A 60948-nucleotide genomic window follows, 5' to 3' on the forward strand; every position below is an offset into this window, starting at 1 on the left:
CACTCCTTCTGTCCTGGTTGGTACTGGATCAGAACAGCCTTCTGATCATGCCATTGCTTTTGCAGCTCCTGGCTGGCCTGAAGGTTTTTACTGGCCTTTTTCATGTACCCAGCCATTCTGGATCTTAGGCCAAGTACATAGTCCACTATGTCCTGTTTGGGAGCTTTTAAAGGTTGTTCCCTACCCTCCATCACAAGAGTGAGTGGACCTCTTACAGGGTGTCCAAAGAGGAGTTTAAAGGGGCTGAAGCCCACTCCTTTCTGGGGTACCTCCCTGTAAGCAAAAAGGAAGCAATGTAACAGGACATCCCATCTCCTCCTGAGTTTTTCAGGGAGTCCCAATATCATACCTTTGAGAGTTTTATTAAACCTCTCTACCAGTCCATTAGTCTGTGGATGATAAGGAGTGGTGAACTTGTAGGTAACACCACACTCCTTCCACATTGATTTCAAGTATGCAGACATGAAGTTGCTACCCCTGTCTGATACAACCTCTTTAGGGAAACCAACCCTGGAAAAGATTCCCAGGAGGGCCTTTGCCACTGCAGGAGCTGTAGTGGTCCTTAGAGGAATTGCTTCAGGATATCTTGTGGAATGGTCCACAACCACCATGATAAACCTATTGCCTGAAGAAGTAGGAGGGTCAAGGGGGCCAACTATGTCAACCCCTACCCTTTCAAAGGGCACCCCGGGGCCGACAAAAAGGCATCATGGCTGGCCTCTATGCCGAATTAACTAACCACCTTTACTCTCAGCCTCTACTTGAACGACTACGCTTAAAATGGCAGGACACACTAGAGATAACCTACACGGACGAAGAATGGCCAGACATACTAGAAGCCCTCGACAGGGGCGTACGTGAAGCACGCCTGAAATTTTGCCTATTTAAAATTCTTCAGGGGTGGTACTGGACCCCCGTTAAACTCTTCAGGGCAGGGTTGATACCGCACGCGAACTGTTGGAGATGCACAGAGCCCTATTGTGACCAACTCCATATTCTATGCCACTGCCCAACGGTACAGTCCCTATGGGACGCGGTACGCCTCGCCTTATTGGACTTCATACAGATACCAAAACCGACCCCACCAGCATTTATCATTCTACATGACATTCGCCCGTATCCCTCCCTATCGCGGGCACATAAACGATTAATCCACACAGCGCTTGCCACGGCCAAAATATGCATACTCCGGCACTGGAGATCTAGCATTGCCCCCACACCTATAGAATGGATGACGGCCATGTATCAAACGGCTACCCATGAACGAGTGATTTATAACCTACAGGACCAAGCAGAACTATTTGCGGAGGTCTGGCGCCCATTCTTGATGAGACCATGAAGCGGCTGGTGGATGACCAACGGATGACCAATGTTCAATGATCAATGATTAGGGAATATCAATTAACAATCACCCTCTGAGAATCCTAGACCCCGGAAACATATTTAATCTCCTACTGTCCCTTCTCTCTCTCCCTAGCTACGCTCTCCTCTCCCCTTGCTCTCTTTTTTCTCTCTCTCTATCAACCCACAGGCCTCTAATTTTGACATATGCTTGAGACCCTGAACTACCCAACATAATAATACAAGTCGCTCCCTAACACAAACAAGGACGGAGAAATCAACTCATATAAGACGTAGACACTCTCTAACCGACCTCACCATATCTAACATACATACTATCTACCCCTAGATAGTAACTTGCTACAGACGGAGAAGTACAGAACGATTTACTCTTTGGCCTGAACAAGCTAGTCTCAGGATACAAAGACCCCCTGCCTACCCCGAGTCCCTTCATCTTACATCCCCGCGATTACCCTTCCTCTTTCTCCCCCTTCTCTCCCACCCCCCATTTCATATGACTATTTCATCTCTCCCCTATACCAAGATCAACCCCCCCCACACAACCCTATCCTCGCTCCTCCTCCCCTTACCACCCCCCCACCTGTCTTCCTCTTTTCTTCAAAATAAGGGTACAAAACTCAACTATGCAACTGGGAATTTTTACTTGCCTGACAGTACATGCATATATGCTCACAATGGAAATAATTGTGGTAAAAGAACGAAAACAATGTTTTGAAAGCTAAACAGTTTATTTATATGCTGTATGTACCGCCTTATATATTCTTAATAAAACTTTTAAAACTTAAAAAAAAACAAAAAAAAAAAAACAAAGGGCACCCCAACCACAGGTAGTGGAATAAGGGGAGCCTTTGGAGTGCCACCAGTCTTGCCACTGGCTTGGCAGTTCACACAAGACTTGAAAAAATCTTTAGTGTCCTCTGACATCCTAGGCCAGTGAAACATGGGGACAAGCCTTTCCCGTGTTTAGATCTGGCCCAAATGCCCAGCCAAAGGAATGTCATGTGCAAGAGTTAGGAGGAACTCTCTGTACTGCAGGGGAATGACCAATCTCCTGGCTGCATCAGGTTTTGGGTGCCTTGCCTCTGTGTACAAGAGGTTGTCCTCCCAGTAAACTCTATGTGAGTCACTGACATCCCCAGTTTGCTGCTTGACAGCTTGCTGTCTGAGACCCTCTAATGTGGGACAGGTTTGCTGTGCCACACTCAGCTCTTCCCTGGCAGGCCCCCCTCCACCCAAAAGCTCAGCAGTGTCTGCTGCTAGCTCATCTGGTGAAGGTTCTGCACAGGGAGGAACTTCTTCTTCCTCAGAAGGAGAATAATCTGTAGAGGGAGGGATAGTGGGTGGGGATTTAGCCTTGCTACCCCTAGCTTTAGGGAGCACTTTGTCCATTGTTCCAGGATCCAAGTTACCCTGTCCTTTTTGCTTTTTGGCCTGAGCCCTTGTCAAAGCAAAAATATGCCCAGGAATGCCCAGCATTGCTGCATGAGCCTCCAACTCCACTTCTGCCCAAGCTGATGTCTCTAAATCGTTCCCTAGTAGACAGTCTACAGGTAAATCTGAGGCAACCACAACTTTCTTTGGACCAGTAACTCCCCCCCCAGTTGAGATTCACAACAGGCATGGGGTGGCTAAGAGTGTTGTTATGAGCGTCTGTCACTTGGTACTGCTGACCAAGTAGGTGTTGTTCAGGGTGGACCAGTTTCTCTATGACCATAGTAACACTGGCACCTGAGTCCCTGTAGGCCTGAACCTCAACACCATTTATTAGGGGAAGTTGCTTGTACTTATCCATATTAAGGGGACAAGCAACCAAGGTGGCCAAATCAATGGCACCTTCAGAGACTAACACAGCCTCTGTGGTCTCCCTAACAAGACCAACCCCAACTACATTACCAATAGTGAGCCCAGCTACTCCCTTGGATTGGCTATTTGTAGGTTTGCTCCCACCACCACTGCTATTACTAGGGGCACTAGAATTTGCAGCAGGGGTTGTGGTAGTGGGAGGTTTGGTGTTTTTCTTTGGACAACTGGAGTCAGTTGCCCAATGGCTTTTGACTTTACACAAATAGCACCAAGGCTTTTTAGGTTGATTATTGGAAGAGGATTTGGACCCACCACCCCCACCAGATAATTTTTGTGGGCCTGATGAAGACTCTGATTTACTTTTGTCCCCACCCTTGTCAGAAGACTTACCATCCTTCTTCTTGCCATCCTTGTCAAACCCTGTATGAACTTTTCTGTTCACTCTTGTTCTGACCCACTTGTCTGCCTTCTTTCCCAATTCTTGGAGAGAGGTCAGATCCGAGTCCACTAGATATTGGTGTAACAAGTCAGACACACAGTTATTCTGAATATGCTCTCTCAGAATAAGATTATACAGTCTTTCATAGTCAGATACTTTACTGCCATGTAACCACCCCTCCAAGGCCTTCACTGAACAGTCCACAAAGTCTGTCCAGTCTTGAGAGGACTCTTTTCTGATGTCTCTGAACTTAATCCTGTATTGTTCAGTGGTTAAGCCAAATCCACCCAAGAGTGCATCCTTCAAAACTGTAAAATTGTTATCTTCACTTTCTCTAACAGTAAGGAGCCTATCCCTACCCTTTCCGGTGAAAGATAGCCACAATATAGCAGCCCACTGCCTATGAGGGACCCCCGTACCATACAGGCCCTCTCAAGTGCAGCAAACTACTTTTTGATGTCATCCCCTCCTTGTAAGGGGGGACTTTCTTGTGCAGATTCCTGGAATCATGCTCTCTAACAGGATTTCTATCAGGAATACTGCTGCTGCCACCATGGGGTCCAAACCCCAACCTCTGTCTTTCCTTCTCAAGGTCTAGGGATTCCCTATCTAAGGCCAGCTGTTGCTGTTTAAGCTTCAGTCTGGTCTCTTCAACCCTCAACTTTTTGAGTTCCCTTTCTAGCACGTTATCCTCAGGGTGGGTGGGTTGGGAATGCTTTGACACAGAAGACAAGTTGGAAACTACAGAGGGGGATCTGTCCCTAACTGACTGAACCCTAGAAACTTGGCCTCTAGGAATAAAGGCTTCCCTACTGTGATGGGAACCTCCATTACTACCAACATTCCTGGGTGTTCTGCTAGGGGGCAGAACCAGTTCAGAACCCTCCCCACCTTCCTCAAGGTGCTTCCCTGAGTCAGAATGGGAACCTTCTATTAACCTCTCATCTGATGGGCCTGCTTGGGACTCATCATTTACAATAAGCATGTTAAACAGAAACTCTTTTGTAGGGTTCTCTCCTATCACTAAACCTCTATCTAAGCAGAGACTCCTTAGGCTCGTGTAATTCAAATTGTCATAAGTTGTATTGACAGTTTTAAGAGCTGAATCTACCACAGACATGATAGCAAAAGGTTTAGAAATAGTGAGAAGGAAGAAATAGTTTCAGAACTTTTTAAAGAACAAAGAAAAAAACTTTTTCTAACTTTTAGAAAACTTTTAGAAGTTTTAGAAAACTTTTCAGAACTTTGTAAAAAGTTTGAGAGATGAAAAGCAAAACGTTTTGGTTAAGTGTACATACACTGAACTGTTTTGTATATGATTCTCTTATGAAAAGTACACAATGACAAAGTGGTAAGTAGTTACAAGTACTTATCCCACCGCTGCACAACCAATGTAGGAGGTTGGCCTGGCTTGTAGTGGGTACCAGAGGTACTTACACCTTGTGCCAGGTCCAGTTACCCTTTATTAGTGTAGAAGAGGTGTTTCTAACAGCTTAGACTGACAGAAGGTAGCTATGGCAAAGCAGCTTAGGCTGAACTAGGAGACATGTAAAGCTCCTACTATACCACTTATATCATAAGAAAACACAATACACAGAGTTACTAAAAATAAAGGTACTTTATTTTATGACAATATGCCACAAGTATCTCAGTGAGTACCCTCAGTAAGAGGATAAGTTATATACACAAGATATATGTACACAAACCAAAAATAGGTACGTAATAGCAAGAAAAGTAATGCAAACAGTGTAGAATTACAATAGATTGCAATAGGAGCACATAGGTATAGGGGCAACACAAACCATATACTCCAAAAGTGGAATGCGAACCACGAATGGACACCAGACCTATGTGAGCTTGTAGAGGGTCGCTGGGACTGTAAGAAAACAGTGAGGGTTAGAAAAATACCCCACCCCAAGGCCCTGAAAAGTAGGAGTAAAGTGCACATACTACCCCCAGAGAGCACAGAATTTGTGATAGGGGGATTCTGCAGGAAGAACAAACACCAGCAATGCAACAACAGTGGATTTCCGGACCTGAGTACCTGTAAGACAAGGGGACCAAGTCCAATAGTTGCGACAGTGTAGAGAGTGGGCAGGAGCCCAGGAAATGCCAGCTGAAGATGCAAGGAAGCTGCCACCGGGTGGAAGAAGCTTGGAGTTCTGCAAGAAAGAAGAGGACTAGGGACTTCCCCTTTGGAAGACGGATGTCCCACGTTGCGATGAAGCTTGCAGAGGTGTTCCCACGCAGAAAGACCGCAATCAAGCCTTGCTAGCTGCAAGGGTTGCAGTAGAGGTTTTTGGGTGCCACTTGGAGCAGGAGACAGAGGGGGTGCCCAGCAACTCAGGGAGTACTCACAGAAGCAGGCAGCACCCGCAGAAGTACCCTAACAGGCACTTAGAAGAAAAGTGAACCAGAGTCCATGCGAAGTCACAAAAGGGAGTCCCACGATGCCGGAGGACAACTCAGAAGGTAGTGCACTGCAGGATGGAGTGCCAGGGACCCAGGCTTGGCTGTGCACGAAGGAAATCCTGGAAGAGTGCACAGGATCCGGAGCAGCTGCAAATCACGCGGTACACAGCTTTGCAGTCTAGCGTGGGGAGGGAAGGACTTACCTCCACCAAACTTGGACTATAGAGTCACTGGACTGTGGGAGTCACTTGGACAGAGTTGCTGTGTTCCAGGGACCACGCTCGTCAGGATGAGAGGGGACCCAGAGGACCAGTGTTGCAGTCTTTTGGTGCCTGCGTTAGCAGGGGGAAGATTCCGTCGACCCACAGGAGATTTCTTCTGAGCTTCTGGTGCAGGGTGAAGGCAGGCTACCCCCAGAGCATGCACCACCCGGAAACAGTTGAGAAAGCCGGCAGGATTAGGCGCTACAATGTTGCTGGTAGTCGTCTTGCTACTTTGTTGCGGTTTTGCAGGCGTCTTGGAGCATTCAGCGGTCGATCCTTTGGTAGAAGGTGAAGAGGGAGACGCAGAGGAACTCTGGTGAGCTCTTGCATTCGTTATCTGAAGAATTCCCCAAAGCAGAGACCCTAAATAGCCAGAAAATGAGGTTTGGCTATCAAGTTAGGAGGATTGGCTACCAAGAGAGGTAAGAGCCTATCAGAAAGAGCCTCGGACGTCACCTGCTGGCACTGGCCACTCAGAGCAGTCCAGGGTGCCCCCTACATCTCTGTTTCCAAGATGGCAGAGGTCTGGGACACACTGGAGGAGCTCTGGGCACCTCCCCTGGGAGGTGCAGGTCAGGGGAGTGGTCACTCCCCTTTCCTTTGTCCAGTTTCACGCCAGAGCAGGGCTGGGGGATCCCTGAACCGGTGTAGACTGGCTTATGCAGAGATGGGCACCATCTGTGCCCATCAAACTATTTCCAGAGGCTGGGGGAGGCTACTCCTCCCCAGCCCTTCACACCTATTTCCAAAGGGAGAGGGTGTAACACCCTCTCTCAGAGGAAATCCTTTGTTCTGCCTTCCTGGGCCAGGGCTGCCTGGACCCCAGGAGGGCAGAAACCTGTCTGAGGGGTTGGCAGCAGCAGCTGCAGTGGAAACCCCGGAAAGGCAGTTTGGCAGTACCTGGGTACTGTGCTAGAGACCCGGGGGATCATATAATTGTCCCCCAATACCAGGATGGTATTGGGGTGACAATTCCATGATCTTAGACATGTTACATGGCCATGTTCGGAGTTACCATTGTGACACTATACATAGGTAGTGACCTATGTATAGTGCATGTGTCTAATGGTGTCCCCGCACTCACAAAGTCTGGGGAATTTGCCCTGAACGATGTGGGGGCACCTTGGCTAGTGCCAGGGTGCCCACACACTAAGTAACTTTGCACCCAAATTTCACCAGGTGAAGGTTAGACATATAGGTGACTTATAAGTTACTTAAGTGCAGTGGTAAATGGCTGTGAAATAACGTGGACATTATTTCACTCAGGCTGCACTGGCAGGCCTGTGTAAGAATTGTCAGAGCTCCTTATGGGTGGCAAAAGAAATGGTGCAGCCCATAGGGATCTCCTGGAACCCCAATACCCTGGGTACCTCAGTACCATATACTAGGGAATTATATGGGTGTACCAGTATGCCAATGTGAATTGGTAAATTTAGTCACTAGCCTGTCAGAGACAAATTTAGAAAGCAAAGAGAGCATAACCACTGAGGTTCTGGTTAGCAGAGCCTCAGTGAGACAGTTAGGCTTCACACAGGGAACACATACAGGGCACATACTTATGAGCACTGGGGCCCTGCCTAGCAGGGTCCCAGTGACACATAGACTAAAACAACATATATACAGTGAAATATGGGGGTAACATGCCAGGCAAGATGGTACTTTCCTACAAAAATGAAAAGTAAAACAGTTGACATAAGTGAGCCGATTCAAAGCGCCTTGGCCGCCATGCGCATGAGCGTGAAAGAGGGACACAAAAGGAAAAAGAAGTTCGCTCACAGTCAAACATATCAGCAATCGTGCAATTATCCATGTAATAGGGTCAATGGCCAAGGCGGTAACAAAACTGCCCCAAGGAGGGACAAATGTAAAGCATTTACCAATGATAACAAAGGATTTTTGAAAGGAAAGTCCATGCACGAGTGATAGTGACGGGTGTGCTTGGTTAAAAGCCCACAGAGAGATTACAGCATGTCGGAGCGCTTGTGCGCTCGACCTAAAAAGGGAGTTAGGTAAATGTGCATTCGCTCCAGTTACCCAACCAGCACAGTGTATGTGTTCATCTTCTGTGCAACAAGGCCAGTGTCGCACATTTCAATAAGTTTAAAAATAGCACTGCATAAAAAAACGGAACCATTTTATAGTGTACGAACTGAGCAGCCCCAAAATACATAGTTGATGCTTTATTTTGATATTGAACAAGGGGAAGGAAGGAGACGTGGTCTAGCAGCTACTGCAACCTCAGAAATTGGGAGTCAGTGTTGAATCAAGGCCTTGGTCCAACATCCTCTGATTCTCGGCAAATCTCTTTATCTATCAAGGATTTAGAAGAAAAACATAATCTGACCTAGGTGAAATTTTCGTTACGCTGACGAATCTCACGTACTTTTGTGAAATTTGGGTCATGCTTTTTATGACAAAGCCCTAAAGTCGCGCCTTGTGGTGTAATTCCGCCAAATCAAAATTCCACAACCTCAAAATGTAATCACGAGAACGATATGAACTACCAGAACTATGCTGTTCCCAGCATTTGCGGTTTAAGTGTTTTGCACAAAATGCATCCTTGATTGTAGTGTTGGGGGCCCTAGGCCCTCATACTGCTGCCATAAGGCGACGCAGGCACAGTACTTGGGTTCATGTAACTGGCCTCAGGCACATGCTACCGGCCCTTTTTATTAGCAGGGTCACCTGACTGGTGATGCCTGTGATGGGTGTGGGGTGAGTGCAGAAGCCAGCCCTCAGCAGAGTGGCTGGTGGAAACACTAGAACGTGTCCAGGACACTATATTCCTCCCAAACTTTATTGTAAAGCAAACAACCAAGTCTAACCTGTGGGAGAGAAAACATTAACAATAAAACTATCACTGAGTCTCTTCAGGCGGTCCACCGGACATGCTGCATGGAACAGGTACCCCTCGGCAATCGGTATCACCACACGCTTCCGTTGTTTAACCAGACTGCTCTGGACACGAATGGTAGAGTTGATGACGTCTGGATATTTCAGTCGCCTGTCCACAACATCACAGTTCGCTTGGGGACTGTCAGTCCTGTCCCGCCTGGGCTCCAAGTGTTAGAGTCTATGTACAATGTTTGATGCTGGTGCATCAGGAGCAGGGTAGAGTCACTTTAAGGATCTCTGGCAGGCATTCCAGCTCCAGGGATGGCACACATCCAAAGACTGCGGATGACCTGGGTGAAGAAGCGTTGTAAAGAAAGCCTTGGTGCAACCTGATGTCCATTGATAGAGCAGCATCAGGCTTCCCTCTTGTGCCAGAACTCCATAGGACAGGAGGCTCTGAGGCCTTTTTGGCAGGCTGCCACAAGAGCCTGTGGACTGTGCCGGACCTATCACAGGCCAAGCGAAGGCGTTGCTGAGGAACTGCCCACAGGACCACATCCCAGTCTCGCATGAAGTTACAAGGGTGGTAATCGCAGGGTTGGCATGCTCACCCCATCAGGACTCAGGTGCTCTGGCCTTAGTGCAATAGTCTTTGGGTGACCAGTCTCTGTCGTTGACCTCAGTGCTTTCCGGGGCCTGTTGCGGACCTGCCTCAGACACATCTCTTGTGGTGGGATTCCTCTCTCAGTGGAATTCCATTGAGGACCTTGCCCCAGGATTCCCACAGGACCACGTCTGAGCCTCGTGTAACCCCAAGGGTGGATGATCCGAATGGTCTGGTCTGCTCTCGTCGGCAGGTGTCCAGTTCACAGGGGCTCATGGCAGGGGTTTGGGTGGTCAGCCTCCCACGGTGCTGGGGATGCCTTGCCAACTTCAGATCCTTCTGTTCACTTTGGGTCCACTTGGGTGGTGCTGTGCTCCTCAGGGGTTTTGGGTGATGCACCTCGTAAAGATGACGATCTTGCTACATCTCGTGGAAGATCAACAGGTGGCAGTGTCTTCCATGGCAAAAGGATGACTTGAGGGACTTCGTGGCCACTTGTGGGTCTTGCCTGGCATGTGCAGTTGGCAACAGGAATGCTATCGTGGTCAAGCAGCCAGTGACAGGACGGTCAAGCTGGGACGCATGGGGCCTGGATGTGGTTTGCACATGGTGGAGGCTTACAGTTGGTCCACCCCCGAGCTATCTCCAGTGACGTCTGTTCACCCTGTGGCTGTTTTGTGGTGATGGATGCCCTCTTGTCTGCTGGCACAAGTCCTCAGTCCTGTTGCTCTTCTCCTTTCCCTTGCGCACCTGTGGTGGTTTTAATCTTTTGTGTGACCAGTCTGTCACACCCTTCTTCTCTGGTTCTTAACATTGTGGCATAAGGCCACGTTCTTCTCTCATCTTTCCTTCTTAATGTGGCGTCGCGCCACAAGCTGCATGTTGCGCCACATGGACCTTTCGCTGGCTTGCGCTGCACCTTGGTTGGTGCATTGTGTTCTGTCCTGTCAGTAGGACTTGATCCTTTGACTCCTCAGACCTCTCGCAGGCCTGGTCCGTTCTAGGATCTTCTTGGTGGTCCGCTCCTTGGGTGTCCTCTTCTCTGCATCTTCATTCGATGGTGCCACTCTTGCACCTCGAGACTGCACTGTTGCATTGTTCGGTACTACCTCTGTCTACCTCTGTCTGCTAGGCAGGGTTGGTCAGTTCTGCTGACTTGCCGAATGATGGGCCAACGGTGGCCATCTTGTGCTGTGGTGTGGCCGACTAGCGCGGCCTCTTCTCCCTAACTTTGCGTCACGCTCTGAGTGCTCGGTCTGTCTCTCGGGCTCCTGCCACTGTTGTCAGGTTTGCCAGTGCTGCCCTGTGCACCTCTGACATTGTCTCTTTCCTTCATGAGCATCTTCCGTTGGCGCTTGGCGTGCCCATCCTCCTGGCTTGCCGTGATGTCCTTCACCGCTGGGGGCCTGTGGGGCTGTCTTCCCGGTGGCGGCAGACAGCCGTTAGGAGCTGCGCAGGCCACGCACCTTCTCCTTGTGATCCACATGCGGCATGCAGCCTCCATAGGCTTTTGCTGCTTGGCTGGAGCATGTGGGCAGAAGCAGAAGTCTCTTTCTTCGCTGTAGAGTTTTGCACACATCTCTGCTCCTCTTGCACAGTCAATGCCTGGGGGTGCTACTGGTATCTGCAAATCTTCTTGGTGCTGCAGGCCTCCTATTCAGCCCAGCACACAGCCTCTCTGTTGAACTGAAGCAGTACCTGTGTTTGGCCACTAGATGGCAGGGTTCTTTACAGGCTGTGGTAGTCTTTCTAGAGAAAGAAGAGGGGGAAGGGACCGGGAGATTAACTGGTCCAGTGTATACTCTCCCAATAATAGTAAGACAAACAAAAGTACACTGTTCCACACGAAAGAATGCCTTAGGAGACCTAAACTATCAGGAGCAAGAGCCCTCAAGCATCACAGTGGATGACTAGCATCATCATCGGGAATTGCTCCTCGCCAGGCCAGCGGTGCAACGCCTGACGGGCTCCCCGCAGGGAGCACCAAGCCGTACTGTTCGGATAGTGACTGGTGAGTTCAAACTATCTGGACAGGCATGCCTATATTCGGGCACCAGCACACAAAGGAGAGAACAGAAAATTATAATTAAAATTGGTTATTCATCACTACATATCTCATCATTTTAATCAATACTCTGGGATGAAGACCAAGATTAAAACCAAAGGAAAGTAATAGGTTGAGTGTTAATGCTCAATTACTCTCAAAGAGCAGTGAACAAGGAGGATTATCACTCTGGAAATCCCCTTAAACCAGGGTCAACATGTTTCGCGTCGTGCGGTCCTCACGGATCCAATGACGCTTCATCAGGACCAATAACTAAAGACATGAGTCAGCTCTTCTCCAGGTAAACAAAAATCACAATATAAGAGTAGAAAAAGTACTGGTCACTTACATTGAAGTAAACTGGCTAAGTCAAAGTCAGGTCACCCTAGAAAACACAAAGTAAAAACAGACACCAAAATATACCCAAAACGTGGTAATATAGGTGTGGACATGCAGTCAATGTGCAGTTCGTCATTAGAGGAACATTTAGCAGCGAGGTAGGCTTACCATCCCCAAGTCGGGATCAGGCTCCTTGGTTAGCACGTTCCAAGGACTCGATTAGTTACTAGATATAATAGACAAAAACATCAGCATACGTCATTACAAAAATTATAGGTAACAAAACGTCTGTCATGTATGCACTGCAGTACAAATCAAAGACCTCATTGATAGTGTATATGTAGGTAAAGACAAAAGTAAAGTGGAATTAATAGGTATCAAATGAACATTCTTGTCGTGACTGTATACAATAATAAAAGTCGGTATTGGGGCAAAAATAGTTTCATTGCAGTTATCAGTACTGTAAATGTCAGTAGTAGAAAAGAAAAAGATAAGTAGTGACTAAGTTATAGAAACGCAGTTATCAGTACTGAAAATATCAGCAAATACAAATACATATTGACTACGTTGTGAAAACCAACAACCAGCGGTTGGCTATAGAAAGGCACTATTGCGAGAGGAAAGTATAGCATTAGTGCACTGGAAAAACAAACAGAGTACTTACTTTGGAGTCATCAGTCCGTCATTATGGACCTACCCTCCAGAACTGCATACCGCATCTGATCGCGGCGGGCGCCGTCGGATCTCATAAGGACGCCGCGAACCTGGAAATGGTAATTCTACCAGGGTTCACGCGCGTCTCGGAGCCCTCAAGTAAACGAAGGACTCCAATGCTGCTTGGAGTCATGGAAATAGAGGGAGGACTGTAAATATAGTCCTCCCTGGTGACAGCCGTACCAAACAAAAAGGAAATGACTCAGAATGAGGATCGATTGAAAATGTTAATAGGCAAGGAACAAAGTAACCTGCACAGTTAAAAAGGCAAACTCATATCTTACAACAAGGATGGTGCCATAAAAATGTTGAGGCTATCAGTTGATAGAAGGGAAGGGAAAAATGTAGAAAAATCTTAAAAAATCTACAAGGACTGTACAAGTGTTTTAATAACTAAGCAGTCAAATTCTTAAAACGGGAAAATTAGTAAAACAAAGGTGGTCCTACTGCTGGTATAATAGAAAATTTCACCAAAGGCATTAAGAAACCTTATGGGATAGCTCCACTCGTTGGCAAAAATTTATAGGTGATGAGCCGTTTATGCAAGAGAGGTCCAAGGAATGTCATCATTAAGATGTTAGTGCCTAGTTTGAACACCCATCTTTGTTGAGTCCTAAAAAGATGTCCTGTATCATTGGGTCGAACTTTTGGTGCCTCTATACCCACCCACCAAAGGTCGTCGGGTGAGTGTGTGGACTCCAGGAAGTGTGCACTAAGTTTAGTGGTGATCCTGTTACAACGGATATTACTCAGATGTTCGTTGAAGTGGTTCTTAACAGGTCTGGCAGTCTTTCCTCCGGCTGTGGATGTCTATGGTAGAGCCAGATGCTGGTGATTCGAGTCACTGGTGGCCGGGGCTATAGGTAAGTGCAGTTTTCAAATTTTTCTTCTTTCTTTTTTATTTTTTAAACAGCCTCGCAGTGAGGAGGCAGGTGACCTGCGCTATGCGCTGTGAGGGTGGAGGGTCGGCGGTGTCATGGTGTGCAATGGCTGCTGCAGCCGGCCAACCTGCTATCCGGTAGGAGTGCCTCGTTCCTGCCGAGGCAGCGCACTCCTGCACATCTTCGTTTCTGTTGCGTTCCTTGAGATGCCGACTCCCAAATTAGGCTCACTGGTGGAGGCGCACCTCACCTCTCTGGTTCCCACTCGGCCCGTCGGCGTGCGATACAGCCCTATCAGGCCCTGGAAGCATGGGCTTTGCAGTGCCACACGCCTCTGAGCACCACTATACTTTCTGCCGGTACGTATCCCAGGGTATGCAGAGGAGTGTGAGTGGGGGATGTGCATGGCTCTGTTGCACTGCTGGTTGCAAGTTCCTCTTTTCCGTTGCTGTGGTGCCCCCAATGTGTGTTGGCATAGGCATTGGGGGTGTCGCGCCTGCTTCCTGTAGCGGCTTCCCTTCATGTTAGTGGAGGCACTCAGCGCAGGCTGTAGACTGCTGCCCCCTTACAGGTCTCCCTCTCACACGACTGCTCCTTACTATTTCGGCGCTGGGACAAGATCACGGCCTGCGGGCAGTATGCGGCCTTTTCTGCTTCTGGGGGCAATACCGGTCGGTAGCAACCTCGCCACAGGGTCCCTACTAGCCCACTGATGGCCGCAGGGGGTAGCTGTCTTATCGCCCTGTCTTGGTAGCCTTCACGCTCTCTGTGGGTGCGGGTGCCTTATGCGAAGGCCACTCTTCCCCTCACAAACAACAAAGTGGTGGTCAGCCTGCACGTGGGGTCAGACCCACTCGTCGCCATTGGAGTGTTGGGGGCCCTCATACTGCTGCCATAAGGTGACACAGACAGTACTTGGGTTCATGTAACTGGTCTCAGGCACATGCACCCAGCCCTTTTTATTATGGGTGAGCGCAAAGCACTCCGTCCCATTCTGTAATCTCTCTTTGGCCTTCCAACCACACCCATTTCACGTCACTCACTTATATTGGTTTGTGGGCTTGCCTTTTAAAATCCGCTTGCTTTCATTTGTGAAAGGCATACATACGTCATGCTTTTTCCGGTGTTTAGCCCACCTACACAGCACTGGTAAACTACTAAAAACATACAAGGTTTGATGTTTTCAGCATGGTGTCCGAGCTACCTATCTGTTTATTTTCCACGCAGCGCAATCACGCTGCATTTTACACAGTGCAATCGCGCTGCATTTTTTTTTTCTCTTTACAACGCTAATAGGTCTAACTCGAGCAAATGCAAGACCCGTTGCATTGAAAATGCTTGTTAGCAGAGTCATTTGACTGGTGATGCCTGTGATGGATGGGTGAGGGGTGAATGTAGAAGCCAGCCCTCAGCAGAGGAGCTGGTGGAAACACTGGAACGTGTCCTGTTGGAAACTACACTTGATTAAATTTCGCTAAAATATAGTGTTAAGTTCTGGTTTGACATTTTGCGTGATTGGGCGAATTACATGAATTTCACGCAATTCATAGTAATTATTTTTGGAAAATATCACTGTGTTTAAATGACAATGTACTTTTCGAAAGGTTTTCCTTTCAGGTCTTAGCCCCGTTATTTTTCTCTCGTTTAGGCGAAGATTTACCAAATGGAAGAACCACGACCGGCTGCACACAGGTCCCTCCCATTTCCAACCTCAGTTATAAGCCCCGCCCCTTCCTCGCGCACACGTGGAACGGATCCGCCACGCAGCGCGGGGTCCTAGTATGACTGTCTTTCGGGCTGCCCTCGGTGCGCCTGTCGGCGGGAGCAGCGGGACTCGGGAAAGGACGAGAAGGCAGCTCGCCAGTGTAGCTACTAAAGACTGCAAAGTAGTCTCCGATCCTCACGCAGTCAGACGGCGAGTCCGGAGCCCCCAAGAGCTGTAGATATAGATACAGATGAATTTGAGGCAGCCCCAGGGCGGAGTTAGCATGGGGGTGTGTCGCCAGCAGGGCGGTGCTAGAGAGGGGGCGGGGCCTGTATTAATTCCGGCCAGACACCGGTCCGTAAGTGGGGTTACCTGCATAGGAGAAGGTCCTTGGCAGGTAAGCTAGTAACGTGTTCATATCGCCTATCCGCAGTTAGTGATGAGTTGCCTGCGCAACGCATGTTCCATTCTGGGGCTTGTAGTTTATTTTTTAGCATTGTAAGTAGGGGTTCGAAAATATCAGCAGGCAACAGGCGCCTTAGTTGAAAAGTGGGACTAGCAAAAACTGCAACGCCTGCCGTTGGACAGCAGTGTAGCATTGTTATGCTTTGTATGCTGGACTCTTGACTAATACTAAGCACTTTACGTTTTAGATACAGCTGCAAGTGTTTGCGATTGGTGCTTGTTCATTGATAATGTTTTGTGGTGTTGGTGCACAGACTTTGACCAGCAAAGCTCTAAAACCATCCTAGTTCCTGTGTGCTTAGCTCCTCCAGTATGTTTTTTCATTATATGCTGGGGTTTGCACCCCTGTTTAATTCATTATAAATCAGGACTCCAAGTAACTGAATTAAAAGAAAATATCTCAAGTGAATGCACTACTTCCAATTATAACTGGTAAGCTTGCCAGATGGCGGTGGCCATCCACCGTGGGTCTTTTGTTTGTGTTCTGATAGGCCAGGATTGGGTCAAAGGAGCTGGTCCGACTCGGTCAAGGGTAAAGCGCCAGTGGTTTGTCTCATTGGTACATGGCAGGATTGCCCCGTTTTAGGTCCTCTGCCTAATCTCTGCAGGTAGCTGAGTTCTGGAATTCCTCACTGGGTATCTTGTTGGATGTGATCTTATTATGCAAATTCCTTGGTCTTTGCTGGGTGCTTTCATGAGTGTTTGAGTAAAGTGTATGTGGCTGGCTGTCTTAGGTCAAGTGAGTAATTTATTGATGCATAGTTAATTAAAACAATTATATATATATATATACATATATATAACAATAGAAATATTGCCACACTTCTACAGTATAACCACTATAACACAATTAATAAAAATGTAGCTAGACAATATAAGTGTCATTAAAGTTAACCTCTTTAACAAAAGAGGTAAATCTGTAACTATTGACAATGTATTAATAGCCTGCACCTTAGCATTTAGGAGATAAGTTGCCCGTGCATTTTCAGACGAAAGGGCTAGCAGCTTATCATAACATGCACATATGGGGCATTCCTTTTTGCTATAACTAAAATAATAAGGTTCAGCCAGAAACCACCGACACTGAGTTGTGCTTTCATACTACTATGCCTAGTGAGGAGATTACTAGTTTGAAATTGCCAGCTGAAACATAGATAATATAGTGACTGGAACTAGCTGGTCACTAAAGTGCAGAGGGAAGCGAAATCAGCCGGGGTTATCCATTGCAAAGTCTGAAGACTATGTTTTAGAGAACCTAGAAGAGTGCGGTTTGCGGAACACTTGATGTTAGCCCATTATTGATGAATGGTATAATGCCTACTAGGGTTACCCCTCTTCGATGTAAGAAATAAAAGGATAAAAAACGTAAAAACCCTCCTAATTCTCCACTAATAGAGTGAACAACTCTTTAACGTGCAATAAGAATTTAATGACTAGCCGCTAACTGTATGTTATGCCTGTTTAAGAAAGCCATCACGGCTATGCGACAAGATCTAATTTGTAAAGGTTTCAATGAAGGACATCATTTATTTCTCGTAGGCGTGACTGCCGGGCAGATAACACAAAAAAAGTAAGACCTTTTCCGTTGACAAACCACAAAAGGCAGCAAAAAGAATCTGGCCAAATTTGCCTCCACGATGTGTCCAGATCCTTGGACAGAAAAACTCCCAAAAAGGAGTGCTTGATAGTGCCTGCAAGATGGGTTGTTAGATATGGCTGGGGGTGCCAAGAGGTGTATGAATGAAGGACGGACCAACCATGGCGTTTTGCCATGCCTCCTTTGTCTAATGTCCAAGAATAAAGTTCAGAGGCCTTGTTGGTGATTTTTGTTTTTTTAACAAAGGAAAGGCAAGTGTTTCTCTAGATCAGTGTTTCCCAAGCTGTCGGTCGCGACCCCCTTTTGGGTTGCGAGCCTATGTTCTGATGGCTCTGGAAGCCCGAGCTATAACTAAAAATGCCTTTAAAGTCTGTGTTTATTGTGTCATATTTGCCATTCCCCAGATAAGAGGTTGTATGCCAGGCTGTCTTCTGACAAATTGTTGCTTGTTTTAACATGGGCATTATTGTTTACTTGCCTTTCTCTGAGTGCAAAGTGAAAGGCAAGCATCTTGGTGCACTATCTAAATTGGACAGGGGCGCCCCAAACAGCAGGAGTCTGTTTTTAAAGTAACAACTTTTTGTTGTACTTTTACTTTTCAGATGTTTCTCTTGCTACTTAAGAGGTTGGGATCATTCTTTAGGCAATGGAGCCATCTAGTGGACAATCTTGATTACGCCACGATTGTAGAAGACCAAACAATCCTAAATGAGTGTGCTGCCATGCTGACTTTCCTACATTACACAAATTATGGTCAGGTTTTCAATACATCAGAAGGCAGAGAAGCTGAATTGACCTTTCCAGGTTCTAAACGTGTGACCTGAAGTATACACACAGATGCCAGTAATGAGCATGTTGGTTACTAAACCAACTTCCGGCATATGTCAGGCAGATGCATTTCTTCAGGAGTGGTTACCTTGCAGTTTTATTCCTCATGTTATGGCCTTCTGTTTGAGAAAGGTGAAACAACAATTGCCCACAATGGAGATACATTAGCGCACACACACGTCTGTAACTTGTGCTGATGCGCCCAGGTTTGAATGGGATAATGATGCCAGTTCTAATTGTCAGTCATTAAAAGCAGCAGAGATGGAAACACCTTCAACCAACAAACTTATTCTGAAGAAACTTTAGAGATTCTGAGAGCATCACAAATTCTGCTCAGGAACGAGCTAAAGACACACCTCTTCAAAGAGCACTACATCACAGTGCAGTAACTGTTCACTGCTATGAGAACCCTGTGTTCCTTCAGTCAGTCACTGACACTGCATGGATCTCTGCAATGGATAGGACAGGATTACATCTATGATTATAATACCTTCAGCAAAATAAGACACTTTACTGGGTGATGCGCAAATGATAAATACATACAGAAACCCGATTTCCACACATTATAATTTGTGTGATATATAGTTTTACCAGAAAAACTGTATGTCTTTAGAAATTTAGTGGTCATTTAAATGGAAAATGTGTATAGATGGCGACCTAACGCACAATGTTTCAGTTACGTAAAAAAATGCTGTTATCAATAAGGATACTACTAAATGTGTTGTCTAATTTGTGGTGGCTCTGGTTCCCTGTTCCTGTGCTTTCCATGTTGCTCTCAACATAAGTTTAATTTTAATTTTGGATGTAGTGTGTAAAAGTATTACTTTAGGAAATTTGGTGTGTGTGTGTGTGTGTGTGTATATATGTGTGTGTGTGTATATATATATATATATATATATATATATATATATATGTGTGTGTATATATATATATATATATATATATGTATATATATATATATATGTTTGATGGCATGTGTAGCTGCAGATACACATGCTGTGCATTATCCTGCCATCTAGTGTTGGGCCCGGAGTGTTACAAGTTGTTTTTCTTCGAAGAAGTCTTTTCGAGTCACGAGACCGAGGGACTCCTCCCTTTCGGATCCATTGCGCATTGGCGTCGACTCCATCTTAGATTGTTTTCTTTCCGCCATCGGGTTCGGACGTGTTTCTCTTCGCTCCGTATTTTGAATCGGGAAAGTTAGCTAAATATCGAAAATTCAGCTGTATTGTTCTCGCTCGTTACCGGGTTAGTGTTATCGTATCGGTCTGAACGCATCCATCAACGAAGACTATTGGATTGGACCCCCTTCCGCTTTTGTACGAAGTGCCACTCGAAGTATCCTTATACAGACCAACACCTGGTCTGTAATCTGTGTTTATCACCAGAACACAGGGAGGATACTTGTGAGGCCTGTCGAACGTTTTGATCAAAAAAGACTCCTCGTGATCGACGAGCTAGAAGACTACAAATGGCGTAGACACCGAGAGAACAACTTGACGCCGAAGAGGAGGAAAGAATTTCCATCCAAGGGACGGACTCTGACGATTCCGAAAGTGAGCGAACCATGACGATGCAGAAAACAGTGAGTAAAACTGCCCCGTCCAAAACTCACACAAAGATCGTTAAGGCCAAGGGGACGCCACCGCCAGCAGGCCATGGCTTAACCCATCGAAAAGAAGGTGACCAAACATCGGCACCGAAAAAGGCCAGAGATTTGCCGAAGACTTCCGACTCGGTCGAGATTCCGGCACCGAACGATCTCGACATCGAGAGTTCGACTCACCCAAGGTGAGAAAAATAATGTCGGAACCGAGAAAGTCTTTATCGGAAACATCAGTACCGAAAAAAGTGGCTTCGGAGCCAAAAAGAAGGTCTTACACAGAAGAGCAAGGACTTTCCAGCCAAATGCATGAAAAACACAGATTTGAGCAGGAAACAAGTATGGTTGAGCCAGACCATACGCAAAGGAGGTTGCATATCCAGAAGGAAACTGGAAAAATACAAACTCTTCTTCCAATTAAAACAAAAAGAAAACTAGCATTTCAAGAGTCAGAAATGCAGCCCAAGGTGAAGGTGGCCAGAGAAAAAACACCACCACCAAGTTTTTCTCCACAACCTTCCCCACTACACTCACCACAGTTGTCTCCGGTGGGAACACCTCCTATGCAGTCACCTACGTATACAGGGATGGCGCAGGATGATCCTGATGCATGGGACTTGTATGATGCACCAGTATCAGACAACAGTCCGGACTGTTACCCAACAAAGCCGTCACCTCCAGAGGACAGTACTGCATATACGCAGGTACTATCAAGGGCAGCTACGTTCCACAATGTAGCAATGCACTCTGAGCCAATAGAGGATGATTTCCTGTTCAACACCCTGGCATCCACCCACACTTCCTATCCGAGTCTGCCAATGCTCCCGGGCATGCTCAAACATGCAAAACAGGTATTTCAGGAGCCAGTTAAAGGAAGGGCTATCACGCCTAGGGTGGAGAAAAAATACAAGCCTCCCCCAACGGATCCTGTGTTTATAACACAGCAACTTACACCAGACTCGGTGGTGTGTAGGAGCAGCAAGAAAGAGGGCAAACTCTCAATCGTCAGGAGACGCTCCACCGCCTGACAAAGAGAGTAGGAAGTTTGACGCAGCGGGCAAACGAGTGGCAGCACAGGCAGCCAGTCAATGGTGGATCGCAAACTCACAAGCCCTACTTGCTCGCTACGACAGGGCACACTCAGACCAGATGCAACACATTATACAACACTTGCCCAAAGAACACCAGAAACATGCCCAACAGGTTGGGGAAGAAGGACAAGCAATATCCAACAACCAAATAAGGTCCACATTAGACTCTGCAGACACGGCAGCACGAACAGTCAACACTGCGGTAACCATTTGCAGGCATGCATGGTTCCGAAGCTCTCGATTCAAGCCAAAAATCCAACAAGCAGTGTTGAACATGCCTTTTAACCAGGAACAATTGTTTGGGCCGGAAGTGGACACAGTAGTTGAAAAATTAAAGAAGGACACGGCCAAAGCCATGGGTGCGCTCTACTCCCCACATGGCAGAGGCACATTTAGAAAGCCACAATTTAGAGGGGGGCTTCGAATGCGAACACCAGAGCCTTCCACCTCGCAAACCAGACCCACCTATCAGGCACAGTACCAGAGGGGAGGGTTTCGTGGCTCATATAGAGGTGGACAATTCCCAAGAGGAAGGGGAAAGTTCCAGACACCTAAAACAAGCCAAACCAAACAGTGACTTTAATGTAACCGAACCCCAACACTTAACACCAGTGGGGGGGAGACTTACCGCATACTATCAAAACTGGACACACATTACTATGGACGCATGGGTCCTAGCCATTATCCAACATGGTTATTGCATAGAATTGACAAATTTCCCGCCAGATGTGCCCCCGAGGGCACACAACATGTCCAAACAACACTTGGACCGATTTACAAATAGAGGTCCAAGCATTATTACAAAAACAAGCAATAGAGTTAGTACCCAACCATCAGAAAGGAACAGACGTCTACTCACTATGGTGGTCATTCTGACCCTGGCGGTCTTTGACCGCCAGGGCGGAGGACCGCGGGAGCACCGCCGACAGGCCGGCGGTGCTCCAATGGGGATTCCGACCGCGGCGGTAAAGCCGCGGTCGGACCGGCACCACTGGCGGGGTCCCGCCAGTGTACCGCGGCCCCATTGAATCCTCCGCGGCGGCGCAGCTTGCTGCACCGCCGCGGGGATTCCGACCCCCCCTACCGCCATCCAGATCCCGGCGGTCGGACCGCCGAGATCCGGATGGCGGTAGGGGGGGTCGCGGGGCCCCTGGGGGCCCCTGCATTGCCCATGCCACTGGCATGGGCATTGCAGGGGCCCCCGTAAGAGGGCCCCTACATGTATTTCACTGTCTGCTGCGCAGACAGTGAAATACGCGACGGGTGCAACTGCACCCGTCGCACAGCTTCCACTCCGCCGGCTCGATTCCGAGCCGGCTTCATCGTGGAAGCCTCTTTCCCGCTGGGCTGGCTGGCGGTCTGAAGGCGACCGCCCGCCAGCCCAGCGGGAAAGTCAGAATTACCGCCGCGGTCTTTCGACCGCGGAACGGTAACCTGACGGCGGGACTTTGGCGGGCGGCCTCCGCCGCCCGCCAAGGTCAGAATGAGGGCCTATATTTCCTAATTCCAAAGAAGGACAAAATGTTAAGACCTATATTAGACCTCAGAACACTGAATCTCTTCATCAAGTCGGATCACTTTTCATGGTAACACTTCAAGACGTGGTTCCCTTACCTAAAAAAGGTGGACTACATGTCAACATTAGATCTCAAGGATGCCTACTTTCATATACCCATCCATCCTTCTCACAGAAAATACTTAAGGTTTGTAATACACGGCGTACACTATCAATTCAAAGTGTTACTGTTCGGGTTAACAACAGCCCCAAGGGTATTCCCAAAATGCCTTGCAGTAGTAGCCACTCACATAAGGAGACAGCACATGCACGTATTCCCATACTTAGACGACTGGCTAATAAAAACCAACACTCAACAACAGTGTCTTCTTCACACGCAATACGTTATAAAACCTCTACACAAACTAGGGTTTTCTATAAATTTCCAGAAATCACATCTGCAGCCATCCCAAATACAACAATTCTTGGGAGCAACACTAAACACACAAAAAGCAATTGGCACTCCAAGTCCACAAAGGGTCCAAGCATTCCAAAATATAACATCAAGCATACAGCCAAACCAACACTACCCAATAAGGTTTGTAATGAAACTTCTAGGCATGATGTCTTTGTGCATAGCCATTGTCCCAAACGCAAGATTACACATGCGGCCCTTACAACAGTGCCTAGCAAAACAATGGACACAAGCACAGGGTCAACTCCAAGATCTAGTGTTGATAGACCGCCAGACACACTTCTCGCTTCAATGGTGGAACCCTATAAATTTAAACCAAGGGCGGCCATTCCAAGACCCAGTGCCTCAAGATGTGATCACAACAGATGCTTCCATGATGGGGTGGGGAGCACACCTCAACAAGCACAGTATACAGGGACAATGGGACAATCAACAAAAACAACTCCACATAAATCATTTAGAACTGTTGGAAGTGTTTCTAGCATTAAAAGCATTTCAACCACTAATAGCCCACAAACACATTCTTGTCAAAACAGACAACATGACAACGATGTATTATCTCAACAAACAAGGAGGGACACACTTGTCACAACTGCCTCTTAGCACAAAAAAATTGCCATTGGGCACTTCACAATCACATTCGCCTAATAGCACAATACATCCCAGGCATTCAGAACCAGTTAGCCGACAATCTCAGTCGCGATCACCAGAAAACTCACGAATGGGAAATTCATCCCCAGATCCTACAGGATCACTTCCTCCGCTGGGGAACACCAAACATAGACCTATTTGCAACAAAAGAAAATGCAAAATGCCAAAACGTCGCATCCAGGTACCCACACCCTCAATCCAAGGGCAATGCACTATGGATCAGTTGGTCAGGGATATTTGCTTACGCTTTTCCCCCCTCTCCCACTCATTCCTTATCTGGTCAACAAACTAAGTCAAAACAAACTCAAACTAATACTCATAGCACCAACCTGGGCTCGCCAACCGTGGCACACAACACTGTTGGACTTATCAGTAGTACCTCACATCAAGTTACCAAACATACCAGATCTGTTAACACAACACAAACAACAGATCAGACACCCGAATCCAGCATCACTCAATCTAGCAATCTGGCTCCTGAAGTCTTAGAATTCAGACATTTAAACCTTACACAAGAGTGTATGGAGGTCATTAAACAAGCTATAAAACCTACAACAAGACATTGTTACGCAAACAAATGGAAAAGCTTTGTTTACTACTGCCACACTAATCAGATTCAACCACTACATGCCTCCACAAAGGATATTGTAAGCTACGTATTACACTTACAAAAGTCTAATCCAGCATTCTCTTCCATTAAAATACATCTCACTGCAATATCTGCCTATCTGCAGATTACACATACAACATCGCTTTTTAGAATCCCAGTCATCAAAGCATTTATGGAGGGACTAAAAAAATCATACCCCCAAGGACACCACCAGTACCTTCGTGGAACCTTAATATTGTATTAACACGACTCATGGGACCACCATTCGAACCCATGCACTCTTGTGAGATGCAATACTTAACTTGGAAAGTAGCCTTTCTAATAGCTATCACATCACTTAGAAGAGTAAGTGAGATACAAGCATTTTACTATTCAAGAACCCTTTACACAAATACATAAACATAAAGTGGTTCTCCGTACAAATCCCAAATTCCTACCAAAGGTCATATCACCATTCCACCTAAACCAAACAGTGGAACTCCCAGTATTCTTTCCACAACCAGACTCCGTAGCCGAAAGAGCCTTACATACATTAGACATAAAGAGAGCACTAATGTATTACATTGACAGAACAAAACAATTTCGTAAAACAAAACAATTGTTTGTAGCCTTCCAAAAACCTCATGCAGGTAATCCTATATCCAAACAAGGCATCGTCAGATGGATAGTTAAATGTATTCAAACTTGCTATATTAAAGCAAAAAGAGATCTACCTATTACACCAAGAGCACATTCCACTAGGAAGAAAGGCGCCACAATGGCTTTTCTTGGGAATATACCTATGACAGAAATTTGTAAGGCAGCCACCTGGTGTACGCCTCATACATTCACTAAGCATTACTGTGTAGATGTGTTAGCAACGCAACAAGCCACAGTAGGACAGGCTGTATTAAGAACATTATTTCAGACAACTTCAACTCCGACAGGCTAAGCCACCGCATTTTTGGGGAGATTACTGCTTATTAGTCTATGCACAGCATGTGTATCTGCAGCTATCCATGCCACAGAACGGAAAATGTCACTTACCCAGTGTACATCTGTTCGTGGCATGAGACGCTGCAGATTCACATGCGCCCTCCCACCTCCCCGGGAGCCTGTAGCCGTTATTAGTTGAATGAAAATTGTAAATAACTATTATTTTAATATACATTATGTACATACATACCTACTCCCTTGCATGGGCACATCTAGTATACTCACAACTCCTACCTCACCCTCTGCGGGGAAAACCATCTAAGATGGAGTCGACGCCCATGCGCAATGGATCCGAAAGGGAGGAGTTCCTTGGTCTCGTGACTCGAAAAGACTTCTTCGAAGAAAAACAACTTGTAACACTCCAAGCCCAACACTAGATGGCAGGATAATGCACAGCATGTAAATCTGCAGCGTCTCATGCCACGAACAGATGTACACTGGGTAAGTGACATTTTCCATATATATATATCTATCCTTCATTTAAAACTTCATGGAGCCCACACTTCTCCTTAAATCAGCTCTGTATGAACATTGTTTTCACACATGCCTTCCTGTTCTACGTTTCCTTGCATATTTACCCCCCGAGGATCACCTTGTAATGCCATGTTGCAGGCACCGTCCAGTATACTCTTTTTCATATTTTAAGGTGAAGGGTTTGGAGCATCTGAACTTGACCTTCGTATCCCTTGTGGGTGTTCACTAGACTACATCTGCTTAACGGTATTCTCCTATGGGCGAGTGTCCGCCACCTCTTATTTGATTATAAAGGGTTTGAGGTAGAGGGAAGTGTTGTGTCGGTGTTATGATGGCCGTGCTTTTCTGTTGATGCTGTTATGTTTATTTTACAGGGTGTAGCAGCTGCTTTGTGCTCGGGAGGAAGATGCACTTCAGAGATAGCTGTATTTTCTACCTAGGCTTTCTCCTGGCCTCTCTTCTTGCTGGCATATCTGCCAGGAAAGGCCAGGACCTGCATTGTGGAGGTAGGAGACAATCTACTATGCCCTCTTGCCTTTGTCATACGTTTGGCTCATCCTGCTACTGACCAGGGTGAAGGTGCTGCAGCCGCAGTGCTTTAATTGCATGCATCTTGGCTGTTTTTTTCCCTACCACCATTTCTATCTGATCTTATCTTTGTTTCTCATGTGCCTTTACATGTTTGAAAGAATAATTTACTACTAATATAGTTGCCTATGTAAAGCAGGCACAAGTTATGTGATTAACAAGAGAAGATCAGAAAATGGAGATGTCAAGCAGACATCAACACCTCTTGGCAAAGCCAGTAGGTCTCACCTGTTGGTTGTCACCACTAACATATTAGCTCTGCCAGTGTTGTGCAGCACTAAGTCAAAATAGCTAAAAGCGCATTTGAAATTCCTGAAAAGTATGGATTTTTCTTTTTTCATTACAAAAATCTATTTACACTTAGTTCCTTAATGATTTCGAATCCTTTCCCAGTATACGATGACCCCATCAACCCACTCCTGCAAAACCTTGCACAAATGAACTTTTAAACCCGATTTCAAGTCTTAAGACCGCAGCGGCTGCCTGGGTATTAAATCCATACAGATTCTTTAAGATTTGTCCTTCTGTTTTTGACTAATGAACCACATTTCAAAACATCAGTTAATTCCACTGCATACAATTAAGTGGCTGGAATTTCGTATTGAAATATAGAAAATGGATGGGGAACGTCTCTTCCTCACTGCTTTTATAGAAAGCGCCCAACCCTTTTGGTCTGAGATTTAGCCTTACAGATGCTGTTGGATCCGTGGTCTAAATCATTTCAAGTGCTGCACACGATTTCCCCTCCATAATGTATAAGGTTTAACAGTTTCCAATGTATCTGTACCGAGGTACCAAGAGTAATTAGAGAGGTTACATTTATTTTTGCCCTGGAAACATAAGATTTTGCCTTTGGAAATGTTGATTTTTCAAAAAGTGTGACCCGGCGTACAGCTGTAGAGCAGCAAGGCAGCTATTTTATATATTTAGGTGTAAGATCAAGAATTCTAATATCGCCCGCATATAACAGACCGGACACCAATACTTGGAAGATATCCTGGGCTGTTACTCAGCACAACCAGTAGATCAAATATATGAAGGGAAAATAGCAGCAAGGCCAGCAATCAGCTCTGCTTCAAGCCATATTTGTTTGTGGATATCACAGCGGGGAGGCCTCAGTCACTTCCTAGCAGGACTTGACATCAGCACTGCAGTAATTAAGCGTAATAAGGTCCCAGGTATGCCCAGTTCATTTAACATTTTCCACAGGGTTATTTGATCAACTTTATCAATTGCAGTGGAAAGGTTAATTAATGCAACATAGACTGTGGATCCTCTGTCTATCACATATTTTTCTGCAATAAGTTGCAGGGCTTAATATAGTAAAAAAGCAATGTTCCGAGTGAGTGATGGACACATGAAGAAGGAGGAAAGTAATCATATAAGCAAGCAAATGAGTGGTGAGAAAATCAGTCCATAATAAGCAGAGGTCAGGCCCAGAGCCCACTGTAAGTATTGGTATTGCCCTCAATACGTCTTTGACAACTTACAACTAAAAAACATCTGTGTGCAAGGTCTAAAAGTGTTAGGGAATGGGAAAATTGGATTGCGTTTCAGGCATTAACTTTGAAATCACATTTTCAGTCTAAAGTCTGTTACTTGTCCTGCTCCCTGTGTCCCAGCCATCACACTGATGTCGTATGGATAGCTATTTACTTCCCCTTGCCATTCCGACCCTGACATTGCTTGTCATAATATCTTCAAGTGACCATGGTCCAGGCACATGCTGCAGACGACATGTCCGGAAAACGCTTAATCACTAATAGCATGAAAGGAGAGGTAATGTTCTATAAGCTCTCAAGTGCGAGCTTGTGTGAAAGAGGAGATTGGGAGTGCTATAACCACGCATGGATGTATGGTGTGGCCAAGCTATACTGTTTCTTAACTCCTTTACTGGTGGGTTGTCCGAGCACTCCAATGCCAGATCTTTTTTCTAATGATTGCATAGGCCTTGTGTAGACTTTAGTGGGCATTTCCCCTGCCATTAGTGGATTGTTCCTATGTCGTATACATGCACATTATAAGGTGCTACTATGTATGCTCTTTTATGACACGTATATATCAATAGGACAGTTGAGAGATTAAATCTGAGCTCCCCTGCTAATTTTCTACCAGCTGTAATAATGACAATCTTTTGCATAGTATTTCCCCCAGCCTTGACTGTTTTGCTCGCTGTAGAACTATGTGAACATTTCCCCTGCTAACTAGTGGTAAAGGGACTGTGCTCCCCTGCTCAACATGATGGAACGGGTATGCACTTGATTGGTATTTTTAACTTACCTATACATCCCTAAGTACTGGTACAAAGTGTACCCAGGGCCTGTAGGTTAAATGCCACCAGCAAACTGCAGCCCCTGTTGTACCTTCCACTATAGTGGCAGCGCAAACATGGCTTCAGGCCTGTCCGTGTACCCAACTGTAGTAGTATAAAAACTGCACTTAAACCTGGCAAAGGAAACCCTTTTGACAGATCAAAACCTCTGTAGGAAGATGGCTTTTTATGTATATTTATACAAAATAAAGAGTCCAAGGATTCCCTCATGAATGGACAGGGGCTTGTTATACATTCCCAAAGTGCTCTATTAGGGGTTAGTGTGGTCAAGCAGCCTTAGGCTTAACACAAAGGAGTGCAGGACATCTACAAAAACACACAGTAGTTAATAAATGAGACTCACAACTCAAGAAGGAGATCCACACCAATTTATAAAAATAGCAAGTATCTTTATATATGTTTTAAGCATTGGAGAAAAATTGTTCAGCTAAGTATGTTTTTAAATATAAATTATTTTTACTTTAAAAAGAGAATACAGTGCAATTTCTGAGTTCTGCAATGTTATCCTACAGAAGGAAGAACACGTTCTGCAAATAGGTATAGTGCAACAGCTTACAAGACCAATCTCTAAGAGTTGAGGTGAGTGGTGGGCAAGGTACATGGCCGCACCAGCAGTACACCACCAGCAGCACAAGTGGGGCCGGGTGCAAAACAGCGTTGGGTGCCCAATACATTTAAATAGAGATCGGTCTGTGCGGAAAAGGCGTCAGGCTCTGGCTTGGAAGCCACTTGGGTTGAACCCACAGCGGGACTCGGGCCTCACGATGCTCAGGTACAGGGGGACACCTTTTGGTCCTCTTCTCCACAGTCCGGGGTGGTGGATACAGAGGTGTCTGTTTTTTCTTACCAGAGCGGTCGTGGTAGACGAAGGCCTGTGTGCAGAGGCTGCAGATGTTGTCCAGGAGCGGTGAAACCATGATGGACTCAAACTCTGTGGGGGATAGGAAACCTTGTTGGCACCAGTGGCCCACTTTAACTCGAGGTGACAGGTGCAGCAGTGGCTTCTGGTGACAGTTTTTGGCAGTTCCGGATGCCTCAGGAGTCCTTTCTTTGCACTTTGTAGAAGAACAGGTCCGCTGGTCACAGGAGATCTTGAGTCTTTATCAAAGGCAGGCAGTCCTTCTGGGTGTCAGGAGTCAACAGCTGCAGGACGTGCTGACTTTGGTGCAGTTTTCAGCAAGGGATGCGGACAGGCTGGCGAGGTTGGTACCAGGTCAGCTGCTTCTTCTCCCCTCTCTGCTTTCGTGGTTCTTTAGTGTCCTTGGTCATCTTTGGTCATCAGGATCTGCTTCTCTGTTGCCAGGAGCTCCCCTAAATAATGAATTTAGAGGTGTTAGTGGAGTGTAGGGTAGCAGCCAATGGGCTACTGATCCTTGGTTCACTGCACCCCCTTTATGACCACTTCCACCCTTTGGGTGCATACTGATAAAGCCATCATAGGAATCCATGTGGGTTTATCAATACAGGATGTTTGATACCAAACTTCCCTAGTTTCAGTGAAGCCATCATGTAGCAGGGGAACTCATATTGACCAGTGTCCTGCACATGTATTTAAAATGGTTTCACTAGACACCACTTGCTATGTCTAAGAATCACCAAAGACATAGGATATGCCCACAGATGTAATATATTGCAGTGTTCGGGGACATGGCACTTGTGTTTTCACTTTTAGCTGCACCTAGACACTCAGCCTGCAGTGCCAGTCTGCATGTACTGGGCAAGGGCTTCCAGAGGGTGGCACAGTACATGCTGCAGTCCTTGGGGACTTTTTAGTACCCGTGCCTTAGGTAGCAGGGCTACCATTTACTAGGGACTTGAAGAGGTGCTAGAGGGGCCTGGTCACTTGGGGATCAAGTGACCAGGAGCCAGATGTAGGTAGGTATAAAATTGCAGCTCGCAATACGAAATGCAGAATGGTGTCTCAGACACCTTCTGCGACTCGCTATGGGGTCGTAAAGACCCACCTCATGAATATTAATGAGGTGGGTCGCAGTTTGCGAGTCAATGCACTCACAGGGATGGTGGCCTGCTGGAGACAGCAGACCACCATGTATGTGACTGCTTTTAAATAAATAAGTTTTTTTTCTTTTTGCAGCCCGTTTTCCTTAAAGGAAAATGAGTTGCAAAAAGAAAAACTCCTGAAACCATTTGGTTTAGGTTTTTTCAGAGTAGGCAGTGGTCCATAGGACCACTGCCTGCTCAGAAAAAATATTTTTGTTGGCATTCACAAAGGGGAAGGGGTCCCATGGGGACCCCTTCCCTTTTGGAAATGGGTTACCATCCACTTCAAGTGGATGGTAACTGCGAGTTGGTTTGCGACCGCATTCGCGGTCACAAAGCATGGCGATGCGGTCGCAAATAGGAAGGGAACACCCCTTCCTATTTGCGAGTCGCAGCCTCATTTGCGGTTGTGCATCGCGTTTGGACTTTTGCGTGTCGCAAATTGCGTTTTTTTGCAGTTTGCGTGGCGCAAAAGGCTTCCTACATCTGGCCCCAGGTGTCTTGTTTTGGAGGATGAACACTTGCACTGGGGACATGGTTAGTAGGAATTCAGTGCACTTCAGTCAGAGTTGTTTCACAAACTAGGCAAAAAGGGGTACTGCAACCAGAACCCAGCTTCCTACAACTCCCTTTTCATTAATAAATATAGTTCTTAAAAATCTAATTTAATGGTGAAGTTAATAAATAATAAGGAAAAATACCTTTTAGAAAGTTACCTTTTCCTTGTCTGAAGTTCCTGGAGGCTAGATTTTAATGTGCTCTCCCATTTCTGTAAGCCAATAATTAGCATTTGAATAGGTGTGAAAAGGGTGCACAAAGGCCTCCCAGGAGCCAGCAATAGGCTGATAAGAATGGGGAGGAAGACATTTTTAAACCTGAAAGAATATGCAGGGCTGTGAGCATCAGTGTCAGATCTTGCTTGACTGGTCTCTGGGTTTAAAGATACCCACTTTGAGCACAATTGCATGGAAGGAAATCAGGGTGACAGAACAAGTTGTGTATCCACTGTCTCATTGTGGAAAGCCCTCCTTTTGCTCTATCAGACTTCTCTATCTGAGTTTTACAAATAACTCTGAGAGTGCACTTGAAAGGAAGGGAAGCAGGATGCTGAAACAGTTTTGTGTATAATCTCTCTGGTTGCTTAAAAACAGTACATTTCTTCTACAGGACTTAATTTTCTGGATCTATTGCGGGTGCAGTGATTTCCCAAACTGGATTGTAGTGTTAGATGTGGGAGGACACTAGAATGACCATAGTGCACCCCTACCCCCCCTACCCCCCCCCCCCCCCCACACACACACACACACACACACACACACACCAGCCCTCAAGAGTCCATGTTTAATGTGGCTGAAGACTTTCACCATCTTGAAAATGCCCAAAGTGGGTAGGGTTGGGCACAGAACTTTTGCCTCATTGGTTAGGGCATTCCTAAGGGTCATTCCAACCCACAAGGTTGTGCCAAGTATAAACATGGCATTTCCACGCACCCACATCTAAATATTCAGGGACCTGAGGAAGATCAGAAGATGACTGAACCTGCTGTCTGCGACTCAAGAAGAACCCTGGAGGAGGACTGGACCTGCTTTCTTGTACCCAGGACAAATACATTTTATTCTAAGCATGGGTTATAGGGCTGCCATCCTGTAAAAGGTACAGGGGCACAACAAGCTGGAAGAGGTCTTTTTTTTTTGTTTTTGTTCTTTTCTTTTTTCTTTTTTTCTTCTTCCCTGCAACTGACCAGTGGAAACTGGACCTGGACCCTGCTGTCTGGCTTCTGACTGACAACTCTGTGGGTCTGAGTGCATCTCGTGAGGCCTAGGGACTGTTTTAGAAGTACACCCATGTGGGTGATTGGACTTTAAAGGACCAAAGTCAGAAATTAAAATATTTTACCAGAACAAACCTTGGTTGGTGTATCCAACCAATGCTCCATTGCAGTCTGCATCAGATTGCGCCTCGATCCCGGTCTACCATGACCATTGACTATCCTTGGCACTTCAAGGTTCTTGGAGCTACTCCTACGTAAAAGTTTAAAAATATTCATATAGCTGTTTGCTCTTATTGAAATTTTTTCGTTTTGTTTTTAAATTTTACTTTATTTTTCTGATTTGGTTTGGGATTTGTATTGTTTTACTTTATTACTCTTTAGGCACAGCATAAATAAATTACGCATTGCCCTAAATTAAGCTTGTCTGCTCTGCGCCATAGCTATCGGGGTGTTAGGCCCAAGTTAATTTAGTAACTTTTTGGGTTCACCCTGACAACGGTTGTGGTTGTTGCTTGACTATGGCAGCCACACACTCCAATAATAATAATCCTACACCAGCCCGCTTGTGATAAAAGCCGAAGGCCTGCAGATATGTCGCATTGCCTTTGCCCATCAGATCCGGCAATAGAATGGATGTGTTTCTGTACTCCCCAGTTCCAAATTCAAGCCATTACATGACCTCATTCTTTGATGGGCGAACCGCTTTTACTTGAAAGTGAGGCCTTGAGTTATGTAAACCTAGCCCATGCCACTCCAGGCTAGCTGCAAGTAGTATCCAATTTCTAAAGCACATTGTATAGTGTTCTTCAAATCCATACCCTCGAATCCTGAGCGCCTAGGTAAATGAATGGAAGTTACACCGTAGCCTTCAGCTGTTCCTCCTTTCACCCCCACTTCATTTGGGATTGTAGATGCAAACCCATCCTTTAACAAGAGGGGTCTAACTACAGACTTGGTCGAGGCAGTCCTTGCCTCCTGGGTTTACTGTTATTTCTGACCCTTATTCCATTCACTTATATCCTGCCACTCCTAATTTCTGCCTCTTTCCTTATCTTGCTTGCTCTTTGGCTAGCTGGCTTCCTCCCTGGATCTCATGCTAACAACTCCTCCCCCTCCCGCACCCAGATGCCTAAAGGCCACTTTGGCAAACACACAATGTCTTACTGTGATGAGCTACAGGGTTTTTGGAATTCTGGTTATAATGTTTCATCTGTGTTCAGGAATCACTGTTTGACCATACCAGATAACATTTCCAAAACATAAAAAATTAGGCACACGTGTGTGTGTGTTTTGTCAATAACTTTGGTGCTGTTCAATGAATCTATACAAAACTTCAAAAAAATATATATCCACTTTGGGTCTTCATGGCAAGTTTTGCGCAGATCCATCAAGTGGGAACCACATGCAGAAAAAAACTGCTGAAAGGAATTGCACCAGAATTGTGACAAATGTAAAACTTTATACACATTATGCTTATGTTGGTTTGGTGTAATGACGAGGTGGTACTATCACTAGACATTGAGAAGGCATTTGATACGCTAGGGTGGGACTTTCTGTTTGCCACTATGCAGAGTATGGGAATTGGCCCTAACTACATACAATGGGTACAGACACTGTACGCCAGCCCACAAGCCAGGGTGAAAACAGGAGTGATTATTTCCGATAGCTTCCATATCACTAGAGGCACTAGGCAGGGATGCCCCCTCTCTCCCTTATTGTTTGCTATAGCGATGGAGCCATTAGCGACTCAAATACGTGCAATGAAAGATAGATGGGGAATTATCAGGAATGGGCTGCACCACGTTATATCATTGTATGCAGATGACCCCCTAACATACGTGCGGAAAGGAAGCGAGCTGATACCCTCAGTAATCTCACTCTTGACTGAATATGGGGAGATATCAGGCTTGGTGGTAAACTGGGAAAAGTCATGTGTGTTTCTACTAACAATCTGGTCCCCGATGAGAATAGAAACTGCCCCCACGGGACACCTGAAGTGGTGTTTTGATACATTCAAATATCTGGGGGTCCATATTTACCACAGAACCGAGGATCTTAGAGATGGTAACCTGGGGCAAGCACTAGGCTCCATGAAGGGGTCGCTGCGTTTCTGGAGTAAATTGCCATTATCACCTCTGGGCAGAGTGGCGGTGGCGAACATGCTGTTACTGCCCCGGCTGTTGTACTACTTCGCGGCATTGCCAATCGGGGTCCCTAAGAGATTCTTCCGGGATTTGAACACAGTCCTACTGCAGCTCATATGGGGAGGGGACAGAGCGCGCGTCTCACTCACCACACTGCAGCGCCCAATTGGCGAGCGAGGCTTGGGTGCCCCTAACTTAGAACTTTACTACGCTGCCGCACAGTTACAGTGGATACTGAACTGGATACATAGACCCACCCTGGCAGAATCCACATGGGTGTTGACGCGATTATAGGGAGAACCATTGCTCACATGGCTAACAAAACAGTGAAAGGGGCATCTGAGAATCTGTTAATGGCAGTGGCACATGCATGTTGGAAGAGATACATACAAAAAGGACACCGGGTGTGCCCCTACACGCCGCTCATTCCCCTGGGATTGATTCCTGGCTGGGCTAACGTGGCTTGGACGCACTCACTTACGACCTGGACGGAGGCGGGCATACTGATGATAGGAGACTGCTTTGAAGAGGGGAGACTAATGACATTTGAATCCATACAAGCCCTCACAGCAGTGAATCCAGGGCAATTTATAGCTTATTATGCGATAGGTCATTCGATTAAAAAGACATGGGAGGCCGGGGACAAAGAACCGGAGATCTCCCCCACACTACTTTATGTGCTGCAATATGATAATCAAACAAAAGTAGTGCCGAACTTATACAAAATTCTGAATAATTCCCCTGAACCTAATTTGGAGAATGTAAGAGATAGATGGAATACAGTACTGCCAAACCCAATACCACAATAGGACTGGCTGAAAGTTCTATACCACACTCTGGGGGGGTGGTATTGAGAAATTCTAGATTTCGCTACACACAATTCAACTACACACACCAAACATACCTATAACCAGCTAGGATTAAACATATGTTCCCTGGATCGGACCCAACCTGTCCTCGATGTAATGCCCCATTGGCACACTTCTACCATATGGTTTGGGCATGTGCCCAGGTGCATGTGGAGTGGAGTGGTAGAAGAAGTTTCAGGACTGACGGGTCTTGTATTTGCAGTCAACCCTAAATCCTGCCTGTTGGGGATGAGACCGAGAGAAAAGAAACATAGGCACCTACATAAGTCTGCAGACCTAGCGTACGTGATGTACAAAAGATTGATAGCTATGAATTGGAAAGTGCCAAGAGCACCAGATTTGAAAACTTGACACGCCCTGACACTGTGCTGGGCCCGTACAGAATACCAGGTACTACGAAAATTAGCAGGAGAGGGCCAATCACACACAGGATGTGAAGCCTGGGAAACATTGGTAACAAAACTAGTGGCTAAGAATGATGAGAGACCACCATGAATTGGACAAAGATACAGCACGAGTGAGTAGTTCAATGGTACCCGACCACCTCTAATATAACAATGCAAACTGGTCGAGCCACATCATATTGACTGAAAGGGCACTCATACCCACACCTTCAAACTGCAGCTCTCAACAGCGGTAACCACGTGATCAGCAAATAATCGGAATACGAACAATAAGTATAACCACAACACATACCAAAAATAGACATCAGTCCGGCATCCCCCACACCACAAAACAAAACATGAAACAGCAGGGAACAATGTAATCAAGTAGTTAAATGAGGGGCAACCAAATATCACACTGCAAGACCCAACAACCAGACGCAGCAGACAAATACTTTGAGTGTTACAACAAGACCTAAGTTATGTTTATGTCGTTTTTGTTTGAATGTAAATCTTATATCAAACTAACCAAATCCTACCAATGTAAATACAAATTATGGTAACCAGATATGTAATGTAAATTCAATAAAATATTTTCAACAAAAAAAAAAAAATGTTGGTTTGGTGTAAATCCGTTCAGTAATATTTGAGCAGTTAGCATTTAAAAAAAAGCTTGGGTTGGGCATAAAGAGGTTAAAGTTGAGAGAGCTGGTCAACTAATTTGCAGATCCTCTGCTTTCGAAACTCTGAGGATTCACAAATCCACTACAAAAAAACCCCATAAAGATGGCCCATTGAACTACAAAGCTTTTTTCTCTTTTCGTTAATTGCAGAGTCACAAATCCGCTGCATCTAATTGCTTACCTGTCACAGAAATTTTTATGTTTCAGCCACTCCTAATACCCACATGGTGCACTGTGTTGGGAAACATAAAAAAGATCTTTCCTGATCCACTTGGAAGACTGGGCACCCAAAGTATTAAAATAAAATGCTTTTTCTAACAGGATTCACAAATACTATGTTGTATTTGCAAATCCTAGACCTCCCCTAGTTCCCACAGACCTTCCTGGGCCTCAGATGTGCAAATCCGGGACTGAAATTGAAAGTTTTAGAGCAAAAAGCCTTGTTCACTGATGATAACCCCAGGGATTGCAGAGAAGGTTGTGGGTTAGCAGTTGCAATGCTTTTATACATCAGTATACAGCAGGTCTAGCACACTTTCTTTCTTTCTTTTGTGTTCTAGCGTGTCGAGCACTTGTGGATGAGCTGGAGTGGGAAATCTCACAGGTGGACCCAAAGAAGACTATTCAGACGGGTTCATTCAGGATAAACCCAGATGGCAGTCAATCAGTGTCTGAGGTAGAGTGACTTCCACCTTGTGAATGGCGAGGGAGGGGGGTGAATCTTCCATCATGTAAAACTGTGAAATTAAACACTGGTGCCAGCTTCCTGTTAATTCAGGAAAGCTCTCAAAATGCTTCACATAAAGTGAGAGTTGGAATAGCTCTCAGTTGCCACATTAAAAGGGGAAACGCACAAAAGGTGATTGGAGGAATGCTTGCAATAAGTTTAACTATTGGCAATTGCTTGGAGTAGCATTCCAACCCATTGTTCTTTTGCCCACTATGCTACCTCAGTTTGGACCTAGCCATATGCAAATCAGACTTGACTCTGCTCCAGAAGGAACAGTCAGCCCAAACTGCCATACTATGACCTTTCTGAATGTTTTTGCCTTGATAGGGGCTTGTAAGCTGGGTGCATCTTGGCTCCAGTGGCACAGAGTAAGAGATGCATGTCTGCATACTCCTGGGCATTGAAAACACACAGAAGATAATAGGTGGAATGCTTGCAGTAAGTCTAACCAGTAGCAATTGCATTGGGTAGCATTCCGACCCTTTGTTTTTTTCCCCCACTATGCCACCTAAGTTGCGTCTAGCCATATGCAAATCAGTTTTGACCCTGCTCCAGTAAGAACAGTCCAGCCTGAACTGCAAGGCCATGTCCTCCCTGAACTAGTCGAAACTGGTCAGGGGTTGCATGTGGTCCCTTCTGGAGTGGTCCTTGCCCAGCAGTTTAGGACTATGCCCATGAGGAGCAGGGTTGGTACTGATTTGCAAAAGGTGTGCCTTTGTCTAGAGTGGCATGGTGGGTGAAAAACGATCGACTGGAATGCAAACAAGCTGATTGCCAGTGGCTGCGATTAATTCAAGCAATCCATCCATCACTCTTGTTGCAAATTAGAAGGTGGATAGGGCAGTATTCAAAAGTGGAGTACCACGATGCCAAATTATAACTGGCCCACTTTTCCTGCACTAGTGTTTTTAACACCACTCCAGATTTTACAGCCAGATAATCAAGAGGCTTGGGCAGCGAGTACAGCATAGCCTATGCCCCTGACCTCCACCCTCCGTTCCTCTCACCTCCCTTCCTCACTAGCTGATGGTGTGTGGGGTGTATCAGGACAACACTCTCCTGTTAGTGCACAGCCTATAACTGTCTCTTGGAGCATCCCAACCCCCTTCAACATACTATCTCAGAGCAGTAAAGAAATGGAAGCATATTAGTCCCCTGAATGAGGACTTCACATAATTCTGGGTCTACATGTTAATCCCCATTCCGGGAACAAATACTCGTAATTTATGTGCAGGAATACGTGTCCGAAATGTTATTCAAACACTGTTTTCCGACACACAAATCCTCTTATTCTAGGCCCAACTCCTGTTTTTTTTTTTTTTTAGTTTTTTTTTTTACTTTGGCAAAAGCAAACGTCATACCAGAAAGCAGTCACAAATTGAGGTCTATCGGCTTACCAATTGATGAGATGTTTGAGAACGCATTTCTCCTGTAATTCTTATTGTTTATGTGACTTTAAAGCTCCTATGGACATTAATTCGCTGGTGTCTTATTTATATGTAAAACGGAGGATTACCTGTAAAATCCAGTTGAAAGAAACAAGATGTTTGAGTTAACAAAATAGTGTTGTTTATACATTAGTGCAAGCCAGTGGAATGCTATCCACATAAATCGGAAAGCATACAGAGACCTTTTTTTTCTGTTACATTTTTTTTTTTTCTTTTTTTTTTCTTTTTTTTTTCTGTATACTATTTTGCATTAGGGCTTCTAGATGTGTATGTTTTCAGGAATTAGCTATTTTCTTCAGAGTTCTTAGTGCAGCCAAGTGTCAAGGCTTGATTTAATTAATTCAGGGAAGATAAAATTGTATTTTACTACCAGGTATCTAAAATCCTTCATTTGGACTGGTAGTTTCTTGAATTGTGCTTGAGAGAACTATTTTAGGGATCCACTGGCAAACAGGAGTTATTGGCTCAAATTGTAATAGTGAGCGTCTTTTTCAGTCAGTGAAATGTTGTCCTCCCTTTGCGTCTACTTAAAAGAAAAGTAGTTTTACTTTATACACGGTGCAATACTGTACACAAAGAGCAGAGGTCAATACTGTGGTACACAGTTATCAAGAAAGTAACTACAGTGTAAGCGGACCAACTGGTATTGTTTTGGAAGTTCCCATTGGTAACGTCTAATACAGATACTGTTGGTGCTAGTTAAGACACATTGTTTCAGTGGGAAAAAAGTGGTGGTGAGCATTGCTTAACACTTCTGTAGGTTCACAGCGTAACCCCCTGAAAGTGATAGGTTCCTGGTAGAACATGAATTGTCCCAAAGCCTAAGTTATCCTCCTAATGTCTTACTCTTGCACTGTATCTTTTATATTAGTCCTCTGCAGTCCGGGCTGCTTTCTTCTAGCTGAGGGCATAGGCTACATAGCTCCCACGTGCATGCAGTCCTACTGGAAAAAAACACACATACCCTGCCCACACCTGGCTGAGGCTGTTGGTGTCTCAAGCCTACCCTTTCTGTGCGCAATTGCTCTCTTCCTGTTTGCAAAGGCGGCGCTGTGAAAACCGAAGTCAAGGTGATGCTCTGATTGCAGTCGGATGGATCGTCTTTTGTGGATCTTACCCTGGCCCAAACAAAGTTCATCTCCCAAAAGCAAGGCAGAGGGCCTACCCGAGGTTACAGCAGTGGTCAAAGTGGAGTTAGACGTAACTAGACTCTGTGCTTAGCTCCAGACTTCTGAAGGCATTTGTTTCTTGGGATAAAGCCACCAAATGTGGTTCTGGTTCTTCTATAATGTTGCACCATCGCAGGCACTTCTTCATCTTCTGAGGCAACTGATGAAGACTGTTGCAATTCTTCATAAGCACCAAACCATCACAGGAGATTTTCTTTTTGGCTTGCTGCAGGGATGCCAGGAATTCAGGGCTTCACTATATGGCATGGCAGTGCAGATTCTTTGCTGGGCTTGCAGCTTGCTGCTTTCAGTTTATCCTGCCCCAGCTCCTCACAGTCCTCCGTTCCTTTGTGCAAGGGCATCTCAAGCACCCCTCCTCAACGGTCAACCCTCTCTTTCAAAACGGGTCTAGTGCACCTCTTTTGGCAGGTTGTAGAACTTCCAGGTTTATGTTTACAAACCTGGCAAAGAAGGTTTGTCAGTTGGTGAACTTCCCAACCCTGAAGCAGAGAAGTATTTCTCTGTCTCCACTATTAGGGTCCTTAATTCTGGTTGATGAAAAAATGTGTATGCATATTGGTGGATTTCTGCCCTATACTTATTATCAGATTTGTTGGCAGTCTGTGTATTCCACAAATCTAGCTCCTGGACCCGGTTCAGGCATTTCCGGACTGTTGTGTATTCAAGCCACATTCTTTATTTTCAAGTGTTAGACATGAAATAGACCCACTGTCTCGTTTACCAGCCACACTCTAAGGTTGAGCCCACTACAAAAGATCTCAGGAATGATTTGGATGAGCCCTGCATTTCATACTGCTGACTAACCGGGTCTATTAAGACTCCATCATATATACCACTTGGTTTTAAGAAATCAAAATGGATTCCTGGCCTGCCACAGTCATTCTCAGCGTATGTACTCCATGCATACCCTAATGCACATCAGGTAAACATACATATGTAAGCTATGTCCCACAAGGATGGAGGGATTCACCTAGTTACAGAGTTCAAAGATAAACCAGTTTAAAAACAGGAGAGAACAGTAGTCCGCTCTCCTTGGCAGGTGCCCTGTAAAAAGGCCAGTCCTACCCCTACGATCCACTGTCTGCCCTCCACGTTTAGTGAGGTGAAGGTAGTAGGTTCGGGAGAGCAGGATGTATATGGTGTGCTCCTCCAGGCCACGCAGCACAGTTCTGAGTCACATTTCTCAGTGGGCCCACAGCCAACACAAATGTCTGTTATGTACTCCGAGGCCAAAAATCAAAAAGCCATAAGAAACTTGATGTGGGAAATTCAGGGCAGGGATGCACACTCTCCCGAGCCATATAAGGATCCTTTTCCATCTCAAGAATCCTTAACTCATCAGCTTAAATACTGTGTGTAGGAAGTTGGCTCTGTATGCACTATTTCAAAGTAAGGAATAGTATGCACAGAGTCCAAGGGTTCCCCTTAGAGGTAAGATAGTGGCAAAAAGAGATAATACTAATGCTCTATTTTGTGGTAGTGTGGTCGAGCAGTAGGCTTATCAGAGGAGTAGTGTTAAGCATTTGTTGTACATACACAAGCAATAAATGAGGAACACACACTCGGAGACAATTCCAGGCCAATAGGTTTTTGTATAGAAAAATATCTTTTCTTAGTTTATTTTAAGAACCACAGGTTCAAATTGTACATGTAATACTTCAAATGAAAGGTATTGCAGGTAGGTACTTTAGGAACTTTGAATAATCAAAATAGCATATACACTTTTCAAATAAATCACATATAGCTATTTTAAAACTAGCTATATGTGATTTATTTGAACCAGAGAACAATTATTTGCGTCTTACTGGTCCATCTAGACATATCACTCGTACTGCTCTCCACTTAAACCAGACGCACCCGGTGAGTGCATGATTTTATTTTTATTAATTTTTGTAAGTTTCTTTCAGGTGAATTGTATATACCTACCTATGGGGGCATCTTGAAATCCTCTGAATAGGCTGTAGGGTTATTTGTACTAAGTCATTCTGTGAATAACCTTTGAAGCCTGTAAAATTGAATCGCAAATGCTGACCCACAGTCCGCCACTCAAATGTGTTACCAAATTAAAAACGTTCCTTTAAAGAGAAGTGCGTGGTTTCTTTGTTTGTTGTTGTGTTTTTTTTTTTTTTTTTTTCTACTGACTTACTCACTTCCTAGTACCAACACAGTGAGCAAGCATCACTTCCTTTTATCTCTGCCTCAATATGTTTCCTTTGTGCTGTTGCTTAAACAGAGACTTAACTCTGCTTGTGAGTGCAGGGATGGCAGATTGCCTGAAAGCAGCCGACTGTATCACTAAAAGTTGTTCATCTTTTACTCAGTTTTATTTTGAGAACGCTGTGTACGTATTTACTGATATTTGCTCAGTGCGCATCTTCCTATGAAGCAAGAGAGCACTGAAGAACAGGGCGAGAGCCCAGTGATGCAAGCTTGTGAGTGTTACAGCTAAATAGATGACTGGTCATGTCCTATTATGTTCGAGAATATTGTTATTTCAGGCGCGTTAGCTCATTCCTTATATCCATCAGTATCCTGGCCTAAATGAGGTAAGTATGCATTCAGTTCATAATTTGAATAGCATACATGGTTGGAAAAGAAGCAGAAAATAATCTTATGCTTTTATGGAGAAGTTCATTTATAAGGATCTTTGATACATTGCAGCAATATGACTTTTCAGAAGTTTCTCAACCATACATTATCATCCGAAAGTAGTTTTTAAAAAACAAATAAAATGTATACTTGTTTGTGGTTGAAGTTCAAAAGGTAAGAATAATTCATACAAGATGCACTTGGCAATACAATGATACTTTTTATTTTTATTTTTTTAGGTCATTGGTATGGTTTGAAAATGAAGATGTTGGCTAAATTGGTGTGCTTTGAACTGAAAGAGAATGCCAAAAGCAAAAGGCGCTTAATTTGGGCTGTATACGTTATTGGTTACAAAATACTTTCTCCTAAAGACCACCAGCTTTCAGTATTTATAAAATATAAGCTTTTCCGTGACTGTTTGTTGCAGATAATCTTAGCATGATTTAGCAACATTTTGGGGGTCATTACAACACTGGCGTTCTTTGACCGCCAGGGCTGTTTTGTTGGAAGCACCGCCAACAGGCTGGCGGTGCTTCCTTGGAATTTACGACCATGGCGAAAGCGCCGCGGTCGCACCGGCGGTTTCCCGCCACTTTTGTCCCAGCGGTTTAAATCCCCCGCCCAGGGGATTACGAGTCTCCCTCCCGGCAGCCTTTTCATGGTGGTTTGAACCGCCATGAAAAGCCTGGCGGAAAGGGGAGTCGTGGGGTCCCTGGGGGCCCCATGCAGCTTTTCACTGTCTGCATAGCAGACACTGAAAAGCGTGACGGGTGAAACTGCACCCGTCGCACAGCCGCAACACCGCCGGCTCCATTTGGAGCTGGCTCCCATGTTGCGCCCGGGATCCCCGCTGGGCCGGAGGGCGGAAACCAAAGGGGATCTCCAAATAGGCCCCGCGGGAGTGTGTTCACATTGGCGGCCGTCCGGCGGTTTAAACTTGGCGGGCGGCGGTTGTGGCTGAGGGCCTTTATTTTTCACCAGTCTGATTAAATTATTACTCTGCTACCAACAAAGATGTTCGTATTTTGAATGTATGTTAGGTACTAAATCTTCTGGTTTAGGACTTGTTTTCAGTTTCGCTTCGCAGGCAGTGCCAGTGAGACATAGCAGCTTGTGCGTTGATGTGCGCCATTGGCTGTATTTCATCGTCCCCTTCTTGCTCTCGCTGCAGGTACCCTATGCACGATCTGAGGCTCATTTAACCGAGCTCCTAGAGCGCGTCTGTGAGAAGATGGCAGACTATGGGGAGAAGATAGACTCGTCCACGCAGCGCAAGACGTATGTACGTGTCCTATCCCGGGACGGCACCAAGATGGATCTGTCGGGCACCAAGCTTGACAAAGACGTGACTACCAACCTGAAGTTTGCAGTAAGTGGCTCTGGAATGAGAGCTCCCATGATTGGCCTCAGAGCTTCGAGCGATGGAGTTCAGCATATGCACCCTCTGCCACAGCTGTGCAATTACCTACTTTCTAGGCAAATGTTAAAAGGTCCACAAACCTGTACTCCATGCTTTGATAAATGCCTCTCTATGGATGCCCTGTGAAAAGTCAATGGCACGAAGTTAGATAAGTGTGTACAACTAATTTAGATGAAGATCCTTCATATTGACAGCCCTTAGCCTGAAAATCTTTCATACAGCCATCCTTCAGGGACTTAAGTCTGACACTCCTATGCTTAAAAAAAAACTTTAGCCTCTTGTATGTTTGTTCAGTGTTTACTCTGAGTTTGACTGTATTTGCCATGCTTACTCCCCTGTATATATTTCTTAATATCAAACATAGCGATCATGTTACAATTCTGATGCAAAATGCCACATCTCAGGAAAATAATCTGGTCAAATAGTGTGAGCAGCCCTTCTTATGTGCACCTTTAACAAGTCTTCATGCGGGGTTAAAGCATGTATAGGTTTCATAAGCCACATTTTAACAACTTAAAAGTAATAATAGTAAATCCTAATGTTCAGTTACTTGACAAGAATGTTATATAAAATGTGCAACACCCTGCTCGATAAAAATGTGGAGAACGTAACCCTTTTTACTGCTGACCTCCCAGTAAATAAGCAATTCAAAAGGTGAGTTTGGTGTAAAAACAAGGTACCTCAAAACCTTTATTTCATTTGAAAAAATTCAAAATCACAGGATAACCTCAGAGGTGCATTTCTTAAGAGCTTTAATTTTTCCATGTTTTTGTTGATTTGTAAAAGAAAATGAGACTCATTACCTTGCATAAAACTCATATAACCCCATTATCATTTGATCAGCAAATCATTTCATGCACATGAATATTCAGTACAATCTTTCAAGACCAATAACATCAACATAATTATTCTTGAGACTACCTTATTATGACCTATCTTATTGTACCCCTATTTACTCCACACAGCATAATCATTCCTAGATACCAGAGCTCCTAAATCTATATTTCCTGTTGCATGCTACCCCTACAGTAGTCTTCTCTTCATTGTCCTCTCTCTGTCATTTTCCATATCATTGTAGATTACAAGTGAGTATTTTCCATTGCCGTATCGTCTGTCATGAGATGTTGCATTTTAAGCTTCTCTGACAGAGACCACTCTATCAGATAGCACACTATTGTCTATCCCCCTTGGCCTGACAAAGTGTATGGCTATGCATCACGTTGGTAGCACCACTCCCAACTTGTCAAACCTGTACCAGTTCTCGTTTCCCTAGTGTAGGAAGTTGGCTCTGTATGCACTATTTCAAAGTAAGGAATAGTATGCACAGAGTCCAAGGGTTCCCCTTAGAGGTAAGATAGTGGCAAAAAGAGATAATACTAATGCTCTATTTTGTGGTAGTGTGGTCGAGGAGTAGGCTTATCAAAGGAGTAGTGTTTAGCATTTGTTGTACATACACCAGCAATAAATGAGGAACACACACTCAAAGACAATTCCAGGCCAATAGGTTTTTGTATAGAAAAATATATTTTCTTAGTTTATTTTAAGAACCACAGGTTCAAATTTTACATGTAATACTTCAGATGAAAGGTATTGCGGGTAGGTACTTTAGGAACTTTGAATAATCAAAATAGCATACACAGTTTAAAAATAAATCACATATAGCTATTTTAAAACTAGACACAGTGCCATTTTTAACAGTTCCTGGGGGTAGTAAGAGTTAGTTCGTTTTTGCAGGTAAGTAAACCACCTACGGGGTTCAAGTTTGGGTCCAAGGTAGCCCACCGTTGGGGGTTCAGAGCAACCCCAAAGTTACCACACCAGCAGCTCAGGGCCGGTCAGGTGCAGAGTTCGAAGTGGTGCCCAAAACGCATAGGCTTCAATAGAGAAGGGGGTGCCCCGGTTCCAGTCTGCCAGCAGGTAAGTACCCGCGTCTTCGCAGGGCAGACCAGGGGGGGTTTGTAGGGCACTGGGGGGGACACAAGTTAGCACAGAAAGTACACCCTCGGAAGCACGGAGGCGGCCGGGTGCAGTGTGCAAACACACGTCGGGTTTCCAATGGAAATCAATGGGAGACCAAGGGGTCTCTTCAGCGATGCAGGCAAGGGGGGGGGGGGGCTCCTCGGGGTAGCCACCACCTGGGCAAGGGAGAGGGCCTCCTGGGGGTCACTCCTGCACTGGAGTTCCGATCTTTCAGGTCCTGGGGGCTGCGGGTGCAGAGTCTTTACCAGGCGTCTGGATCTGGGAAGCAGGCAGTCGCGGTCGGGGGGAGCCTCGGGATTCCCTCTGCAGGCGTCGCTATGGGGGCTCGGGGGACAACTCTGGCTACTCACGGTCTCGCAGTCGCCGGGGGGTCCTCCCTGAAGTGTTGTTTCTCCACAAGTCGAGCCGGGGGTGTTGGGTGCAGAGTAGCAAGTCTCACGCTTCCGGCGGGAGATGTAGTTGTTTTAAAGTTGCTCCATTGGAAACAAAGTTGCAGTCTTGGGTGAACAGGGCCGCTGTGCTCGGGAGTTTCTTGGTCCTTCTAGAGCAGGGAAGTCCTCTGAGGATTCAGAGGTCGCTGGTCCCTGGGCAGAGCGTCACTGGAGCAGTGTCTTTAGAAGGGGGGAGACAGGCCGGTAGAGCTGGGGCCAAAGCAGTTGGTGTCTCCGTCTTCTCTGCAGGGTTTTTCAGCTTAGCAGTCCTCTTCTTCTTAGGTTGCAGGAATCTGAGTTCCTAGGTTCTGGGGAGCCCTTAAATACTAAATTTAAGGGCGTGTTTAAGTCTGGGGGGTTAGTAGCCAATGGCTACTAGCCCTGAGGGTGGGTACACCCTCTTTGTGCCTCCTCTCAAGGGGAGGGGGTCACATTCCTATCCCTATTGGGGGAATCCTCCATCTGCAAGATGGAGGATTTCTAAAAGTTAGTCACCTCAGCTCAGGGCACCTTAGGGGCTGTCCTGACTGGCCAGTGACTCCTCCTTGTTATTCTCATTATCTCCTCCGGCCTTGCTGCCAAAAGTGGGGCCGTGGCCAGAGGGGGCGGGCAACTCCACTAGCTGGAGTGCCCTGTGGTGCTGTAACAAAGGGGGTGAGCCTTTGAGGCTCACCGCCAGGTGTTACAGTTCCTGCAGGGGGAGGTGTGAAGCACCTCCACCCAGTACAGGCTTTGTTACTAGCCACAGAGTGACAAAGGCACTCTCCCCATGTGGCCAGCATCATGTCTCGAGTGTGGCAGGCTGCTTAAACCAGTCAGCCTACACAGGTAGTTGGTTAAGGTTTCAGGGGGCACCTCTAAGGTGCCCTCTGGGGTGTATGTTACAATAAAATGTACACTGGCATCAGTGTGTATTTATTGTGCTGAGAAGTTTGATACCAAACTTCCCAGTTTTCAGTGTAGCCATTATGGTGCTGTGGAGTTCGTGTTTGACAGACTCCCAGACCATATACTCTTATGGCTACCCTGCACTTACAATGTCTAAGGTTTTGCTTAGACACTGTAGGGACACAGTGCTCATGCACTGGTGCCCTCACCTATGGTATAGTGCACCCTGCCTTAGGGCTGTAAGGCCTGCTAGAGGGGTGACTTATCTATACTGCATAGGCAGTGTGAGGTTGGCATGGCACCCTGAGGGGAGTGCCATGTCGACTTACTCGTTTTGTCCTCACCAGCACACACAAGCTGGCAAGCAGTGTGTCTGTGCTGAGTGAGGGGTCCCCAGGGTGGCATAAGATATGCTGCAGCCCTTAGAGACCTTCCCTGGCATCAGGGCCCTTGGTACCAAGGGTACCAGTTACAAGGGACTTACCTGGATGCCAGGGTGTGCCAATTGTGAAAACAAAAGTACAGGTTAGGGAAAGAACACTGGTGCTGGGGCCTGCTTAGCAGGCCTCAGCACACTTTCAAATCAAAACTTAGCATCAGCAAAGGCAAAAAGTCAGGGGGTAACCATGCCAAGGAGGCATTTCCTTACACCTAGGTTTTGGGATAATTCTTAGTATGCTGTGTTTAAGCGTTGAACTTTTTTGTCACCATATTTAATCGCTGCACTACCTTTTGCCAACAGTGATTGACCCCGGTGCAAATCCTGTCATCCGTGCAAATGTGGCTTTGCATGCTCCGCATCGAGGTCATACATGGGATCTATGTGCATATATTTTAGGCAAATTGATGAGTGTCCTATAGATGCAATAGAGAAAATGCGCCAGCTGAAGCACCCGTTGCTGGACACTTCCTTAACCAGCGCACACAGCACTTTCCATTCTGCATCATTAATTGTTCCCTAGGTCTGCATCCCACAACTGTCAAACTTTCAACGTGGGGTGCGGGGGAGAAAATCCCGGGGGAGAAAATCTTCCACTCTGTCCTCCTTGAGGACCCTATACATGTGGGTAATCAATCTACGACTTGCGCTCATCTCCAGAAACACATCCATCACTGCATCTAGAAAAGGGGGGGCACTGTAGTAACCTTGACACTACCACATGCTATGCTTGGGGCCTTTGTTGCACAGTGGGAGGGCAGATTTTTAGGACATTCCCTTCTCTCATCAGGATAAGTGGCAGTGACTCTCCTTGTAGTGTTGCACTTAGTAGGGGGTACAGATTACTCCTATTGGTATTGTGTATACTTTTCAGCCATTATAGTCTCTTTTGTCTGGCTTAATTCTAGGTGTGTCAGTTTTTATTGCTGTAAGAAAATTCTTCTTTTATATTGTCACTCCCAAATTTTTCTGACTGATGGTGCAGGTTTTACCACTCTCAGAATGCACCGAGGCCTGCTAACCAGACCTCAGTGTCAGTGCCCTGACCCTAAAGTGTGTGTTGAATTGGCTATACCCAATCGGAAATAGCTAGCTTACCTATAAGTTCCCATTAAATGGTACCCAGGGCATGTGAGTTAGAGGGGTACCCCAGGGTTTGCGGCACTGATTGTGTTACCTTGGATGTACCCCAAGTGAAACCAGTCCTCCAGTCTGCCACTGCAGTCTGGTGGTAAAGCAGTTGTGCACTGCTAGCCTGATTTTGTCTTTGAAAGCAACAACACAGTCACCACATCCCCTGGATATGTGTGTATGTCACCTTTCTGGCAGGTCTACCAAGCCCTAAAGGCAATCTGCAATATGACACAAGCAGGCCATGTACTTTACAGGTCCCGACAGTAAAACTCACAAAATTACCATTTTCACTGTGGAAAGACTTTGACGCCCAATTAATGAGTACAGTGTTACACACTGACCCTTCAGCTGTGCTAACTCCTGAATATTGCAACCAGAGTATGCACTTCAAGGTATCAAACAGCTTGTTACATAGCCCTACTTGTATCTCAAGTTGAAATTAATGTAACTTGTTGCAGTGTACAGCTTTAGCAAAGCTGCCACTTTGTTGCTTATGAAGCTCCTGTGTCTTCCTGGGCTCACATGGAGCCTGGTCCACAAGACAGCTTTTTGCCCTCCTACGGAGATGTGCTAAGAACTGTCAACCGGGAGAACAATGGGCCATTTGCAGGCCAGGGAGGTGTCATCTCCCTCCTGCAGGAAGCCTCAAAAGTCAAGCTTCAAAGATGAAGCTGCCTTTGAAAAGCAGATGTGTAACACCACGGGGAGGGCTGCCCACTGTTGAGGTAGGCAGGTTGGCCCAGGGAGCAGAGAAGGAAGACCAGTTGCTAAACTCTTTTCCCCAGGGGTGTGTATATCCCTGAGGTAGCCACGTGCTAGGGAGGTCTGAAACCCAAGAGAGGGGTCTCGTCATCTTGGCAGTAGGCAGAATGGTGCATCCTGGGATAGCCAGATGCCACACTTGACAGATAGTGGTCGCTGGCTGGGAGGTGACTTTGTAGCCCAATGGTTACCAACCGCATCCTGCTCTGAGGGCACTTTCCATGCATGATGGAGGCATCCTTGGCACCCTCTGATCTTGACTGACTTGGAAGAAGGATTTCCCTGCTGTACTGAGGGACCAACAAAGAGAGGCTGTGCTCATAAGAGACTCCACCTGGTGGCTAGGGAAACGAGGGACTGTGTCTACATTGTTCTGCTCGGGGAGAAGCTGTCTCCAGAGCCCACTTAAAATAAGAGAACTTCAAGGGCCAGCTGTTGGGCCTCCCGTTTGCAGCACAGGAACACAACAGATGAAGAAGCCTGCTTGGGTTCAAGTTGTTAACCCAAATTCTTCAAGCCGCTACCATCATTGACGTGCAGCACCAAGACCTGATGCACAGAGTTACACCTGAGTGCTGTCTGAGAGTTGCTGGGACCCTCAGAAGAAAAGTTATCCACTCAGGAAGGATTGGCCTGTGACCAAGCCTAAGGCAGCTGATCGTCCAGGCGACTGGATTTCAGGCAGGCTGAAGAGGACTTTGTGGGACATCGACACTGCAGCCAGGACTCTCTCGCTATCTTCATAACCGAGGGATCCCTGCAGGAACACCCCCCGCTAACCGCATTGCATCCACAGCATTTATAGAGCATCTTCAGCATCCTTCATCCCTTGCATCAGGACTGCTCCATAGGAATCCATTGCTACACTGATAAAGTGCTTGGAATTGCTGAAGGTCTGCTTCTTCTGTGAAGGTAACTGTTCTTGAGGACCTGGTCCCCCTTACTAGCTCCCTGCTGGAGTTGGTCACCCCAAATCCTTGTAACCGACCGCATTGACACTTAAGTTTTCTTTGGAAAAGCTGCCAAGTGTCCAGTTCGTTGACTTAGCCAAGGCTTGTTCGTGGTTGAATGAAATTGCTTTGATTTATTATTGCTTGTAAAATCTATATCTCCATCACCCTCAGGTGGAGCTTTTTTGTTCTGGTGTCTAAATTCTTATAAAATTACAGTCTATTTTTATAAAATGGTGTTTGATTTCTTGAGTGTTGTATCAGTTTCTTCAATTGTTTTAGTGCTGTTTTAAATGCTTAAATCCTCAGTGCCACAGCTGTCAAGGGTAGGTAAGTGTATTACATTGTAAGGTCGCACAACCACACCATATAATGCACCACGTTTCCTCACAGTTGTCATACGTGATCCCCTCCCTCCCTTACTTGTGCCACAAAGTAAATGCTTAGGATATTTTGTTAAGAACACTGGAGAAAAACGTGCTGACTACAACATTCAGATAAATATTTTCTCCTATATTTTGCTCAATCGTGCAAGTCGTACTTGCCCTCATACCATAATACAATAGTGGTGGTAAAGATTAAGTTGCGGTGCAGTTGAGAAGTTAATGTCCAAAATATGATAAGCAATATGATAAGCATTCCGGAAAAAAACACACCTTTTTAATTCTTGAGAAATATTGTTTTAAATCCTTGAAACACTTATCAAAATGCTCCTACAAAAGGAAATGAGAGAGTACTTCAGGTTAGTTTTTTTTGCAAAGGTCAACATATCTTCATATCAAGGTAAAATCCAGTTAGTTTTGTACAAGTCAAGCTAAAAATAGCCGAAAATTCATAGTAGTGAATCTAATGGCAATAAACCCTCCCATTTGTATGGGTACTGCTTTTTCATTATATGATTTACATACATGTATTTACCGTGGGCATATATTTCCCTGGGTCTTCTCGGGGTGAACAACTCAGGAAAGGAAAAAGGAGTGAAGTCTAATTTTGAATATTCATGGACAGTGTCTCTTAAAATGCTGTCCAGCGTGGAAGTTGTGCTGCTGCCTGAAATACCTATAGCACATAATACACCTCATTGCTAAAGATGATTCAGTTGTGTGATTAAACACATGCTTCCTTTAACACACTGACTGACTCCATCTCTGCTTTTCTTTTTCCACAGTGTGAGCGTATTGCGGAAGAGTACGAGGATGAGCTGATAGAATTTTTCTCATACAAGTCTGAAAATGTGAAGGACCGGTTATGTAGCAAACGTACAGGTGTGCTTCAGATTCAACACAATCTGCTTAATTTCTTTCGTGTTTTAGACATACTTTCTCAACATCTAACTGGATATAAATTTGCCACAGAGCCAGTGGTGCCTCCTCTTGAAGACTCTTGATATTTCCAAAGAAAAAACTTTGGCATGCTTATAACTTTAGGCAGTTCGACATCCCCACAAATCTGTCCCACAGTCTTAGAGTGGATGCATGCAATTGTTATCTTGGGAAGCTTAACACTGATTGGTTAAGGGGACTAAGCTCAAGCAGGGTTGCAAGTTCTCTTTCTCACTCAAACTTCGATAGGAAATGTGTATGCCAAACGCTCTCAAAACTGCTGGATAGATCTACACATCACTTGCAGAGAAGACCACTTGCATATTTCATTTTTTTTAAACTAGAAAAGCAGTGTTTGGGTCATTATAAGAGTGTGGACGCACTTTGAGAAGTAATGTCCTGGTTCCTTGTAAACAGCGTAAATGGTGAGTGCACCCTGGCCTTGGGAAGGAACTGTGAACATCTCAGGATGCTGGGAAATGCTCCTCCCCTCCCCATAGTCCAAATTTGGTGGTAGGATGCAAAGAAGTGCAGCCTGCAATGCAATTATCATACTTGGGGTGCCTTAAAATATGAGCGCATCAGTCCTGACAAAAATGTTTGTACTCTGCCCCTGATGACTGTTTACTTCTGGAGAAGACACAAACATTATAAGAATATACATTTAGTGGTCAAGTGCATATAAGGATGGTCCCTGTTACACCCGTACTGTTTGTATGAATAAAGGGCGTGCCTTATGTGCAGTACTGGAATAGCATGATCTCCAAGCATGTTCTGAGGTAAGAGCGCTAGGCACATGATGCATAATGTAACCTTTCCCAAAGGTACTGGGCATGGAGGGTGCTGGTCATAATCAAAACCTGATGCCAAGGGTGGTTTCCCTTTTAGGACACCGAAGCTGCGCCCCTCTGAAATTCCTACATGTCTGCCTAAAAGAAATATATAACATAGATCCACAATGCGATGCAGGGCTTACCTTTCTAGAGCCCATTGTTGCCATTGTAGTTTATGGTAGTATCCAGTGTGTGCCAGTGGCGCTGTCAGTTTCGGGCATCAGAGTCTGCATTCCTTTCTGAGGGCAGACATCTGTCATTCACAGGCATAGAACCCCCCTTTCCCATTCGCACACGGTAGGACTCGATGCAAGCATGTGTGATTTGGCACCTTTTCTTCTGTAATGGTAAATGTTACAATGCTAAACTTGTGTTATATATAGTATGCTGAGACTCCTGGTCTCAATAACCTCCCCCACTTTGACACCCACCCTATGCCCTGGCTGTAGGTCACTGACCCCTTTAGATGTGGAGCTACAGTCTTTGCTCGCCTGCAAAATTGATCCAAAATACAAGCACAGTTTTTGTTTCCTTGCAAAGTTGATGCAAGTGTCCGAGTCAGGCATAAAGGGAGAAATATGCGTTTATAGTAAAGACAGTTGCATGCTTTTATGGTGTTAAAACTGGCCCTATCTTCATGCCTGTAACATGGATGACAAAAGCATGGATTGAATTTACAAACACTGAATGTTAAAAACCGTTAAGGTCAGTGGTTGCCTCTGCAGAGCACACAGAATACTACTCTTGTATTCCAGTTGCAATTGAAATGCTATGTAAATGTGTGTGAAGGGAGTACACAGATAAAATATTTACAAGGCAAACAAAAGAAAATATAGTACTTAATTGTGAGTGAGAGCAATATATGTTTTAGGGTGGTGAAGTAAGAGAGATGCAAGGAAGTGCTTTCGGTGGAGACTGAAAAGAGGGCACTGAAGAGGAAAGACGTGAGGAGGCAGATGTGCAGAGAAAAGGGCATACATATCTAATATGGAGCACACCTAACTGAAGACCACTACTCCCTCCACCGGCCTCATTAATATTTGATTCACAGTCTCACAATTTCAGAATTATTGTTACTCGTTTATCTTAAACAGCTGACAACCATTAAGAAGGCAAATAGTGCTGTACGTTTTGGGGATATGTCAGTAGTGTTATGTTTCTGGATGCAATAACATCTCAGAGAGAAACCAAAATACTGGTCTGCTGGCACACTGTGGGAATCGCAGAAATGTATTTTTCATGTTCCCATTTAGAGAGCCCCCACTTTACTTCACCCCACTTAGACATGTCTGCATGTTTCTATATGACTGATTGCAGCCAGCAGCACAGCCAGCAGCTGTGGGTGCTTCCTGAAGCCTGGTTAGAGCATGTTCTTCCAAAGTGTATGTGATGTACAGTGTGCACAATACAGTGATATGGGATGGTTTTCAATGTGTTTAATATTTCAAGACTGTATGTTCCAACTTCTGTATAAACCTTGCTTTCTCACTGAATTAATTTGCTTTAAAATTTACAATTTGCCAACCTTTTTTTCATATTTTCTTATCCTCTGGGGAGAACCCCCGACCCCACATTTGTCCATTAATCTTCCTCACTACAGAAGTCATACGCAGCTTTTATGCCCCATCACTTTCAAATGTCATCAACCGCCACTGCCCGATGCATAGCCATCCCCACCTCATATCTTTTTTAGCACGCAAACACAGTTTTCCTCATGTTTGAAGCAAGGTGTGAGGAGTTTGCATAAATTAGGGAAAGCTTGTGAAAAGTTTTTTTTTTTTTTTTTTTTTTTTTTTTATGCAAGCATATCGCAGATCATTAATTTGTGCTAGTCGTATTTTTGTTTCTAATATAAGACAATAACTATAGACTCATCTTTTTTTATAAATAAAAGTTTATTGAGCAGATTTGCCAGTATATACAACAAATACATTTATAAAAAATCAAAATTATTCACCAGACCAGAGGTTGCATACATAAAAAGGCGGTAATACAAAAAATTAACATAGACTCACAATCCATCACGTACAGGAAAAATTGTAAATGATGTTAAACATCAGGCCCATAGGCCTCACAAATCCGAAAGAACAGGCATAATGGAGGCAAACGCTCTCTAGTATGTTAACAAATACCTCTCCTTTCTTTTTCTGTGCAACTTCTTATCCCATAAAGTGCTAAAGTACTTTACAAAAATGTATAAACCTTATGTATCAACACAGCAGATCATTAACAAATACCTGCCCTTTCTTTTTCCTGTGCAAATTCTTATCCCATCAATTGCTACAATATTTAACTAGATTTTATCAATCTTATGTATCCAACAAAAGCCGTAGTATACATCCGTAAAATGATCCAAATCATATCTAAACTAATTTGTCTTAATCGTGTTGGAGGAGCCTTTACCAGAGCAGTACTTAAAATTCAAATAGAGAATCCATTGAGGCCACCGTACCTAACATGCTACAGTAAGATAATAAGATTATGTGCAAAATGAAGGACTACATCTTGAATTGATCTTTATCATATTTTCAAAAAAGTACTTTGTGCTTTACAGAACTTGTGCATTATGGTCCCTTGACCCTATCGAGGTCCTGATTTCCCTCTGCTATTAAGTCAAAAGGAAGCATTCTAGGTTCACCTCCTTACCATTATGCAGTATGCGCAGCCATGATTTCCAATGGTGCCCAAACACCAAGATATTTCGTCAAGCTACCCATCTTCCTGGTGTATGCTTCCTCAAAATGCCCTGTCCTCTGCAACTTCATGAACCATATTTTAAGAGTTGGTACTGTAATCATGCGCCAGTATTGTAAGATCAGTGACCTCGCTACTTCTGCTATAAAAATCAGAATGTACTTATCTAGGCTGGAAGTTCGACCCGATACCCCATATAGTACCAGCTTGGCTTCTGGCTTCAACGCTACTTGAATTATTTGACTTGGTTCTCGAAAGACCTCCTCCCAGAATTGTGTCAGTATGGGAAAATTAAAAAATTTTAACAAATATGCGACCAATCCCCTTTTTCCTCTTGAGCTCACCTAAAACGTTTATTACGGATACATTTTATTAATTGTTTTCGGCGTATAGTATGCTATCCAGTTAGATATAAAACTTATCCTCTTGAAATTTGCTGCCCTTAGAGATTTGTATCCTGGTATCAAAACGTGCTCCCTTTTCCAACTGTTAGCCTAGATCCTGGCTCCTGCTCCATCTTTCTCAAATTATCTTTTCTTCGATCAAAGAGGAGTCTGTGTGCTTCCAAAGGGACGATTCCTAGTATTTCACTTTCATACCATAGTTTCATAATTACCTCGGAGGAATGGCTCACCTCTTGCAGATTATTTTTTATCAAGCTCTTAATTTGGGCATAACTATGCCAGAACTTCCCTTGCTCCATCCCTACTTTGTTTTATCTCCTCCCAGTTAGCAAGACAAGTGCCCAGGTAGAAATCACCCAGTAGCCTTTTGAATTCCAAATCCTGCAAAAAAAATGTCTGGAAACGCCAAGTCTAGCCCCTGACAGTCCTATAGTATTACCAACCAATGCCATAATGGAATATATCTGGTTTTAAAAAACCTTTGTACTGCACAAATGATTTCACCTAACACCTTGTACCTTGTACCTTGTTCTTTTCTGCAGCTTCGCCATTTTTAAAGAAACCTGCAGTTTACCTCCACTCTCCTGAACTATTTTCCTTATGAAAAAAAAAAAGATCCAAACCACCTTCTACTATACCCATTTTGACCATAATAACCAACCATTTGGCGTGGTAATACAAAAATGAAAAATCCGGTAGGACCAACTCTCTTTGTTCCTAACACAACTGAAGGATTGAAAATCTCACTCAAGTTTTTTTTTTTTCCCTGCCATACAAACTTAATTATAAGGGATTTTAGCGCTTTAAAAAAAGTCTTATTGATTTCTATTGGGAGATTCACAAAAAGGAATAAAAATAGTGCAAGGACCGAAATTCTAATTAATGACTCTCCCTATTAGAGTAAGCAGTAACAAGGACCATCTTTCTTTGAGCCTTTTTACTTTTTCCTTCATGTTCTCATAATTTGGCTTGAATAGGTCTGTGTATTTATTCGTCGCATAAATCCTTAGGTAACGAATGGGGGGACATTTACTATTAAAATTGTGTCTTAGCTCTGCCAGAAGCACCGACGAATGGGCGTTGAAGAGCAGTGTCTCCGTTTTGTATTGATTGACCTTACTGCCCTCCAGATTTGTGTATTCTTGAATGATATCCAATGCACCCTTAATATTAACCTGTCCAAATTGTCCGCAAACAACTTGAGTTTAGACATCCCTTGCAGAGGGGAGACAATACTGTGTGCACTACGTATTTGTTCCGCTAATGGTTCAATGAAAAGCACAAAAAGTATAGGAGACATTGGGCACCCCTGCCAGGTGCCACTCTTAATCTGAACAGTACCTGCAAGCTTTGCATTCATTATTACCTGTGCTTCCGCCCCTTGGTAAAGTTTTTCTAGACATTGATACTGTGAATCGAAAGTTCTCGAACACAAAAAACTGAGCATCCCAATTCACTAGATTGATCGATGCCAAGAAGGTATTCATTGCAATTGCAGCATTATCCTTGGAGCAAGAAAAATAAATTGATAGCCTGAACCAAGTTCTGCATAAATAGCACCCATCACTCGCTTTAGTAGAAACCCACTCTGCTCCTTGTGCACCAGAGTCTGCCCAACCTCAATTATCTGTGATGCCCAGATCTTGGCTAATAGTTTATAATCCATATTAAGCAGACCAAATGGGCGATAAGAGTTTCTGTCTGTGGGATCCTTTTCTTTTTTCAAAAAACTTACCACCACTGACTCTTCTAGTTATAGGCACATTTGGATAGCACTTGTTTCTTTCTGATGGCAGTTGTGATGTTCCAGTATGCTAGTTTAGCTACTCGGAGAAGAAAGGCCAATTCAGACATTCATTTGTAGTTTCTCTTTCAAAATCCTCTTGTCGGTGTGAATGCTTGGCAGGGTACTTAACTTTTTATGATTGATAAATATATTGCCACTGTGGTGGCAACCATGTTTCAATGCTTGACTGCATAATGCAGCTGTGGCTATTTGTGCTCCTCCCTAATCCTTTTTCTGTTTCTGCAGATCTGTGTGACCATGCGATCCACCTCCCTCACGATGAGCTATGAAGAAGCAGTCCCCTACGCTGGATGATTTGTATGTTTCTAAACCTCTCAAATTCCTTCTGGGGCCTGCGTCAAAAAGGAAAATCTGAACATTTGGTGTGTTTCAGAGGAAGTGAAAAAGCACAGATATTCATTCCCTTTTTTCCTACAAACAAATCCTCAGTATTGCTTGCATTCCATATTCCTCAAGGTTAGGGCATCAAGGTGTTTGAAATTCAGGTGGATGCGGGTCTGCTGCAAGCTGTGAAAACTCTAGCGCTGCCTTTCCTTCATTGCTTTCCTTTGTGCTAGAGCCCTGATCCTGCAATTGGTTTTTTTGGTCACTGACTCCATCTGAGTAGCTACTTGAACAGACACTTCATCTAACTCTGACAGGAGATTCATCCCTTCAACCTGCTGCACGCCATGCGGCCTTGAGAAGACCACCAGACCTTTCCCTTCGTTTGAAATGTGTGTGGTGCGCAGCCCTCCATGCCACAGTTTGCTGTCACCCTACACGGTCTCACTAGAACATTCACTCCATTTTTGCTCCAGTGTGTATCCTCCAATCTTTTCGTGCCTTGGGCTTATATATAAATCTGCCATGTTGTATTGGGCTGTTACCAGGACTTCTCAGGAGGATGGTGCCCAGCAGGCAGCCTCATGTCGATGAAAGCAGAGACGCTCCACTCCAATCTTGGAAGCGATACAGCCAAGACATATAAAGAAGTCTGTCTGTTGCAGGCCAGCATCTTAAACTCTGTACTGTTTCTTTATTGCTCACTTGTTTTGATGTTATTTTTTACATACTAATATTTTAAAATTAAAATCTGTTCCTTCTTTTGTCTATTTCACGGGCATTTCCTTCATTGGTAGCTCAGGCTTTACAAGTAGAAACGTGAAAAATGATTCAAAATATTGTATTGTAATCGTATTTATATAGCGCTTACTACCCCTGGCGAGGCGTCGAAGCGCTTTTCGATGAGTAGCACGCTACACCGGAACCCAACAAGAATTATTGATGGATTAGTATCGTTAAATAATGAGTACAGTTTTAGTATTATTGTGAGTTAATTTGAGCCGCGGATATGAGAGTTTGTTAGTTAGATTGACTGGAGTAATGGAGGGGTGGAAGGAGGAAAGAAATCCAGAAGTGTTAATTGGGAGTATATCCTTCATTTACTCAACCCAAAGGCTTGGGATGAGTAAAGGGGGGCGGAGGGGTAAGAGTATGTGGAAGGGTTAGGGAGAGCATAGTAGCAGGGTGAGATGAATGCAGGAGAATTTAGTAGGGTTGTGTGGGAGGTCACAGAGGTAGAGTGATATTTGGTGAGTTAGATGTGGAAGTGAGGGGAAGAGCTTAGGCAGAGAGATTTAGGAGATGAAAGTGGTAAAAGGGATTTGGGATGAGTCAGAGTGAGAATGGAGGATAGTTTGATAGAGACATAAGAGTGATGAGTAGATAAGTGTGATAAGATGAGAGCAGGAATTCATAGATATCTAGTATAACAACCCACCCAGGAGCCATGCAATGATCCATGAACATGCCAAGCACAGAAACAACATGTTCGATGGCATATGTTGCTGCAGATACACATGTTTAGCACAGTCCGCTGCCTGGTGTTGGGCTCGGAGTATTACAAGTTGTTTTTCTTCGAAGAAGTCTTTTTTGGTCACGGGACCGAAGGACTCCTCCCTCTTCGGCTCCATTGCGCATGGGCGTCGACTCCATCTTAGATAGTTTTTTTCCGCTGTCGGGTTCGGATGTATTCCTTTTCGCTCCGTGTTTCGGTTCGGAAAGTTAGTCAGAATCTCGGAAGAAAGCGTCGGTATTGTTCCGTTCGGTATCGGGATAGTTAGGTACATCGACACCGATCATCGGAAGACTTTGGGGTAGCTTCGATCCCCCATCGGGGCCTGGTCGGCCCGACCGCGTGCAACATCGAAGCCGATGGAACGGACCCCGTTCCGTTTCTGCCCAAAATGTCACAGTAAGTATCCTTATACAGATCAGCACTTGGTCTGTAACTTGTGCTTGTCCCCCGAGCACAAGGAGGATACCTGTGAGGCCTGTCGAGCCTTCCGGTCCAGAAAAACACTCCGGGACCGAAGAGCCAGGCGTCTACAAATGGCGTCCACGCCGACAAAACAACGTTTCGACGACGAAGAGGAAACATTCTCGGTTCCGGACTCAGAATCCGGAGACTCCGACGTCGAACAACAACAACAAACAGTGAGTAAGACGTCGAAAATAAAAACCATCGAAAAAACAAAAGCCCAGGGGACGCCACTGCCGACAGGCCATGGCTCGACCCATAAAACCGGCGACCCGTCGAAGGCGCCGAAAAAGGGCACGCCCATAGCGAAGACACCCGACTCCGGTCGAGGGACCGCCATGGAGCAACCTCGGAGCCGAGATAGTGGCTCCGAGAAGCAAAAACAAGATGCCGGCACCGAAAAACATCGGCACCGAGACACACTGCCGAAAGCCACAAAAATTCTGTCGGTACCGAAACCGAAAAAAGATTCTCTCTCGGCGCCGAAAAGTTCCACACCTCCTTCCTACACAGAGGAACAAGGAATAAGTGGCCAGATGCACAGATTTGGACAAGAGCTCCAAAGTGTAGAATCAGACTACACACAAAAGAGACTGTACATCCAGCAAGACACAGGGAAGATATCAACCCTTCCCCCAATAATGAGAAAAAGAAGGATCGGATTTCTCAAGGATGACGCACAACCACAAGCCAAAGTGGTTAAAAAAGTCACGCCTCCGCCCTCTCCACCACAACAGGCATCGCCGGCACAAACACCGCCACAAATGCACTCACCAGCGCAAACTACCATAAGTCAAGATAATCAGGATCAACACGCTTGGGACCTATATGACACCCCAGTGCCGGACAATGATCCCGATTCATACCCCACAAAGCCGTCACCGCCAGAGGACAGTACCTCATACTCGCAACTGGTGGCTAGGGCAGCAGAATTCCACAATGTCCAACTGCATTCCGATCCTATAGAGGATGATTTTTTATTTAACACCCTCTCGGCTACACATAGCCAATATCAATGTCTCCCAATGCTACCAGGGATGTTACGGCACGCAAAACAAATTTTTGAAGAGCCCGTAAAATCAAGAGCCATCACCCCAAGGGTGGATAAGAAATACAAACCACCACCCACAGACCCAGTGTTTATTACTTCGCATTTACCACCTGACTCCGTAGTAGTAGGGGCAGCTCG

At 45.1% G+C, this 60948-nt stretch overlaps 1 protein-coding gene across 1 annotated transcript; it reads left to right on the forward strand.

Annotated features, from left to right (window-relative positions):
• The first annotated feature begins 15686 nt into the window (after positions 1-15686).
• CNPY2 (canopy FGF signaling regulator 2) lies at positions 15687-58551 on the forward strand. The gene is made up of 6 exons (XM_069230550.1): positions 15687-15798; positions 26040-26171; positions 36997-37112; positions 43565-43762; positions 51566-51662; positions 57683-58551. The coding sequence occupies exons 2-6, from the start codon at positions 26072-26074 to the stop codon at positions 57724-57726; spliced, it is 555 nt and encodes a 184-aa protein (XP_069086651.1). The 5' UTR covers positions 15687-15798; positions 26040-26071; the 3' UTR covers positions 57727-58551.
• The last annotated feature ends 2397 nt before the right edge of the window (positions 58552-60948 follow it).

This window comes from Pleurodeles waltl, chromosome 4_2, assembly GCF_031143425.1.
Source record: "Pleurodeles waltl isolate 20211129_DDA chromosome 4_2, aPleWal1.hap1.20221129, whole genome shotgun sequence".
Taxonomy (NCBI): Eukaryota; Metazoa; Chordata; class Amphibia; order Caudata; family Salamandridae; genus Pleurodeles; species Pleurodeles waltl.

What these genes read in the sequence shown, in the direction of transcription:
- CNPY2 (XM_069230550.1), top strand. Translation starts at nt 26,072, where the DNA reads ATGCACTTCAGAGATAGCTGTATTTTCTACCTAGGCTTTCTCCTGGCC. An exon ending in CCAGGACCTGCATTGTGGAG is followed by an intron (nt 26,172 to 36,996) that starts GTAGGAGACAAT and finishes TTTGTGTTCTAG; the next exon opens with CGTGTCGAGCACTTGTGGAT. An exon ending in GTTATGTAGCAAACGTACAG is followed by an intron (nt 51,663 to 57,682) that starts GTGTGCTTCAGA and finishes CTGTTTCTGCAG; the next exon opens with ATCTGTGTGACCATGCGATC.